This window comes from Elaeis guineensis, chromosome 4 (genome assembly GCF_000442705.2).
Source record: "Elaeis guineensis isolate ETL-2024a chromosome 4, EG11, whole genome shotgun sequence".
In the NCBI taxonomy this organism is placed as follows: domain Eukaryota; kingdom Viridiplantae; phylum Streptophyta; class Magnoliopsida; order Arecales; family Arecaceae; genus Elaeis; species Elaeis guineensis.
This window is the reverse complement of record NC_025996.2, coordinates 14,886,636-14,958,188: the sequence shown is the minus strand read 5'-3', so window position 1 is coordinate 14,958,188 and position 71,553 is coordinate 14,886,636. Positions and strand designations below refer to the sequence as shown.

The following is a 71,553-nucleotide window of genomic DNA, read 5'->3' as shown; positions in this document are numbered from 1 at the left end:
GCTGGAGAGATCGGGACTGGTGGAGCATGGACTTGGAGGCGGGACTGGGACGTCGGAGGCGGAGACATGGAGGCGGAGGTGGGATCGGGATGCTGGGATGCGCCAATGCGGTCACTGATGAAGTGTGGAGGCGGGACCGAGATGTCGGACGGCCGGAGGCGGGATCGGGACGTCGGAATGCGGTCACTGATGCCTGATGGAGCGTGGAGGCAGGATCGGGACGCCGGACGGCCGGAGGCGGAGGCTGGACCGCGATGCCGGGATGCGAGCGAGCGGGGGGCCTCCTGGGGGCGGGGGCCTAAGGCAAGAGCTTCGGTGGCCTTGCCCTTCAGCCGCCCCTGTCTTGTGGTTGAAACTACAATCAAGTTTGACCACAATTCTAAGTACAAAAATTGTTGTAATTGGAAGCTACCTTCAAAGAAGTTCCTTCTCTATTCTCCAACCATTAAACTTTAATCCAATAAAATTTTAGCATATTAAACATATATGAAATATTTAATAAATAAATTAAATTTATTATTAAAATAGTATATAATCATTATAACATCAAAAAAAATTTACTATATTAAATTTTTATAAAAATTATTGTCATAATATATGATAAGTATTTAATAATAGAACTATCCTTTTGAGTTGAGATTTCTCGATCCTAACATGATCCAAAGTGTATGGTTGAAATTGGATTTGATACTAATTGTTGTGGGGGTTTTAATCGCATATCGGTTGTAAGTCAGGAATACTTTATCTTATATGAGATAGAAGACACTCTCTTCCTCAAGAGACGTCTTTTCAGCCAAAATACAGGGGATAAAGCCATAAGGCTCGGCAGCCGCAAGTGTATCAATTACGGTCTAAGGACCGCAAGCATATAAGCTACGACAACTGCAAGCATACCAGTTACAATCCAGGGGCAATATCTTTTGTTGGGATGAGCCCTCTATTCGTATGAATCTCGGAATCCTTTGACTATAACAAATGGCGCTAGAAGGAGGGACCTCCAATAAGACAGAGTCTCTCTGACTAAGAGGCTATGTTGTGGAGGGTTTATCCCACATCGGTTCTGAATCAGAAGTACTGTCTTATATGAGATATGAGACACTCTCTTCCTTGAGAGATATCTTTGGGATCAAAGTCCAGAAGACAAAGCCAAGAGGTTCGGCAGCCACAAACATACCAGTTACGGCAAGCATACCAGCTACGGCGTAAGGACCGTAAGCATATAAACTACGGCAATCACAAGCGTACCAACTACGACCCAAGAGTCGCAAGTATATGAGCTACGGTATACATACGGCCAAAACGAACAGTACTCTTGTTGGGATGAGTCCTCCATCCATATGAGCCTCGGAGTTCCTTGACCACAATGCTAATATATTCATATCTATATTCGTTTTATTTGACGAGTACATATACATATACAGATGGTAATCGGATGCAAAAATTTATATCCATATTCATTTCAAATAGATATAGATATAAATTGGACATCAAGTACCGATATGAATATGGATATAAATTAGATAATTGAACTTTACTACTATATAATAAAAATATTACCAATTAAATGGATGATAAATTGAGTTAATAAGTTGTTAATATTATCATTTATTTCTCTTAAAAAATCATGAATGTTATATAAAATTAAATAGAATTATAAACAGAATCAAATATTTAGATATAGATTAAGTAATTATCTATCGATATTTATGTCTATTTTTCTTATGAATATGGATATAAATATTAGTCTAATATTTCAATTTCTAATCATATCCCGGTAGATTTGAATATGAAAACTAATATGGATGGATATTATCTGGTCTACTTTTATCACTATCGCAGTATATATCATCTGAGAAAGTAAAAAAAAAACTTTGGATATGGTTCGTTTTGATTACAAGTTTGTGCTTGGTAGATGGGAGCAAAATGGGCTACTCACTTGGATGCCATCCGCAGCTAAGCTGGTAAGGCTTCTTATCTGTATAAGTTTCCTCTAAAGGCCTGTAAGCTAAGCAGAGGATTGAGTTTACCATATCGACTTCTACGTGATGGTGAAGGCCCAAAATTTATTTTCGAGCCTCATGGATGATCTCAGAATCACAGCCTTGCTATGGGCCTCTCAAGCACCGCCCACCTAATGCGAACGTCCGCATATATAATTCCACCCAGATTAACTTCAACACCATTCTTTTTTATGCACCGCTCTGTACGTAGGGTGCTTCTAATACGGTCGTCCTACTTTCCTATCCGAGCGCCGACATCGGTGCACCTGTCCGCGTAATAAATAAAATAGTTTTGGCTTCTAATCTTTCTTTCTTTGTTTTTTTTTGGTAAAGCTTCTAGTCTTTCTTCTTGCCAGGTAGTCTGTCCCTAGTCCGTTATAATGGGAATACGTGATTCGCTTCAATATCCTCCAAAATTCAAATTTACAGTCATTCGGTGGTCAAAACAAAATTTAACTTAATCTAGATGAAAAATAAACTGTACCAAATAATTCTTAAATAATTTCATGAGAGGCATATTAGCAGCTAATCATGCTCAAACTTATTTAGCTAATGGAAGAAAGCTAGGTTCCATTAGTTTGTGTATGGTGTCTGCTAAAACTTAGAAGAGGATGTTCATGCAATTGCTAGAAGTAACTTAGCTGAATTCTACAAGGATTTGAACTTGGTGGGGAAGAGGATATTAGAAGTTCGAGCTCTCTAGTCGCGGCTATAATAATGAGTCTACAAAATTTCAGAAGTATTTAATATGGTCATTAAGATACAGATATGCAGTAGATGTACAAGTAGTGGTCCATTTTACTCTTCTTTCCATTGAATCTTGCGGTGAGTTGCACAACAAATGATCCTGGAAATTGACCAGAGGGGCAGACATATCCTTGTTGCATGATTCACATGGATGGTGATTTTGTGTTTTCGAGAGCATCATATATCTAATATAAAAGTTGTCATGATAGGGTGCTGATGTTGCACAAAAGGCATTAGTCTCATTCCCTTGGGGTTGGCATCTTATATCTTCTCAGCTATTAAGTAGTCATTTGAATTTTGAAGTGCTAATCTATGATGCTCATTATATTATATATGCTGAACGAGGCAACTTGCCCTAAGCATTTACGTTCCAATAATTCAGGAAACTTGAACAAGATTCTATGGACGAATTTTTTTTTTAGTCATTAATACTTGAACATGCAAATTCAAGCTGTTGGGTATAAAATACCCACAGCCGAAGTCCTTAGCAGAATCTGCTCCAGGAGGTCCGCCCGGACTCCTACAGGAGCTGGGCTCCGTCCTCAACATCAGCTGCCGGTAAGCCTTGTCCGGACTCCTACGGGAGCCGGACTTCGCCTTTAACTTTAATTGCAGGAAGACTCTGCCCGGACTCCTACGGGAGCCAGGCTTCGTCCTCGACTCCAACGGCTGCAGACAGACTTCGTCCGGACTCCTACGGGAGTCGGACTCTGCTAACAACCTCAACCGCAAGTAGACTCCACCCGGACTCCTACAGGAGCCGAGCTCCGTCCTCAACATCAGCTGCCGGTAAGCCTTGTCCAGACTCCTACGGGAGCCGGACTTCGCCTTTAACTTTAATTGCAAGAAGACTCCGCCCGGACTCCTACGGGAGCCGGGCTTCGTCCTCGACTCCAACGGCTGCAGACAGACTTCGTCCGGACTCCTACGGGAGTCGGACTCCGCCAACAACCTCAACCGCAAGTAGACTCCGCCCGGACTCCTACAGGAGCCGGGCTCCATCCTCAACATCAGCTGCCGGTAAGCCTTGTCCGGACTCCTACGGGAGCCGGACTTCGCCTTTAACTTTAATTGCAGGAAGACTCCGCCCGGACTCCTACGGGAGCCGGGCTTCATCCTCGACTCCAACGGCTGCAGACAGACTTCGTCCGGACTCCTACGGGAGCCGGACTCTGCCAACAACCTCAACCGCAAGTAGACTCCGCCCGGACTCCTCAGGAGCCGGGCTCCGTCCTCAACATCAGCTGCCGGTAAGCCTTATCCGGACTCCTACGGGAGTCGGACTTCGCCTTTAACTTTAATTGCAAGAAGACTCCGCCCGGACTCCTATGGGAGTCGGGCTTCGTCCTCAACTCCAACGGCTACAGACAGACTTCGTCTGGACTCCTACGGGAGTCGGACTCCGCCAACAACCTCAACCGCAAATAGACTCCGCCCGGACTCCTACAGGTGCCGGGCTCCATCCTCAACATCAGCTGCCGGTAAGCCTTCTCCGGACTCCTACGGGAGCCGGACTTCGCCTTTAACTTTAATTGCAGGAAGACTCCGCCCGGACTCCTACGGGAGCCGGGCTTCGTCCTCGACTCCAACGGCTGCAGACAGACTTCGTCTGGACTCCTACGGGAGCCGGACTCCTACGGGAGCCGGACTCCACCCACGACCCCAACCGCAAGGAGGACTCCGCCTGGACCCCTACGGGAGCCGGACTCCGACCGCTGTCGAACTTCAACCGACGGATCTGCACTCCCTGGCAGGCCACCATAACGGCCACGATCCTGCTCCACTTCCTGCGGCGGATTCCACGCAGCTCCATCACTCCCCGACAGGCCGCAGTAACGGTCGCAGCTCTGCTCCACTTCCTACGATGGATTCCGCGCAGCTCTACTACTCCCTGGCAGGCCACAATAACGGCCACGATCCTGCTCCACTTCCTGCGACGGATACCGCGCGATTCTCCCATCTGCTGGTAAGTCGTGACAACAGACGCCGCTCCACTCCCCGCGACAGACTCCACGTAGCACACCCCGGTGATAGCCACGGATCCCCTCCACTACTCTTCGCAGCAAACTCCGCCTGACCCTGGGCAGCCCACTGCCAAACGGTTACAGATGTCGCTGTCAGGCTACTGCCCCCTCCGCCTATAAAAGGGGACTCCAAATACGTTATTCTATAAGCTTTCATCTTTCATCTAAAAACTCTGCTAAATTCTCCGTTCGAGCACTCCATTCTTGTTGAGGCAGGAAACTGACTTGAGCGTCGGAGGGACTTGCCGGAGCAACCCCACCTCCAGTTTAGACTTCCTTTGCAGGTCCCGACGGCGACCGCGACTTCCCCGACTCCAGCTTCTCCGGTGCAAGCAGATTTTTGCACCAACAGGATTGGCGCTAGAGGAAGGGACCTGTGTCTTTGCAGTACCCTTGTTCTTGAAGGAGCATTCAACGGAGCCGCCCCCGATCATCTCCTCCGACACCCACTCCTTGTTTCCCCCACGGGATCCATACTTGATGCCTCCTCGCAAGGCGTCCACGCGACGGTCCACGGCCTCCGCGGCCAGATCCCAGGCTTCGGCCTCCCCTCCTGTTTCTCAACCCCCTCCTCCTCCTCCGGCGGCGACGGTCGGCGTGGAGCAGTTTGACCTGCTGGCGCAGCAGGTCAGAGGCCTCACCGAGGCTGTGCCAGCTATGCAGCAGCAGCAGCCGCAGGCATCGGTACGCCCGGAAAGGGCGTCCCCGGAACACCAGAATCCGACGGCGGGGCGGGCCACCTGGGCCAGCCGCCCCGTCCTTCCTGGGAAAACGAACCCGAGGGTAGAGAGCCCTCAATCGGACCACGACTCCACCCCTGAAAGATCCCTGCCCCCGTTCTGCCAGAGGACCCTCGAGACTCGAAGTCGAGAGAATTTTCTGGACCGGAGGCTCCAGGAGATGAACCGGCGGATCGAAGAACTCCGCCATGCGCCTCCCGCTTATGGTAAGGATATTTGTACTGACCCTCCCTTCTCCCAAATGATCACGCAGGAACCAATCCCGCCAAACTTCAAGCTTCCCCAGTTCGAAAGCTACGACGGGACTTCGGACACGGTTGATCATCTGGAGGCCTTCCGGGCGATGATGCTGCTTCACGATGCTCCTGATGCCATCTTATGCCGGGCCTTCCCGTCCACCTTGAAGGGAGCGACGAGGAACTGGTACTCGACTTTGAAATCGGGTACCATCTTTTCCTTCGATCAAATGAGCCACCAATTTGTGGCCCATTTTGTCAGCAGCCGGCGCCCCCGGAAGGGTTCGGAATCCCTCATCAACATCAAGCAAAGGGAAGGGGAGTCCATTCGGGCTTACATCAACCGCTTCAACATCGCGGCGCTGGAGGTCCGGAACTTGGACCAATCAGTCACAATGGCCGCCCTGAAGGGTGGCCTTCAGAAGAATGATCTTTTGTTCTCCCTGGAGAAGAAGTATCCCAGAGATTTTGCTGATTTGCTGGCCCGAGCCGAAGGGTACGCCCGAGCGGAAGAAGCCTTCAAAATGAAGGATAAAGAGACGGCGAAGGAGCGGCAAGCGGGAGACTCGAGTAAGCCCGCAATTGAAAAAAGGCCAAAGGAAGCCCGACTGCGTTCTCGATCCCCTCCTGGCCATAAGCGCGTCCATACTCCATCCCGGGCGCGCAGGCAGAGAAGCCCGGATCGTGGGGTTCGGCGGAGTTTCCCACTAAGAAGATTCCGCAACTACGCCCCCCTCAACGCCTCGAAGGCCCAGGTATTGATGGAGGTCAGGGAGCAGCTCCCTAGGCCGGAGAGGATGCGCACACACCCCGAGAAGCGCAACCCCAACAAGTTCTGCCTCTACCACCGCGACCACGGCCACGACATCGAGGAATGCATCCAGCTCCGAGACGAGATCGAGGAGCTCATTCGGCGAGGTCGACTCGACAGGTTCATCCGACGCAGGCCTGAGGGTAGAGGAGATCGGCCAAGGGCCCTTCCGCAGCCTGAACCGCCAAGAAGGGAGGAGCAACTCGAGGATCGGCCTCCCATCGGGACCATCGACTCCATCACCGGAGGGCCTCAAGGAGGAGCGGACCACCCGCGACCGTGGAACTCGAAAAATCTGTAAATGTATCACTTACAATTTCATCTTGAATCTAAATTTCTTTCTACTTGACGTACTCTTCCCATCTGGCGTGAATTTATTACGACTGGATATGACCTCTCCAAACGCTTGAAGCAAAGTTATGTTAGGAACGGGGGAGAACCCCGTCCTAACATACCTAAAATGAAAGTCCGACTATCTCAAAATCGGATTGGGGGAGAGGCCTTACAGCGCCCTAATGTGCCCCCACAGCCATGTCAGGAACAGGAGGAGAACCTCATCCTGACATGAGCAAAGTCGAAGGCCCGGTTCTTTTAGATCGGATGGGGGGAGAGGCCTTACAGTGCCCTAATGTGCCCCCACAGCCATGTCAGGAACAGGAGGAGAACCTCGTCCTGACATGAGCAAAGTCAAAGGCCCGGTTCTTTTAGACCGGATGGGGGGAGAGGCCTTACAGCGCCCTAATGTGCCCCCACAGCCATGTCTGGAACAGGAGGAGAACCTCGTCCTGACATGAGCAAAGTCAAAGGCCCGGTTCTTTTAGACCGGATGGGGGGAGAGGCCTTACAGTGCCCTAATGTGCCCCCACAGCCATGTCAGGAACAGGAGGAGAACCTCGTCCTGACATGAGCAAAGTCAAAGGCCCGATTCTTTTAGACCGGATGGGGGGAGAGGCCTTACAGTGCCCTAATGTGCCCCCACAGCCATATCAGGAACAGGAGGAGAACCTCGTCCTGACATGAGCAAAGTCAAAGGCCCGGTTCTTTTAGATCGGATGGGGGGAGAGGCCTTACAGCGCCCTAATGTGCCCCCACAGCCATGCCGGGAATGGAAGGAGAACCTCGCCCTGGCTCGAGCAAAGTGAAAGGCCCGGACTCCTACGGGAGCCGGGCTCCATCCACGACATCAAGAAAGACTCCACCCGGACTCCAGACTCCACTCGGACTCCTACGGGAGCCGGGCTCCGTCCACGACGCCAAGGAAGACCCCACCTGGACTCCTACGGGAGTCGGGCTCCACCCGCGACTTCTGCAACAAGGGCTGATGGTGGCGAAACCCGACCGCCCAACAAGATCGGATGAAAGGAAAAAGCCCCTCAGCGGCACCTCCTCGCTTCTACGCAACCCCACGAAAAGCGGGGGGAGGGCCCTCACTCTGAGAAGGGGAGAAAAATTAAAAAGGAAGAATGACGAACTACGACGGGAACAGATGAAGGATGAACCGCACCAAAAAAAAAAGGACTTCGTCTCAACTGAAACGGGGGGTTCCTACCGAACACCCCCGGCCTCTGAAAAGACTTTCGACATCGCTTAGGAAGACAACGACATCCCCGAAGTAATGCGGAGCCCAAACGGTCAAGCTCGGGCTTGCGGCCATGTACGACGAGAAAGGCGAGTTAACGCATCGATGACCGGGCGCCCCCCAACGACGTCTACACCAGACAGATCAAACGACAAGAGAAGTTTGGCGAACGGCAATTTAGCGCAACGCGCGGACGAGGTAACACAAAACACCCTTTTCATTCCATTTCCGATATACACGCTACAAAGCCCGGAAGGCCAAGGAAAGAAAGGCAAAACGACAAAAAGGAAAGTAAATACATGGAAAGACAGAAAGACGAAAAGAGCTCTAAGAAGGCCCGACTCCCTCCGACCTAGAATTATCTACTCCATCCCTTAACCAGGACTGCCTTAGATTCTCAATTTCTTCTTCTAGCTCTCCCCTTTTCTGCAGCGCATCCTGGAGTGCCCGACGAAGTTGCTGGCTCTCGGCCTCCGCCTCTCGACGCCTCTTCCTCAAGACCTCGGATTCCGCCTCCACGTCCGCGACGGCCCGCTGCTCGTACGCCAGTTGGATCTTCAGTTGTTGCAGCTCAGCTGTCTTTTCCCTGAGGGAGACAGAAATCCCCTCAACGGTGCCTCTTAGGGCTTGGAGCTCATCAGAATCTCGGGCGGAAGTAAGCTGTGCCCTGCTAGCCAGCTGCCTCTGGAGACGGACGATTTCATCGGCCACCGCCCTGAATCTCCCTTTATATTCTTCCACCTGCCTACGCCAGCTAGCCCGATGCACGTCGTGGCTCACCTCGGCATCCTGAAGCTGCTGCTGAAGGTCGGAGACCTTCTTCAACCACTTCTGGTCACCGTCGACCTGGGCCAAGAGTCGGGATGAATTTCCTTCCAGCTGGCCGATCTTCCCCTTCGCAGCTGACAGTTCCACCTTGAGGGCGCTGATCCTGACGGCCTGGGCCCAAATTCGATCGCTGGCGCTCTTCTTGCATTCCTCGAGTTCCTTCACGAAGTCCGCCTTCCTACGGCTATACTCCATGATCCCCTTCACGTGGAGATTCTGAAAGTGGGTGGCCTCAGCGGTGGCTTCAGAATGACCTTCTCTCAATCGGCGGAGCTCGCCTTCCATCTTCTTTAACTTCTTTGTCAGGTGAAGGACTTCCTTCTTCAGCCGCTGGATCGTCGATTTCAACGGGACCCCCAGGGGCAGGGGGAGTGCTTCTGCAGGACACTGCCATCGGAAAGCAAAAGCGTCAAAGCACGACTTATTGCAGGAAGGAGAACAGAGAGAAGGAGGAGGGGAGGAGAAGCAGTCCGCAACAAGAAATTCAACTTTATTGATTGGATGATTTTTGAAGACAAACAGAAAAGAAAAATTGCGATGAAATAAAGGTACAAGATCGGAGGTCTCAGACCTCGGGGGCGGGGGTTGGAGAACTCGGCGTTCCCGGCAAGGGGGCTGCGACGGCAGTGGCGGCTGGCGAGGGACCGGTCTCGTCTTCGGACTCCTCGCCTAGGAAGCTGAGGTCGAGCTCTGGAAATTTTCTGGCCACCTTCTCTCGGCAGAGCTCGAACCCCTTTATGAACGCTTCCTGACCGAATTGGACCTTCAGATCCCTCATCTCCGCGGAGGCCTTGAATTCCTCTATCGCAAGGGCTCTGACCTCCGAGACCAGGGCCGAAGTTTGCTCGACCAAGTTGGCGACCTCGGCCTCCGCCTTCCTCGCCGATTCCTCCAAGATCTGCCTCTCCTCCTCCCGGGCTCGCTTCTCTCTTTCCAGGGCCTCCTGGAGGGCGGCTACTTCGGCCGTCTTTGCTTGGAGGCGAGCAACCTCGGCCTGACAGCGTTCCTCCACCTGGAGGATGTCCCTCCTCGTGCAGCTCACCGCCTCGATATAGGCGAGGAGCTGGTGCCCAATCTGCAAGAGCGGCTAGGGAATTAGAACAAAGACCGAATAGCCGTGTAAATGAAGATCCGCTTACCTCAAGGAAGGACCCCAAAGAGTCCCAGGCCCGCTGCTCAGGATCGGCACGGTCGATCCTCTCAACGACGTCAGGCAGAATGCAGCCGTCGATCAGCCGCCTGATCAAGTCCCTATCGTTGAAGGGATTCTCCGACCCCTCTTCGGAGCAGAGGGACTCGTCTGCAGCAGTTCGACGGCTACTCGCCCTGCGGGCCACCGATTTCCTTCTTTTCCCCACGGTGGGCGCCTCCGTGGAGCGGACCCCCGAAATGGGGCCCCCAGTCGGCGGACTCCTCGAGGAGGCCCGGGGAGCCGTTGGCTCGGCATCCGAGGGAATGTCGATGGCCGGGGCCACCTGGACGGGTGCAGCTAAGCTCGACTCCTCCGCCCTGGCCCTCTTCGCCGATCCGGAGGTCGCAGCGCCCTTTCTCTTGTGGGCCCTAAGGCCCCTGGCTAGCATCCGCGCTGCTTCGACGTCCATTCCTAAAAAAAAAAAAAGAAGAAAAAGAGAAAAAGAGAGAGAAAAAGGAAAGAAAAAAAAGAAGTAAACCAATCAGTCAAAGAGCCAAAAAAAAAAAAAAAGAAGAGAAGGGAAGAAAGAGAGAAAGAAACAGAGGGGAAAGAGAGAGAGAAGGAGGAAGAAAGAGAAAGGAGAAAGGCGTGAAAAGAGAAGATAAGGTAAAAGATGAATACTCGCTGGATCCTGGGGACTCAGGCCGATGTTGAAAAGAAATTGCTCCCTCAGAAGATTGGGAAGGGAAGGAGCGGAGTAAGCTAGAAGCTTCCGGGCAGCCTGGAGGTCATCCTCCCCCAGGCTGGGGCCCCGGCGGACAGAATCCCTCAGAGAGCCCCAAGGGAGCAGGCCCAGTCTCAAGGTCGGATAGTGAACGAAGAGATATTTCCCCTTCCAATTGTGGATTGAAGAAGGGGCGCCTTTCAGCAACCCCTTCTTACCGAACTGGAGGGAGAAGTACCACCAGTCCTTCACCGAAGGATGGCGCTTGAAGGTATAGAAGTGCCTAAACAGGGAGAGGGACGGTTGGACCTCGACTACGTGACAAAGAGAGAGAAATCCTATCAAAAACCTAAAAGAATTCGGGGCCACGGAAGCCAAGGAGATGTCTAAGAAGCGGAAGAGGGCAACAACAAAGGAATGAAGCGGAAGCCGGAGTCCGGCACGGAATGCTTCCTGGTACAGACAAAAATGACCAGATGGGGGGGTGCTGGCCTGGTCAGAAGGGCCAGGCAGCTCCAGGTCGTACTCCGGAGGAACTCCATACTGAACCCTTATCAGAAGGAGTTCCTCCGAGGTCAGGGAACATGGAATGGCTCCCGGTGCAAAAATCGGGCGGAGCCCAGCCCCAGACGCGGGTTCATCTACAGAGCAGGGGACCTGGGGGTTTGAGGCGGAAGAGCTCCCAGAACTGCAGGGAGCGGAAGAGCCGGACGACATTTCGAGTAGTTTCGAAGGAGGGCTCTAAAGGTCCCTAAGAAGACGGACAGAATGGGGGATGAGAGGCCACAGGAAGCTAACTCGGAGGGATGCAAAAAAATAACTATAGAGAAGAAGTCCCTAGGCGGTGGAAAGAAGGTTGAAGGTGCTGGAACTAACCTATATCGCTCTGAGGAATCCGAGGGACGAAGACAAAGACGATTTGGAAGACACCTACGGCTCGAGAAGATGCCCACTGAAACAGGGCTCTCGAAGAGAAGGCAGACACTGATAGAAACTTTGGGATGGAATAGGGCACCTAAAGATGGGAGGACGGGTTTAAATAGACCCTGGGATCCGGCGCCATAATGATCACGAATCCCCCCAAGCCAATCCACACCCGGCACGTGTCCCACTCCCCTCGGCAGGCGGCTAAAAGCGGCTGATGAATCAGCAGGGCCATTATGGCGCCGTACCTGGGCCGGTGTACCGGCGAGAATTTCGAAGGGTCGCTTCGTATCGCCCCGATCCGAAAAGACTCCAGCACACGCACATTTAATGCCAAAATATCTGGGGGCGGCAGTGCGCAGGATTCGAAGGGACGGTTTCGGCTGTGCCCATCTCTCTCTGTACTTCCTTCGTTCGAAATTCAAACTCGAAAGTAGGGGGACTGGTGTTGGGTATAAAATACCCACAGCCGAAGTCCTCAGCAGAACCTGCTCCAGGAGGTCTGCACGGGCTCCTACAGGAGCCGGGCTCCGTCCTCAACATCAGCTGTCGGTATGCCTTGTCCCGACTTCTACGGGAGCCGGACTTCGCCTTTAACTTTAATTGCAGGAAGACTCCGCCCGGACTCCTACGGGAGCCGGGCTTCGTCCTCGACTCCAACGGCTGCAGACAGACTTCGTCCGGACTCCTACGGAAGCCGGACTCCGCCAACAACCTCAACCGCAAGTAGACTCCGCCCGGACTCCTACAGGAGCCGGGCTCCGTCCTCAACATCAGCTGCCGGTAAGCCTTGTCCGGACTCCAACGGGAGCCAGACTTCGCCTTTAACTTTAATTGCAAGAAGACTCTGCCCGGACTCCTACGGGAGCCGGACTTCGTCGTCGACTCCAACGGCTGCAGACAGACTTCGTCCGGACTCCTACGGGAGCCGGACTCTGCCAACAACCTCAACCGCAAGTAGACTCCATCCGGACTCCTACAGGAGCCGGGCTCCGTCCTCAACATCAGCTGCCGGTAAGCCTTGTCCGGACTCCTACGGGAGTCGGACTTCGCCTTTAACTTTAATTGCAGGAAGACTCCGCCCGGACTCCTACGGGAGCCGGGCTTCGTCCTCGACTCCAACGGCTGCAGACAGACTTCGTCCGGACTCTTACGGGAGCGAACTCCGCCAACAACCTCAACCGCAAGTAGACTCCGCCCGGACTCCTACAAAAGCCGGGCTCCGTCCTCAACATCAGCTGCCGGTAAGCCTTGTCCGGACTCCTACGGGAGCCGGACTTCGCCTTTAACTTTAATTGCAGGAAGACTCCGCCCGGACTCCTACGGGAGTTGGGCTTCGTCCTCGACTCCAACGACTGCAGACAGACTTCGTCCGGACTCCTACGGGAGTCGGACTCCGCCAACAACCTCAACCGCAAGTAGACTCCGCCCGGACTCCTACAGGAGCCGGGCTCCGTCCTCAACATCAGCTGCCGGTAAGCCTTGTCCGGACTCCTACGGGAGCCGGACTTCACCTTTAACTTTAATTGCAGGAAGACTCCGCCCGGACTCCTGCGGGAGCCGGGCTTCGTCCTCGACTCCAACGGCTGCAGACAGACTTCGTCCGGACTCCTACGGGAGTCGGACTCCGCCAACAACCTCAACCGCAAGTAGACTCCGCCCGGACTCCTACAGGAGCCGGGCTCCGTCCTCAACATCAGCTGCCGGTAAGCCTTGTCCGGACTCCTACGGGAGCCGGACTTCGCCTTTAACTTTAATTGCAGGAAGACTCCGTCCGGACTCCTACGGGAGCCGGGCTTCATCCTCGACTCCAACGGCTGCAGACAGACTTCGTCCGGACTCCTACGGGAGCCAGACTCCGCCAACAACCTCAACCGCAAGTAGACTCCGCCCGGACTCCTACAGGAGCCGGACTCGTCCTCAACATCAGCTGCCGGTAAGCCTTGTCCAGACTCCTACGGGAGCCGGACTTCGCCTTTAACTTTAATTGCAGGAAGACTCCGTCCGGACTCCTATGGGAGCCGGGCTTCGTCCTCGACTCCAACGGCTGCAGACAGACTTCGTCCGGACTCCTACGGGAGCCGGACTCCGCCAACAACCTCAACCGCAAGTAGACTCCGTCCGGACTCCTACAGGAGCCGGGCTCCGTCCTCAACATCAGCTGCCGGTAAGCCTTGTCCGGACTCCTACGGGAGCCGGACTTCGCCTTTAACTTTAATTGCAGGAAGACTCCGCCCGGACTCCTACGGGAGCCGGGCTTCGTCCTCGACTCCAACGGCTGCAGACAGACTTCATCCGGACTCCTACGGGAGTCGGACTCCGCCAACAACCTCAACCGCAAGTAGACTCCGCCCGGACTCCTACAGGAGCTGGGCTCCATCCTCAACATCAGCTGCCGGTAAGCCTTGTCCGGACTCCTACGGGAGCCGGACTTCGCCTTTAACTTTAATTGCAGGAAGACTCCACCCGGACTCCTACGGGAGCCGGGCTTCGTCCTCAACTCCAACGGCTGCAGACAGACTTCGTCCGGACTCCTACGGGAGCCGGGCTCCACCCACGACCCCAACCGCAAGGAGGACTCCGCCCGGACCCCTACGGGAGCCGGACTCCGACCGCTGCCGAACTTCAGCCGACGGATCTGCACTCCCTGGCAGGCCACCATAACGGCCACGATCCTGCTCCACTTTCTGCGGCGGATTCCGCGCAGCTCCATCACTCCCCGACAGGCCGCAGTAACGGTCGCAGCTCTGTTCCACTTCCTACGACGGATTCCGCGCAGCTCCACTACTCCCTGGCAGGCCACAATAACGGCCACGATCCTGCTCCACTTCCTGCGACGGATACCGCGCGATTCTCCCATCCGCTGGCAAGTCGTGACAACAAACGCCGCTCCACTCTCCGCGACAGACTCCACGTGGCACACCCCGGTGATAGCCACGGGTCCCCTCCACTACTCTTCGCAGCAAACTCCGCCTGACCCTGGGCAGCCCACTGCCAAACGGTTACAGATGTCGCTGTCAGGCTTCTGCCCCCTCCGCCTATAAAAGGGGACTCCAGATACGTTATTCTATAAGCTTTCATCTTTCATCTAAAAACTCTGCTAAATTCTCCGTTCGAGCACTCCATTCTTGTTGAGGCAGAGAACTGACTTGAGCGTCGGAGGGTCTTGCCGGAGCAACCCCACCTCCGGTTTAGACTTCCTTTGCAGGTCCCGGCGGCGACTGTGACTTCTCCGACTCCAGCTTCTCCGGCGCAAGCGGATTTTTGTACCAACACAAGCCAAAGAAATATTAAATGACAATGATTATAATATCCATCCATCCATCCATATATGAAAATCTTATAATTGAGAAAAGTGTGAAATGCATATATCATTTCTACATATAATAATTCATGAATAGAGGTTTTGATAATAACTTATAAAATCCAGCCAAACATGGCTTGTTGGATTCTAAAACTATTCCATTATATAATAGCATAATAGATTTCTTTTCACACAATTGAGGGCTTACAGGTAAAGAACATCCCGTAAAGACAGATTCTGATTGGTGCGTTTTGGTTGCTTAGGATATAAAGAAACCAACACACTGTGCCTTCCGTGCCGGTGAGGAAAATTTGTTTCATTGATAATGACACCAACATGATTTGGGTGATTCAATTTCTTTGGATTATCATAAACGTTCGATCATCCTACACTAGAAGACAAGCCAAGGCAATGCCTTCTGTCACACTCCTTTCAACCCTTAAGCAAGTTATGAATCCACATTAAGGAACCTCAAACCAATTCTTGGACCAAGCATCGTGATGAAATATATATAATATTCTTGGTCCTTTTTCCCCCTAATGATACTCTTAGACATCTATCCCTAAGAAGCAAAGTCCACCAGAAATGGAGAGACCGGTAGTTTAGACCAAACTACCAAGCCTAAGAGATACTAATTTATTTAACATTGCAACCGGTGCCACACGCTGGGCTTAAAAAAGCGAGCACGAAAGATGACCAAACGATATGGGGCCTCCTGTCACCATCCTACGGAATTATTGTCGAGATGCACGATAGAGCTTTGAGTTATTTTCTCTTTAGGTCCGTTTGGTTGGGTACGTTAAATTATCTTGTAAGCTGATAATTTTAAAAATTATTTATTTAAAAAATAATTATAAAAAAATAATTTTTATTATACTTGATTGATAAAAAAGTTATTTTAAAAAATAATATTAAAAAAAATTATTATGTTTGATTGGAGATAAATTTATAAAGAAATAGGATCAAATTGACAAATATATCATTGAATATAAAATAATTTTTTTAATACTAAAATATTATTATCATTTCTAATTAATTTTTATATAATGACTATAATCACACTTTTATATAATATAATCTTCGTCTTAATTTTTTTATAAAAAATTTTTATTAAATAAATTTGAAAAGATATCGGAACAAATTTAATAATTACATATGCAACTTTATTGAGATATTTTTATCATGGATCACCGTCATTCAAAAATTTATTAAATATCAATCTCTCATAGTATTTATTTTATCTTTTTTTTCTGAAAAATAAGTATAGACTGATCAATTTTTTTTATTATATATTTTTTTCATACCAAATATAATAATCTGATGTGAAAATAATTTTTTCATATCAGATTATTCCTAACCAAACAACTTTTTTATGGATATCTCCAGCGATTCTTAGAAGGTGATGATAAAATCGGATCGGATGATATGGTCCAGTGATTTAATTCCAGTTATCGTGTATACCAAAGAGAACTCCTGTGCTATGCTAACACAGGAATCTCTGGACAGTGGGAACTCCCGCATCTTCTTCTCTTTCATGTACATTTGGGTGTTGATTTAGAACCTAATAACTTGAGATTGAGTTCATGCCTCTCGATGACAGAATCTTTCAATGTCTTTTCTTTTTAATCGAAAAAGTAGTGATTCACTGCCACTAACTCCCATATCTTCTTCTCTTTTGTGTAACATTTGAGTCTAAATTTAGTACCTTCAATACTGTGGGGTTTTCTACCAAAAAAAAAAGAAAATAATGTGGGGTTGAGTTCATATCCTCTGGATAACAGAATCTTTCATTCTTTTCTTTTTAATTCAGAAAGCAGCTACTCACTACCACTCATATTTAAATCTAATATCTTTTGTTTAGCAGAGCTTATAGCCGTTGCTCTAAGTTTCCAAAGTCTTAGTTTGTCGAAATATCGATTGATGAAATACAAACATATTGCTCATTCCTTCAAAATCATATTTCATCTGCCAAAAAAATGTTTAAATATTTTATTTTATTTTATTTTTTCCAGTTTTTCAGACATTCGCACCGTCTAATCGCTTCCGTCGTTATGCTCACTCGCGTGTGAACATAGCGACGTCCGTCGCACTCGTCAGCCGTGTAAGTTGCGCGACCTTTACATTACATCGTTCCCCGTTCTAGTTCGTTTCTGGGCCCCCACACCCCACAAAACCCGTCCAAAAATCTCCAGATCCTTTCCTGCACTTCTTGTTCGCTCCCCTCCCCTCCCCCGATTCCCAGACGCTCGAACTACCATTATTATTTAAAGGAAACGTTCCACCCACCGGGCTCGGATTCCCCTTAATCCCCGCCACCTACCCTTCCATCCTTCTCGTTTGCCCTCCGCGTTCTTGGAACCCTAGCGGGCCCGATTACCATCCATGGAGTTCGCCTCGCCGAGCAGGGAGAAGATGGAGCACCTGGGAACCATGGAGCGATCCTGCCGGTCCTCGCCTTCCAGGGCGGCGAGGCAGGACGTGGACGCCGCCTCGGAGACATCCTCCGTGCACTCCGGCGATCCATCCGACCGAAGGGATGTCGACAGCTTGGTACTCCTTTTGTTCTTGCCTTTTTCTGATGTTTTCTTGCTTGGATTTGATTTTGCGTGATTGTTTGTCGATTGTTCTCGGCTTCAGACTCAAGTACTCTCGACGAGAAGCGAAGAGTATCGGCTGCTGTTCCGGCTTCCCACCGATGAGGTGAGTGGACTTCTTGGATTTTCTTTAGATGTATTGGAGGTGGCTGGTATGCTTCTCTACCGTGATCTTTGCGATACGGAGTTTGATTGGCTATTCCTATAGTTTGTAATTTTTAACCTAAGCATTAGTATTCCAGCACTTGGTTTTAGGTTTAAAGATCAAGTCCATACGGAAATCAAGGGCTAATCTGTCAATTTTGGATGATATTTGTTCCTTGTCAAGTTGGTAGTGCTGAATTATTTCAATGTATTATGTTGGTTACTCCCAGAAAATGTCAATGTATTGCGCGGAGTCAAAATAGTGGCCAAGTAATTTAGTTTATCATCTCTAAAATATTTAGCTCGTGGAGATTGGCTTGCAACACGTGTAGGGGTTACTGGTGAATTTGTGATTTCCTTACCTGGGTTAGCCTCCTTGCATTAGACTACCTGCATTGAACAGGAATATTGCTACAACAAATTTGCGGCTCGCTGGAACTTGCAATTGAGTTTGACTTGTTAGTTAGGATTAGGGAAAGACACAAACTGGGGGGTCGTTGCTTGCCTGTTTGAAGATTAAAATCCTTGTTCCATTAGCAGTGCATCCTGTCTTTTCGTTATAAATAAGCATATCAACTTTTGAACCTCACCTTTATTAACTTTTTGTCTTTTTAATTTATTGCTCTGCAAGTTAATGATAAAATGAGTCTTGATGCAGGACTCTTGACCATTGTTCTCATTTTGTGTTATTAACATGCACAGGCTTGCCAAATTGTTAACATGTCATTAAGTGGTTAGGTATGATTATTCAATTGTCAAATCTTGAATAGTATGCCATTTGATCTGTGGGCTGCAAATCAGAAGATTTAGGTTAGATTTTTTTTTTCCTGGAATGATAATGAAAAGAGATATAGAGGAAAGAAATAAAAGACGAGCCTTTCTAACTTATAGATGGTAGAGGTATATTGCACTCGAGACTAAAATAACATATAAGGGAAGGCCATAATGATTGGGAATCATTTGGAAATGGTAAGGCATAATTAATGTGTAACATCAGGATAGCAATAAGGTAAAGAGGTCTAAGAAAAGAATACAAAGTCATGGAATAACAATAAGCGAATGCTGGAAAGCACATCTGTAACTCCTAGGAAAAAATTATTAGTGTATTTGGGACTGGAAGACATATAGTTCATGCTATTTACATAGTTTTGCCTTTTGAGGTAGCGATCCTTGCCTATATCAACAAATTTGAACACTGTTATTATTAGCTGTGCCATACTAATGGATTTTGACACTTAATACTAAAAGCCTAGGGAGAATGCCAAATAGACTCGAGCATTTCTTAAGCCAGGTTGGGTTTAGGCTGGGTCAACATCCACTACTAAGAGAGAGAGCCCGTTCTAGTGTAGCTTAGCCTGACCTTGGCTTGAAAAGTGCAACCAAAGCATGTCTCTATGTAAAAAGGGATGGCTTGGATCTAATCTGACTGGAGGGAGGGAAATACTGAAAATGTAGCCTGTAAAGTATGAACAATGTTAACTAGCTTCCTACGAGATTCAGATATTTTAAATAACAAATAGATTATCGAGAAAGAGGAGATTTTGCTATGCATTCTTAGAAATGCTAAATTTTGTGATTCTGTTATTGGTTAAAGCAGGTGTGTTCTCTCGCCCTGCACCACCTCCCCCGGCCCCCACAAACACCCATACTCCTTTGTCTTGTATAACTTTGTCATGATTTTTTAAGCTTGATGCTACTTTTACTTTTATAGATAAGTCAAATGTTGAAATCCTAATTATTAATAATTCCTATAGGTGCTTGTTCAGGATTTTAACTGCGCTCTCCAAGAAAATTTTCTTCTTCAGGTACTTATTTTTCTTGATAATCTATATATGCATAGTCCTGGATTTTTTTTTTTTTTTTGATTTGGTCGATGGCATGTCCTATGTTGTTTGTCATATTTAGCTTCTCGATGCAAAGCATGTGATAAGGCTTGCGACTATCCCAGAGCATACTGCACATGGTCAATATTCCTTTCATGCCATCCTTGCTGGCTAGGTTATTTTAAATTTTTATGAATTTTGTTTCATTTTGGCTTTTTTTGGCAGGGACATATGTATTTGTTCATTCATCATATCTGCTTCTATTCCAACATTTTTGGATTTGAGACGAAGGTACTCACTGATTTTTTAAGCTTGGAAAAGATAACTGTGTATTCCTATGGCTATGGCTACATGTCATATATATTTCATATCTGCTAGTTACTGGATTGTTTTATTACTAATGCTAATGGATTGTCTTATGTTGAATTTCGTTCTAAATATGCATGATAAAGCTTAAAGGTGTTTACCCATTTTACTTGCAACAAATTTGTCTTTAAGCTTCCTATTCGAACATTTTTGGATTTGAGATGAAGGTACTTACTGATTTTTTAAGCTTGGAAAAGATAACTGTGTATTCCTATGGCTATGGCTATATGTCATAGATATTTCATATCTGCCAGTTGCTTGATTGTTTTATTACTATGCTAATGGATTGTCTCATGTTGAATTTCATTCAAAATATGCATGATAAAGCTTAAAGGTGTTTACCCATTTTTATTGCAGCAAATTTGTCTTTAAGCTTCCTTTTTTCCTTGAGAGTGAAACAAAAACTTTGTATATTTTTTGTTGTATTCATTAGATTGAAATTGTTAGAGAACTTTAATGCAATTATAAGTTGGTGCTATGTGATAAATGAGCAGCCATCCATATTTCCAGTAATTCTATAATTCATGAGAGGACCAAGCAAATAGAGGTTGATCTACACTTTGTTCAAGAAAAAGTGGTCACCAAGGAACTTTGTACACCCTATGTCAGATAAGGTTCTCAATTTGGCTGATGTTTTAACTTTTAACCAAAGCTATCAGATGAGATCAGTCAAAGAATATAAATGACGGGCTTGGCATGACTGACATTCAAGCTCCAGCTTGAGCGGGGTGTGTTGATGAATATTGTTGAAATCAGGGATAATACAGTTCAGGTCAGTGGTGATATGGTTCAGCATGGTTTTCTATCTAATGGTCATTAGTTAAGCCCGAATCGAGCCCAGGTTGACCTGGTAGGGTTTCTATGTAAACCAACCACTAACTGGGGCTATTTTGGTTCACCCTTGCTAATTAAGTGGCTTGTCCCCTTTTTTGAATAAGTAGTGTTGCACGGATCTCTGTTTAATGCTGTGCGACCCATCCTTCTCTCTGTCCCACCTCTTTTGGTTCTGCCTCTTCTTTTCCTTTTTCTGTTCTTTATCTTTTTCATATTAATCTGCTGCTGCTCCTTTCTCTCTTGCATATATTTTCTGTTATGACCGACAGCTGATCCTGTCATACTAACATCACCATTTTGTAGGTTCATTTTGTAATTTGCTTTGTCTGAAGCTTCTTTCAGAGGCTAGATGACTCGTAGCTTCTATTTCTGCTGCTTTTCATTTCTCTCGCTGCTTTTCTAAATACTGATGCTAGTCACCCTGTTTGTCTTGGGAACATCTCATTTCATCGGAAAACTAGCCTGTCGCCGAGCTTGCAGTTATGCAGCTCGTGCTTGTAAGTTGTTTTAGTGCTTTTTTTGTGCTTGTGGCCTCTTGATGGGTCATTCCAGTTTTCATACCATTGCTGCTATATTACCTCTGTTTTGCCATAGTTCATCTCAAGTTTGGCAAACCTTGCTTTAGATCCACTTGTCCATCTCTAATTCAGTGCAAATTCACTTCTTCATCTCTAATTTAATTCAGATCCAATTTATCTATTCACTCCACTTGTTCTCAAGTTTCCATAGTAAAGTTTCTATCATTACAATTTTAAAATGGTTTTTATATAGGTAATTGTTTATGACTTTTTATTTTGTAATACAGGATTCTAACACTATTTCCACCAACTTGGCGTTGCATCTACAAGGCAATTGGATGTATTATTATGGTGCCTATTTATTTACAAGGCAATTTGTATTGACTAGAGGACGCAGGGAACCCTGCACTCATTGCTTCCTAAAATCATGAAATGCCTATGATCTTCATGCCTCTGGTTGCATGCACCTAAGAAGTTAGCATAGATATTTTCTTTCTTGATCATTGAATGACATTTGTTCTCTGCCTTTACTCTTTAGCAAGGATTCAGATCCCAGCAAGATGTTTCGTGGGACATCGGGGTATCATCCTATATATTGGGACAGGATTGTCCCGCTAGCATCCCGATCAGGACGTTTGGGATATCCTCTATCCCAGGTGTTGGGATAAGACAGGACAGCAGCATGTTCCGTTCCATGGGAAAATCGGGACAACTCTGTCCCACAGGATTTAGAACCTTACTCTTTAGTATCTTTGCACCTGGAACCAAGAGAAGATTTTCTCTGAGCATTAGGGTTATAATAAAAGATCAAGGAAATATGACAGGTCTTGAGGACTTTGGACAAAGATCGACCTAAGTTAATTATTTTCATTTCTGGAACGTTTATCGGGACTGAAATTGAACTCCACAAAAGGCTGAAAATTCACTATTAAGTTATTGGTTATTACTGCCCACCTGCCTTCGTTAATTTAATGTTGCTTCTTTGTTCCAAACCATCTGTCTGCACATCTATGCTAAGAAATGTGCAAAGTTTAACTTAAAATCGTATTTTGGTTTTTGATGGTTATGGTATTTGGAGTACTTATCCTGCATCAGTGATCATTGCTGACACATGCTGAGGTTTCCAAAGCTGCTTTAGTAATTGTAGATTAATGTGGTTTTTGAGTCTTCCCCCTCCTTTTCAATTGGTTCTTTTGGAATGATGGAGAAAGATGGATCATATCTGGATATAGAGCACTGGCAAACTCATCTAATGATATGAATGCATTATATCCCTCCATCACCCTTAATTTCCAGCCCACTTTCTATTTCAGCAGGTTTTTAGTGTTTGTTTTTCTAACTGTTGTTGGTTGATCTTCTGTGTCTTTTATTTTATATGCTTTATGTCCTGTAAAACTTGTTGCAATTTCGGGAAAACAATGTGGTTCCATGAGTTGTTGTAATAAATAATTTTGGCTTCTAATTTTTCTTCTTGCTAGGGAGTCTGTACTTAGTCTGTTATAATGGGTTGAACTGAATGCAATTTGATTATGCAGAAAACAATTTCTTTTAATGAAGTCACATGTGTCCGTAAAGCAAAGACCGCTGCAATCTTTCCGAATGCTATAGAAATTGTTGCAGGAGCGAAAAAGGTAAGAAGAATTGGGCTGTACTAGCTGATGCATGACGGATTTATTTATTTGAAACTATTGCAATATGCCATAGCCTGAATTTTTTTTTTCAAGGTTAATAACAATTCACTACCTATAAAATCTGTTGGTTTTTTGGAGCTGCTTACTTTGTTTTTAATTTGTGTAAGTATTCTTTGGTTTGACTTACAGATTTGCTTCCAGAACTTTTTTTTTTTAATTAATTTTTGAACTGGCAGCACTTCTTTGCATCTTTTCTGTCACGCGATGAAGCTTATCGGCTTATTGTCGATGGTTGGGCACAGCATAGCAGTGATGCCAATGCCTCTCAAGATTGTCAGGTCAGCAGTTTCTTCATGTTAATCTGTGACCAATTTGTGTTTATTGAGCAGAATTTCTGGCCTCGAAGCAAGAATTTTGAAGCTTGTAAAATTTATACATTTTAAGTTTTTAAGTTGTGGTATTTTATTCTTATTTTCACCTTTTTTTCCCCAGTATTACATACTGCCTTCATTACTGTTGAAGGCATGTGATTATTGTGAAGTGCATATTGTGTGTTCAAATTTGTATACATATATGACATTATATGTTTGCATCTTTTACATACATTCCTATCCTCCTTCAAATCATTTAAAGTGTGCATATGTGAAGTTGTTGCTTATTGTACATCACTTCTTGTTGGACCTTATTGAATGACTTGTGTAGATGTATGAATCAAGGGAAGCACTCTTTATTTAATCTAGTGGGAACATGCAATGCATGCCAGATGATCATGGGTAGCGGTGGAAGAAAACAAAGACACTACTCCCTGTTGCTGCTTTGATTTCTGTTTTACGATCTAATTACTGGGACTTGAAAAACTGTGGAAAAGGCTTCAGAATCTAGCAAACATGCTGCAGATGAAACCTTTTGTGTTACATATAAAGGGAGAAGTCTAAAACTATTGGACACATTCTTAGGACATGTTCTAGAGGCATTGCCTGCATGTTATTGCTGGGTTGGTTATAAATATGTACTTGTGTGCAGCTTTAATATCATTTACCTGTGGTTGGTTGAAGCCTTTTTTAGCTGCCATTAGACAGTTGAATGGCATATGCAGATGTGTGCTTCTAATGGATATTCTTTCTCTTCTTCGTTGTCTTCTTCTTCCTCTTCTTGTATTTTTGATCTACAATATAAATTCTTAGGGCTCGTTTAGCCTGACATCATGGTCCAATCATTTCACTCATCTTCATCATCTGAGATTATGATGCCCGGCTAAACTGGCCTTTTTAAGTAAAGCCATCTGGTGATATGCTGCTTTTCTTGATCATGGATGCCCACTAATCCTTTCATAGGCATAATATTCAGGGACATAACTCTTTGTAAAATCGTTAGAATGAACTGATTGAGGTTGACCTAAATCTGATTCAAGAAACAATGCTCTTCCATGGTAACTATACCTCAAATTATTTCCGTTCTGCAATAGATCGTTCTGTAGTCTTGCAGTGCAAGTTTTGTTTTTTCTTTCCCTTCTTTTTTTTTTTTAAAAAAAAAAAGCATTTTTGATGTGTCTTTTGTTCTTCTCTTAGAACTATGGATATTGTTTTCATGATCTATGTGTATATGCTTTTGAATGTGCATATTATTATTATTATTTTAACAAGCACTATAACTATTGACAACAAGAATCTTGTGTCCATCATATACTTTGTATATTTAAATCATATAATATGATGTGAAGTATGCTTGTCAAATTTGATCACTCTTTAATGCAAACTGCTGCTTAATCACTTACTTTTCCGAGGCCCATTACTATTCAGTTGATATCTTCTGCTTCAGATAAGCAGCTTGATTCTTAGCTAAACTGAGAGCAGGTCTAGGAGTGGGGAAGTGGAGTTCTAGAAAAATTTTGATTATACAATCTAAGAAGTGCCTTCACATAAATAATTTAGATATTGTAAAAATAAATGGTGACCTTTCTACTTGAGCTTTACATTTCGAGAAAACATATGATATAGGGTTTCAAATAATGATTGAACGACAGATAGCATTTTTGAAAAGCCAAAGTTGACTTAGGTATGTTTGTTGTTGTGTTGAATTTTTATTTTAGGACGGTGGATGTATTATGAAGTGGGTACAAAACTGTAGTTTTACACTATTTGTGTGCAATTGATTATGCTCTGATGCTTCTTGTAGATAATATTATCCTAGTCATGCTGAGGGTGTCTTTTCTTTAGGTATTGTGCTTCTTTAACATTATCAAATAGTCAGTCCTTTTAGGCTTTTATGCTATATGCAAGGATTAATTTGTATTCTCCCATTCTGGAAATCTTTTCAATCAGTTGTTTACTTTCTACAATTGATTATTAATGATTGGCAATCTCTTTTGTACTTCAGGACACAAAGTCTGATTCCAGCAGCCAAGACAGTGGCATTGTTAAGTTGGAAGAACTAAGAGGATCTAAACAATTGGCTGATGCTTCATTATCCTCAGACGAGTTATTCACGTTAAACATAACTGACAGCAATTATAATATCTCACTATTGATCTAATTCATGTCTTTGAATCAGGAACAAGGATGCTGATATATCAGAAGAACATAAACCTTTGCCTAATGGTAAAAATGACATCAGCATGTCCATAAAGCTCTTAGAAGTTCAGGAGAGTATAGGTGAAGAAAATGCTGGTCATTCATCTCCACGAAATCCTATAACTTGGAAGCTTGAGGATGTTGATGCTCCTAAGAGTAAGTACTGTTTTTTGTCTTATGTCACATGGAATCAGCATATGTTGTTAGTAGTTTTATTATTTAACAACTGCGCTTACTGTGTTTAAATGATTTATTGTTACTTGTGTATATCTGGTAAGTTGCTATATGTAATTCATCCTTCTTATCTTGCTTTTGACTCTAATATCTTTTACTATGCAGTACCTGAATACTTTACGATGGTTGCAGAAGCAAAATTTCTGGTAATGCAAAATTCATTTTTATTAGTTCACTTAGCTACATCAGGCCTCATGATTTTTTTTTTTTTAACAAATGCTAATTTTATGGTTCATAGGTCTGTGTAGAGGATTTCTTCAGTCTATTTATCTCTGATTCTGCTGCTGACTTTCTAGAAAGCTTCCATAAAAGATGTGGTGACAAGGGTAAGTTGCATAGCTAATTAGCAGGTTTCTCTTGCTAATACTTCTGTTTTGTTGGTGACTATTGTTTGATCTTTGAATTATTGTAGTGTTGAATTATTTCTCATGCATTTTCAGATTTTAAGTGCACTCCATGGTGTCAGCACAAACAATTTGGACATGTACGTGATATCTCGTTTCTGCATCCAGTCAAGATATATCTTGGTATGTCGAAGTTCCCCTGATTTCCCATCGCATATGTACCAAACTGTTTTATGCATCTTGAGTAGATCTTTATTCATGTAACATCTTTATTGATTTCTCTTGGTGTTGTATTTAAGGTGCAAAATTTGGTAACTGCCGGGAGGTCCAGAAATTTTGTGTGTATAGAAACAGGTAGATCATATTCTTTTTCCCTTGTCATTCATTTTCTTGATTAAAATATTACAATGCACTGGCATGTAAGAGAAATTGTCTTTGTACATTTATCATATGACTAGGTAGTTATGATATTGACCATTGCAAATTACATGCACGCAATGTTTCTTCACAGTTTTACCATTTGTGGTGCCTGAGTTGTCTAAAACTATTTATAACACCAAGGCATGAGTTTCATGATGGGGTGACTGATGTTGTCCCGTTGTCCCTATCTTTAATTTAATGGGACAATATGCAGTTGAGGACATATTCTATAGGAAAGTAATCCACCAGAAAGGAATCATGTGGAAGCCAGTTGTGTCGACTACGTACCTTCTATAGCTACTCATATTTTAATATATACAACTTCAGTAGTCCAGTTCTTACACTAAGAAACAAAAACAAGGGCATCTCATAAAGTAGGAGTATATCTATCAAATTATATAAACAACAGTTAAAAATCTTAAATCATATATAGATGTGAACTACATATTCTGGTGCATCGCACAGACCAGTGCTAGTTGTGCCCATAGTTCTGATTTTGCTATAGCTTTAGGTCCACAGGAAGTTTGGGACACAGAACCAGTCATCATTGCTTAGTGTTCAACAATCAACATTGTCCTGCCAGTTTAATGTTAATTACATGAATGCTGCTATGCCTTTCATTTCTGTGCTACACTAATTTGTCTGAGATAGGGCATCTTAGAATTGCTGCTAATACCTCCATCCAATTCTTAGTTCCTCTTTTGTGACCCTTCAACCTATACTAGATTCTCCCTCCTCAATAAGACCACCTTTGCTACACATTAAAACCATCTGTTCAATTAATAATCCACAGTCTAGGTTCTGTAGTAGTTTAATGCAAGTAACTTTAAGATGTTAAAGAAATATTTAAATGGCCCTCTGTGTCTTGAAATTTCATTTCTGGGGCATCATCTACTTGCTGTCAAAACTCAAGTTTTTAAATGAAGATGGAAAACCTTATCAAAGATTGGTCTTTTGTTTTGTGTGGAAGATTTTGGGTAATTTTAGCCTATTAATGTTTCTTCTAGTTCTAGGAACCTAAGGTGGTCTACCAACATTACACTTGCTACAGGAATATCGTTATCAGCATATTCGAGTATATGTAGTATCCACAGACACAGATGCTGCTTTTATTGCTATTATTTTTATTGCAAATAGTGTTTGGCAAGGATTTAAGTCCCAGTGGGATGGCAGGACATCCTACTATCCCATTTGTCAGGGTGGGACGTGGACCAGGAGGGGACGGGACATGCACCAATCCAAGTGTCTGGATGCAGTACATCCTGTTCTATGGAAAAACTGTGATGGCCCTGTCCCATGGGATTTGAATCATTGGTGCTTAGAAAATTCCTTTCATATGATGTTTTCAACTTATGCTATGTGGGTATTGTTTTTGCACACACATGTTCCTTCTGTTGATATTATTAGGAACTCAAGATCTGCTTGTGCATCCAAAGTTCCAAACCACTGGTTTTGTTTTTCTTTTCCCCTTTAATAAATGAAAAGTATAGGGCACTTTACTTGATAGCTGGAAAAAAGACATGGCAACAACAGTGAGTTGTTGGGAAGTTAAAAGTAATACTTAGTTGCTAGATCCTTCTTCTGGCATATCTGCTAATTTGGTTTCACTTGAAGCAAAAGGACATCTGCAATTCTCAAGTGCGCCAATTATTCACCTGTTCTGATTAAACCATATTGAATGAAGAAGCAACAGATAAAACTGACATGTTTTGCCAGCTTATTTTCTCTATATCTGACTAAAGGTTACTACCTAACGTATTCGTTCAAGCAGTAGAATTGGTTGTCTTTTCCTTCTCGTTATAAGTTTATCCAATTCACTTTACAAATGATCATGGTTCTCTGCTATTTTGGTGAATTTTGCATTCTTGCAATTTCATGGTTTCTTACTAAGAATATGAATATGCCATTGGCCATTCCTGTGCATGTTATGAGTGTGTTAAATGCCTTTCTGCCCATTGTGTTCTTCAAGTAACTCTTGCTTGACAAGCTAGTATTGTTAATCTCATGGCTTTTCATTCTTTCATGATGCACCAGCCGTTTAATGATTGAGGCATCACAACAAGTTAGTGACGTGCCTTATGGGGATTACTTTCAAGTCAAGGTGTGTTGCTCAATCTCAATGATCGATGAAGTTTGATATTTGTGATTCTTCAATATCATTGTCTGATGCTATTATCACTTAGATATTATCAAAATTGTGTACTTCTCCCCCTAGCTTTTTGGAATGAAATAATTCTAATGATTATCTATTTTTAAGTGGTTATTTTCCATTAATAGAGTACACCAAGTTCCTTTTCTAAATTGATGCCTTAGAAGAACCAAAAGTTGATGCCTTTTTATGTGTTTTGTGTTCTTAGACTAACTAAAATGGATATGCGTTCTTAGATTGACTAAAATGGATATGCCACTTGGAATGCACTATGCTAAGTTGTTCCTTAACTTGTAGATGTGTAAAACCAGATTGGCAACTTACAGTCAACTGAGAAAATAAGTTTTCAACAAAGATCATTTAAATACACTTTTAAGTTGTGCGTTTGTATTTCCTATGATAAAACTACTAGGAGTTTACAAGTCAAAATGAATTGAGCTGCTGGTTTTTGTTTTATTGGTTGTTGTCTGCTTTAATGTAGTTTAGGAAGATTTGATGCTTGTCATACCTGGAATCTAAAACATCATCAACTATGATATGAATTCTGGAACTTATTTTTGTTTTAGTGGTCTTAATGAAAATAATGTCTGAGAAAACTTCTTAGCTTAGGTGCAGAAATGATTCAGAGAGATGAAGCATTAATGAGACATGATTCATCGGCACTGTACCTGGAACGTTGAATAATGAAGCATTTAAGTTGAATTTAAAAAATAAGGCTGGTGACTGAAAAAACCCTTTCACATCATCTCTTCCAATTAACAATTTGATTACTTCTACCTTGAGAATTAAGCATAATGAGATGAGTATCTTCATTGCTGATCTAACAACTGATTTATGGAACCAGTTGTTAGACAAGCCATTTCCAATGTATCCATTTATTAGTTCTTTGTATGACTTGTTTATATACTAACAGTTCTGTGCTAAACCATTAGGCTACATATTAATAGCCATAATGACAACCATCAAGCCTTGTCACAATCATGTGAGCTTGTTGGCTTTAGGAAGTTATGAACAATGATAAGAGATATCCCAAATGATTTGTGATAGTTTTTAGTTGATCTCTCTTCATATTCTGCCAACTCAGTGTAAACTTTGCAGAATTACATTTACCAAGTATCACAGAAATAGATGTGACAATCTTTTGTGTTGCAAATTTTTGGGAGGACTACTTGACTAGTGGTGATGACATCCTATCTGCACCTCTTTCTTTCTCAGTTCTTTTTAAGGAGTGAAACCTGTAGCAACTTAATAGGGAGAGATAAGCCATCCCAACCCTAAGCCCTTACTCGATGAATTTGAAACATTATAATAATGTTCTGTTTTAATGCCTGATTCTGTCTTAGTGATCAACATTTTGGTTCCATTTTTGAGTTACATTGTGATGGAAGTTAATCTTATAGTTAATATATTTTCAGTGTTTGCTTTTTATTAAGGTCTGCAAGATTCTATCCTCTTGTAATGATGCCTTCAATGTCAGCATTTTAACATTATTGCTGGTGTATATTTGATGCTACATGTATAGGGTATATGGGATGTGGAACAAAGCAATAATGAAGAAAATAGTTGCACTCTGCGAGTGTATTCAAATGTGTCATTTTCAAAGAAGACTATTTTTAAAGGTATGGATTTACACCCCCCCCCCCCCACCAACCCCCACCCCGCGGCACGCGCGCGCACACACACACACAAAAAAAAAAGGGGGTTAAAGGAGTCGTGTGGTCCATTTCTCCATCTTCCTGAATTCTATACATCAGCTGTCATTTTATTTCTACTCCTTCGTTTCGTCATGACCGGTTTTAGTTTCTTGGTGTTTATTTACTGCAAACATGAATCAGATGATGGTTCATTGCATATGCAGCCATTTCTATTATTGTTGCAACAGAGGCACTTGCTTATTAGTATTACTAGGGAGCCTGTCTATCTTGCCATTGATTCTCATTTTGGATGCAATCTGGCTGTGAGATATCAGTATATTGTCGATTAAAAACTCATAGTGTGGTTCATGATTATCAATTTAGGATGGCGTGGTAGAGGGAAGCTGGAGATAGGTGTCCAATTATATTTTGGTATTCTTTTATTACTCAAACAAAGCCTCCATGGGGTCATTATGTTTTAATTCAAAAGGCAAATTTTCAATCAAACTGCTTGTTGAAAACTTGATTGGTAGAATATTATTTTAGATGTTAATTCAAATTTTATGTAACGTGTCATCAACCATAATCGAGGTCTTATTGTTTCCACTTTCCAAGCTTTAAAGTTCATTGGTTCATTGTGGCATCGTGGGCATAATGAGGTAGATGTTATAAAACAAGAGTTGTGACAGAGAAGTTTTCTTCTACTTAAACTTTGTAGTGCAATTAGTTTTTTGTATTTAGGTTAAACCATATTCCTTGTCAATGTTGTCTTGCATAGTTTAGATGCTCCTTTTAGTCCTTCATCTTGAATGTTTTAATGACATGCTCGAGCATACTTGTAGCAGAGAAGTGTTTGGGAGGCTTGAGAATTTGTGGTTGGTGGGAAGTGATTTGCACACTTCCCATCAGTTTGTTTATAGTCGCATGCTTAGGGGCGATATGGGAAGAATATTACAATTTTATAGTAACGATACTACATAGGTTATTCGTTTATTGGCCAAGACCAAGCCTCACCTTGGATATAGGCAATACCTGATTAGATCTAGGATGAAAATGGACTGACTAATATCTGTCTGAATCTGTTTCCAAGTCCAAATCTATCCAGCCGCGAATGCAAATTTTAGTGCAGCTCATCACCTACTTTTTTGCCCTTTCTCCCCTGCTTTGATATTCTCTTTTTGGCATTAGTGCATACATATCCCTACTTCAATGGATAGTCCACCAGTAGAACAAACCTCTCTGGCTTTTTTCTTGCACATTGTTTGTTGTTGAGAAAGTAAAGATCTCAGCTTGTACACTAGAAACTGATTTCTAATATCTGTATTGATCCATATACATTGAAGAAAAATGAATATGAATGAGGATGGTATACTTATTCCTGGGAAGAGGTTGGGTCGGGCTTTGCCTGAAGGTCTACACAATTCTCTTAAGCCCAAGCCTGGCCTAGCCGGACTTTCAAGCCCACCTTATAGGCCTGAGCCTGTTTCTTATAGGGACTTCAGCCTTCGGGCTGGGTTTCTTGCTTCATGACTGTTTTCAATTTTTTTTTAGAAAATAAAAATATTTTATTTTTTTGAAAATATTAAAAATGCTAAATATGCATAATTAAATATCGCCAACCATCCATAGTATGTCTATTATCTCATTAAGTTTACATATCAACAACAAATGTCAATTAAGCCTACAAACATATCAAACATAAAGAACTAGCATAAGAAAAATATGAAATTGAGCAGTCAGCCTCAAGCCTCGCTTCAATCTCCAGGCCCAAGCCTGGCTCATTTATTAAATGGGACTATTTTCCATGCCTGTCTCAGCCCGACTGTCCTAAACCTTTGGCCAGAGCCTGCCCAAAAGTCTCCAGGCTTGAGTGGGCCAAACGGACCATTTGACTTGTGAATAGCTATCTGATCCATATTTGGTTTTGTTTGCATTCCTACTTCGTATTGAATAACTTTCATGAACTTCGAAGGAAAATAGCTGTAACTCAATTTATCTTTGAGACAGTGATATCTTTGATTTGGTGGTTCATAAAATTTAACCATCCGATTTATATAGATACTGTCAATATCTGATCTGTATTCATGTCCTTTTTAAAACAAATATGAAATATGGGCATGATTTCAGCATCAGCTTAATATCCTTATTGATATCTATGTTCATCATCTGAAAAAGGATAGGGATATGGATATATTGATATCTGATTCATGTTTGATCTTTTTGGGAAACTTGTTGGATCCTGCCGTATTTCTGTTAGTGAGTTCACACCTTATTCTTATGTTGATAATGGTGACCATTGCATCTCTTGCACCCTTAACCTTGCTTACAAGGCATGCATAATCTACTCATTGTTCATTTATAACAACAATTCAGATATTTTGCTACTTGTCATTATTAATTATTGTTATCCAATTTTTCTATAGTTTATAAGTTGAAATAATTATACAAAAAGTAAAAAGTAACTCTAGATTTTTTTTTCTTTTTCTTTTCTTTTTAAAATGAATAAGCATTGAAGTTGTGATTAGACTGCATTTTATTTAGCCTTTTGCTTTTTTGTGCCTCAGAGATGACAATAGCTCCCTACATCAGAGGTAATTATCTATCCCAGTTTCTGGCCTCTCACCAAGTCTGGTGGAATTTGGTTATGTTGCTCCTTGGTCTAATGAGCTTAGAAAGTGACTAATAAGGTTGATTGCCCTACCTGTCAATTAGAGGATCTGTGGCAGGCTTGTTTCTTGACTAAGTTTACCTTATACATGATTTCAACACAAATTTCTAGAGGTTTGTTATTGATTTCCTATTGTAGGAGGTTATGGAAAAAATGCTTTCATGGAGCCTTCTCAACTTAAGAGTTTTGCTCTGTAGTTTACCTGACTATATAAGTGATTAGGAAAAGCTTTGTGATGATGATGAACATTGGGGTCATAAATCTAGTGAATTAAATGTATGCTTTCAAGTATGTGTCTACTTTTTTGCTTTTTTGTTGTTTGAAATGTTAAAATTGCTTGGGAATTCACATGTGACATTATTGCTTAGAATTGTTCAGTTAAATCCATATTTTGAAACTTAATTTTGTACTGATGCCTAGCGGACATACATTTACAGGGAAAATAGAGCAATCAACAAGAGAGGAATGCCGAGAAGTTTACGGGATGTGGATCAACATGGTATGTTTTTTTTTTTTGGGCATTTGCATTTTTTGTATTTTTTGTTCATATGCCAAGGGTAAAAGCTAACATTGCTAATCCAGAACGTCATGTGTTCTAGGCTCAGGAATTGTTGAGTCAGAAAAATGTCGGCAAATTAAAAGGTTTGTCAATTAAAAGTCCACCTATGTGGCTAGAACAATGATATGCATCTTTTCAGTACTGGGCTAAGTCTTCACGACAACAGATTCATGTTTGTTTGTAATATGACAACTCCTTGCTTACTGCAGGAATTGATGATAAGAATACAGGCATAATTCAAGATCATGAAGCTGGATTAAAAAATTTTTCAGAAGTTGAAGGATATTCAGAAAAGTCACATCCAACAATACATCCAATAAAGCTCCCACAGAACATGCCTGATACTAGGAGTTTCTGTACAAAGATTGACAATGTTATGCAAGAAAATCTTGGATATGTTTCATCCATGGCATCCAGTTTTGGAGAATCATGGGCTTCCATTGTTTCATATCTGAAGACTCAAAGCCATTTTCCTCTGATTTTAGTTCTGGCGGTTGTTTCAATTCTCATCCTAATGCAGGTAAGTTTTCTTTCTGGCCTTGTATACTTCACACATAGGTTAGTATGACTATGTTGGTCACTATCCTGAGGTCTATGAAATGATAACTGAGTGAAACATTTCTGTTAGAATGAAGTGGTTTTCCTTTTTTTTTTATTCCTTTTTTTGGGTTGCGGGGGGTGGGGGGAGCGTTTAAATGCTTTCCATGTGGTTAAAGAATAACAGGGACAACCTTAACACTCTGAAATGCTTCAGGTCTTGTAAATATCACTTCATTTTCTACTTTGAAATTCCTTATGGAGTTGTAAGTTATGCTTGATTTTCGATGCAATATTTATTCTAATGAAATGTAATGTAGATTTACTAGAACCATGTGCAAGCTACAGTGTTAGGCAGTCATTTGGGCGATCTTTGGGGATTAATTTATTTCACGTAACCTCTATCTGCATCTTGTTTGTCTCCATCTATTATTTGTTATTCCATGGACTGGAGAATGTATATGTGGATAAGGAGACAATGATAACCTGATTTTTCAGTTTAATATTAATATCCCAACAGTAAGACTTACTAGGAAGGGGGTGCACTCCATGTATCATACTTGATCTTTATTTTTCCGTTAAGATTCATCTAGCATATCAGTAAGGATTTATAGAACAGTAAACTAGATAACCAGCTAATGTGTAATAAATACCAAAAAGTAGAACATGAAAAAGTAGATGCTTACTGTAACTTCAGCACACAGTTATGTTTGGCTTGTATACAATAGTAATGTTGTGATCTTGATCTCTAATTATGAAAAATATTTGGTCTGAAGAATCATGTTTTTGATTCTTTGACATCTTTGTATCTAATATGTTTGGAATTTGGGGGACTGATACTGCTTTTCATTGTTATCTCATAACTGAACTTCTAGAATTACCATTGAATACCTCACGAAGCAATCAACTTTTTTAGCTGATTTTTTGGATATCTTCAGCAAATATATTTAGCTGACAAATTTGGCTTTTTCTCCTTGCTTGCAGATAAGCATCATTGTACTATTAAATAGAGTCCCTGAAGTCCATGTAGTCACTCAGGGGAACTACATAAATAATCTTGGTAGCTACAGTTCAGAGAACATAGAGTGGTTGGAGAAGCGATTTAACTACCTTAAGGAAGAAATGATGATGGTAGAAACTCGGATGGAGAGGATGCGGTATGAATATTCATTATTGAAGGTGCAGCTTCAAAGCCTCGAGCAGCTCAAGGCCAAGTCATGACTATGGATCAAAGATCATAATTTGGTTGAGATATGCTTTGGCTACCTGAAGTAAGAAATGCCAAGGGTAAAGTGATATTGAAGATGCCGTCATGAATAGGTGATACTGAAGGCCAATCTGTACAGGTTTGAGTGGCTAAAAACCAAGTTATAGCCAGCATTTAGCTGTTCATAGTTTGCATGCATGTTGTCAAGGTAAACCCCCCCCCTTTTTCATCCTTACCACAAAGAACTAGCGTATATAAATCCTACTGAAAGTGTAGTATTTGTTAGTTTACATGAAAATGATGTTCTTTTTCAGTTCTGTTTAAATATCTAGAATATTTTGAACTTTTAAGCAAGTTGGAGCTGGGAAATGTGTGTAGTATCGTTGGATTTGACTAATCTCGGAAATAATGTTTGAACATTCCACTATTAGACATGTATGTGCTTGAACAGAAAAAGAATACTGTATGAAAAGGATTATATGTTTACCTGTCAAAAAAAAAAGAAGAAATATATATATATATATTTTTTATGTCGTTGATTTTTCTCATTTGGGCAATTGTTTATCAATAAAGCTCACAGAACATAAAAGACAAGAACACGAAAGATTTTTGGCTTTGCAGGAGTCTTGAGAAAAAGAGAAAAACTCAGCAATATGGATTTATGTACACCCAGGAATTTGTTGGTTGCGATTTTATGCCATACGTGGAGAAGAATCCAGCATCAGTTGCTTATCCATTTTACAATCAAATTCTTCGGGAGAAGGATCACAAAGTGGTTCACGTGAATTAATCTGCCCTTAAATCTATGTTCTGTCCATCTTCTTAGCAGTTTGTTCCACAACCTTGTTTCTCAGTATTGTACTTCTAGCAAAGTGTCTGCATGACAAGTCACCTTATTTTCTTTTTAATTTGCAAAGTTCTGTTGTCTTCTGATGTTCTTACTCATGTAACCTTGTTGTCATACCAAAGGTGGGAGTCGGGTCAAAATTGTTGGTATCTGCAGAATTATTTCATTACTGCCACTGTACATATCTCCGTGGTTTCATTGTTCTTACATATTTCAAAATGTTTGGAGGCATGAGGATGCATCAGTTCTTACATGTTGCTGCAACTGTTAGTACTATCAGGAATCCAGGGTCAGTTACCTGTATTCTTGTTTTTTATGTTGACAAGTAGAAATTGAGCTCACCACTAAGCAACTATGGTCGTTTACCTTTATATTTTCAATTAATATTACAGCTGCACCATGGTAAAGCTTTAGCATAACCCATATGAAAGTGCTCTGGTTCTTCACCTATGTTACTCTATTATTTCTGTACTATTATTGCTGACAAAGGTAAACGTGAATGCCATGTTTTTAAGCTGCATCTATCTTGTGGCCATCGATGAAGATTCTCCCATTGGTGAAGTCAGTGGTGGAGATACAATTGAGAAAGTCTGTAAAGCTGCCGTCTCTGTGTCTTTTGGGATGTTGCCCATCCACTGGCTCAGAGACCGTGGATGCTGGCTATGGAAATCCTCCTTTGAGAATTGAGTACTCTCAGATGCACTTGTATTGGCCATTGCTCGATCCCTCTAGGTGGCCTCCTATGTGCGCATGCAGGGTCTCTGGAACCCCCAGACTGCTCTCAAGGATTTGCGAGGCCCTTGCAGCTCTCGAGGGCAATGGTCACGCATCCGAAAGCAGAATGAGGAGCAAGTCCTAGTGTTAAATCTGACTGTGAGCGCCAGGTTGACGGTTTACTGCTGCAACTTGCATTCCCTCATCAAGTGTCTCTCAGGTAAGCCCGACCTAATATCCCAGGGTCTCCAGTATGGCATCCATCAATTGCAAAGCTACGCTTCTGACTTCAACCGTGAACTTTCCCATTCTTTCCCTGTTTAAAGAAACAAACGCTATATTAGGTCGTGTGAAAAAGATGCCTGTAGGTGTCTAAACTGCAGTGTGTGGAAGATGGCAATTAGTTGAAGAACCCGGAGATGATTCTTGTACCTGTAGTCTTGTGGGTTAGCCGGTTTGTGGCCAGAATTGGATCTAATCTCTGAACGGATGAGCGAAATGTTTCGGAAGAACTATTCATATCGTTTTATAGGGGATTTTTGGCGAGTGTTCCTAGTTTCCCCCATCTAGTGAACCTGCCGCCGGTCGGTGGGTTTTAGGCTCGAGAGGGGCGGGACGGTGGGTGGTAGGTGGGGCTTTTGAAACAGCTCTGACGGCCGTATGCAGGATTTAAATCTTTTGGCAGGCCGCCCCCTGGCTTCTCAAAAATCGCCAGCGTCCCGCTTTCGTATGCACAATCCCGCCTACTTAAAAAACTCGGCTCAGAAGCCCGTTTACTTTTGGATGGAAGAAGGTTTTCTTCTTCAATCTTTTATGGTTTGCCTGCGGTACAGCTAGACTTTCTGATAGGACTTCAGATATGCGGCGCCAACGTAGTTTAGGCGGAATGTAGTGGAGCATCAAATTCATTTGGTGTCCACCTTTTCTGTGGTTTAGATTAGTTGTGGGCAGGTTTAAAGTGCACGCAGGCGCTTTCAATGTGCATCCGTTCGTATGTAGAACACCATTCCATCTACCGGGGGTGACCCGCATATACCACCACACAAGACCAAATTTATAGAAAGAAACCAAATCCTCCATCTCATTTTCTCAAGTCTACAATGCTGCGGGCATACCGTCTTGCACACAAATAATGTAATTCTACTTTTACTAGGTCACATAGGTATTTGATCCACCGATTACAATTTTATAACAATAATAAGAAGACAACTAGATTTTAGAATAGCCAAGGGACTAATTTGCTCCCAAAACAAAATAGGGATATCAGCTAGATTGCATAAGAAAGTATCAAGCAGAGATATGCATGCCAATCAACATGGCACCATCATAATAATTGGCACAAAACTGAAATAGCAATTCTTATTACCATTGTTTTAAATTTATCAACTTAAACAAAGCTCTCTGATACATCTGCTAGTAAACAACATTTGCCTCCAAATTCCTTTGCAGGTACAATCTTGGTCCAATTGAGGAAGCCAATGAATAATTTTCTGTAAAAGTTTCAACAACAGAAGGCTTCATTATTGTGCAATTGCCTTTGCAGGTTATTGCAGGTCTATTTGCCCGCATATCTTGGCTTTCGCTTTTCTGCAAAGGCAGCTAACCCTTCAAGACGGTCCTCTGTATCCAGGAGTTGCCCATAACATCTCTCTTCTACATCCAATGCTGACGGCATGCCAACTTCCATTCCTTGGTTAATAGCTTGTTTAGCCATCCTTAGAGCCAAGGGACCCTGAGGACATAAACGAAAACCATAACCAGAAATAGAGCATCAAATACATGCAATCCATCAGTATTCAACTAAGACCTTGAACGCAAGAAAAGTACACCTCCTTTTCTCAACTATTTGTCATGGCAAATGCAAATTACTTTGGCAGAGTTCCATAATGATTATCATGAGAATCTTTTCCATGAACACTCGTCTTAGCAAATTCCTGAAAGTGGAAAAAAGCAAGCATATCCCCTACCTTTTGATTTATATCTCTCGCAACTTGAAGGGCTTTTATGTATGCCTTTCCAGCAGGAACACAGTAATTGACAAGTCCTGCCATGAAATACACTATAGGTTGGTGAACCTCAAGTAACACACACGGGTGCAAGCTATTTTAGTATTATAGAAGAAGAAATAATAAGTTACCCAAAGAGAAAGCTTCTTTTCCATCAATCTTCCGACCAGTGAATATGAGCTCCTTTGCCACAGATCTTCCAACTACTCGAGGAAGACGTTGGGTCCCTCCAGCTCTGTAAATAATGACATTTCTGGGAAGTGAGATTGCTCTACATGGGGATGGCATGTAATATGATATGCCGCTAGACCTACGTTTTAAGGCTTCTACAATCAGGTGTAGAGAGGCAAGAACCAAAATAAGCAAAACTTGTTCAATTGCATTAGCAAAACTCGTCCAGTTTCATTTTCTCCAACAACATCCATTAATCAAGATGTTACCTATAATAGTTCCTCCAGAAACTTAAACATTCCTCGAAAAGATGTTACCTAAAATATTCAATCTCTTTCCTCCAAGATAAAAGTCAGGTGCAGCATATACAAAAAGAATAGAAAGAATAGAGTCTGTACAATCTTCATCCCCTCTATGACATCAGCAAAACCTCATTATCCAACTATGCCAGCTCAAATAGTATTTTCAGCTAAAACCACTTTATGTATATTATTCAGTAATGCTGGATGTTAACAAGGGAATCAAGATAAGCCTCCAAAAAGTTTTGTTTAAAGGAAGTAAATGATGCATCTAATAATTTATTAAAAGAAGAACTTAGCAATCAGTATAGTCATCATTATCTAATAAGATTTCTTATTGCATATGCTAATAATCAACTTAAAAAATAACGGTATTGTATTATCTCAGGACTCAGATGTATCTATTATATATCAATATCTTGCCAGAAATGCATGGTAAAATATGAATCGAATAAGAATTTCTTCTCAGTAGGAACCAAATTCACAGTTCTAGCTTTCTCGATCAATTATCTAGCATTCATCCTGGACTTAAGTTGATGATTTTTTTTTGGGGTTGAAAAATGGAAATGTCGCCAGTGCTGTAGCTCTATTACCTTTGTTGCTTGGAATTGTAATCTGAAAAATATCACTCTCACCTACAAGACATATCGACAGTTGTAGGACAAATGTTTGACATGCTAACATAAGATCTGGCATAAGCACATACCCAGGAATTATTGCAAGTCCAGTCTCCGGCATGCCAAACATTGCATCCTCACCTACATGTCATAGGTCGGGACAACTTCCAAAGTCAGTAACCATCCCTACATTACTTAATATATATAACATCTGAGAAATGTATGACAGTTTAATTGGATTTGTTTTCCTAAAGCAATACCGCATATGCGAAGATCACATGAAAGAACCAATTCTAGCCCACCACCCAATGCTGCTCCTTCAATAACAGCAATTGCAGGAATAGAGAGTGCCTACTTAAAAAAATCAAATACAGTTCATCAGATGTCAAGTTGGGCCTATGAAACACACAGAAGATAGTGGATGGAGCAAAAAGATCATCAGTTTCACATAAAAAATAAAGAAAAGCAACAGAGAGGTAATAATCAATGTGCATATAGTAGTTCATGTTCTGTAAGACAGAAGTTGATCTTCCAAAAAAAAGGAAAAGAAGATAAAAAGTTATAAATAGTACATAAAACATTAGATAACGAATGGCTGAAATCATCTAGTTAAAGAAAATTATATGCAACTAATTTTGTGTTTTATGAGAAAATCTCATCATTCTCATTCTGGTCTGGATTACATCCTCATCAACGTCTGTATTGCAATAAAAAGGATGAAATTTTGGGGGCACAGATTTTGATGGAGAACCCAAGTCTGGTTTATTTGCGCACCACTTTCAATAGCCAACCAAGAACTGTGGAACGATTACTAGTTTTATGATAGCTCTACCATTAGGAGTCTATCATTTTTAAAAGAATATGTTAGATCATTAACAGTATAACTTATTAACAGTTATATACCATCTTAAACCAATTGAAAAGTTAAAAATTAACTAGCATAAATCGTCAGCAGTCAGATTCTCTAAAGAAAGATTGCAAGAGGTTTAAAGATGCATATAAAGTACGTGCATAGGCACAAACCTCCAAGTATGAGAATGTTGTCCGTAAAGAGTTCACAAATAACTGGACTTCAGAAGAACTCATCTTCTTTCGTTCCTGCCAGAGGAGCATTATCATGATTGAATTAAGCAGATTGTAATAGCACATTCATATATGACATTTGCAAATGAGAACAAAATGGCATGAAGCAAGGCAACAAGAGAAAAGGAAACACAAAAAAGAAGTGTATCTCGAACTTGAAAAATAATAAGCTTGCTCTCTGCAGAAAAGTTTGAAATGTTAAGAGAATACAAATTCAACCGAAGTAGTGAACAATTTGTCTTGGTCAGAAAAAATGGCTCTAAACCAATGCATAAGAATCAGTAGAATGGAGCATGCATACAAAATGGATTCAAGGGTACTTATAAATAACACGACATATGAAAGCTTCTCTATCCACGGAAAGGGGGAAGTACAATAAATTTTTATAAAGGCAGAGGCATTATAACATAATTATGACAAGCTCTTAATGTAACCATAGAGAACATGCATAATTTCAACCATCTGGGGTTCCCTTGCTTTCAACTCTTACAATAATTATAATATACTACGCACTTACACCAATGGATGCAATTGAGTTACCTAAAATAGTAAAAAAAAAGAAAGAATATAAAACTTACACTCTAGAATATCACTAGCAAGAATTTTTTCTAGCATGTTACAAAGACCAATCATCATTAGATTGATTCAAGTTAAATCATTCTGTCCGAGTACAACAAGCACTTCCCTCATTCAAGCTCATTGCTAGTTATCTCTCAGTACTTCACTTGACCTCCATCTAGGCCATGAAAATGCAAAGACGCCTCAGAAGACAGTAGCAATTAGTAAACACTTGACACACACTTGAAAGTTTCAAACTACAAGCTTTACATGATGCGAACTTTGTCAATGGAGCTTGGATATGGAAACAGTTTTCAATGCCTAATATCTGCAATTAACAAGACCCACCAAGGCAGAAGAAATAAGCCACAAAACAAAGAGACTTCGCAAATTATTTAGATACCATTACTTTAGAAGGAAAAATTAATGCATAGAAAAATCAATTGCTGGGTTTTTCTCCTTGTTTGAAAATGATAGGAGTTGTTGATGGCAAACAAAGCTTGTAGATTGTACCCAGGCTTGTAGAGAAAAAGTGGGGATATGACAAACTTACATCCAATTCCTTAATAACAAGAAAAAAGTCTACTGTCTAAAAAATAACATATAAGCATGAATAAAAGAATAGGCTAGAAAACACAAGGCATATATGATAATTTTTGGAGAAAGAGATAAATGTCTAAAGCCAAAACAATATGGAGCCATGACAACATAGGGTAGAAAGCCAAGACAGATAGAAAACCAATCCCACTAAATTGTTCATCCAAATGTTGATGCAAGGACCGCTGAACCGGAACCAGTGGCCGTGCTGGCCGGCCGGCAGTATGGTTAGGTACGATTTCATACCATTTCGTGCCAGACCGAACCAACAAGGCAGAGAAGGGGAGAGGGAGAAGAAAGAGAGGAAGAGAGAGAGGGGAGAGGGGGAGAAGAGGAGAGGGCCTCCGGCGACCATCCAAGGCTACACTAAGGGGCTTGAGGACGGTCGAGGCTAGAGGAGAGCCTCCACCCTCGTCCCGTGCGAAACAAGGGTTCGCCCCTATTTTGGCTTTTTTTTTTGGTTTCATCACACGAAGTCCGCAAACCCATTGCCGACTTCGCCTATTATATTTTTTTTAAATAATTTCGATTGGCGATCGAGGCCGGAGAGGGCCTTCGCCCTCATCTCGTGGGAAACATGGGTTCGCCCCTGTTTCGGCTTTTTTCTTTGGGTTTCATCGCACGAAGCTTGCAAATCCATTGCTGACTTCGCCTATTTTATTTTAAATAATTTCGATTGAAGTCGGCAACTTCAACTTGCCAACTTCAACCAAAATTATTTTAAAAAAATAAAATAGATGAAATCAGCAATGGGTTTGTCGACTTTGCGCAATGAAACCCAAAGAAAAAAGCTGAAACAAGGACGAACCCGTATTTCGCACGAGACGAGGGTGGAGGCCCTCCTCCAACCTCAACCGCCCTCAGGCCCCTCTGTGCGGCCTCCGGTGACCCTCTTCTCACTCTTCTCCTCTCCCCCATCCACTATCTCTCTCTTCCTCTCTTTCTTCTTCCTCTTTCCAAAACGGCCGCTGTGCTATTTTTCATGCCGGAACCGAACCAATTTTCTATCGGTACGATTCAGCACAGCCTGAACTGTCCAATTCGAGACGGTTCAAAAAATACTGTGTTGATGTCTCAACACCTTTTCTGCTTTATCATAATTCATAAGCCAACTCTTTACAAATGTTTCCAATTTCTTGCACACCTATAGCTTACCATATACCTAAAATAGGGATTGTACATTATTGCCCTGCTATAGAGTTCTCTCCAAACCCTTGACCCAATAACTCAAGAAGCCTCTTTGGACAATCCAATTAGTTCCTAAAGATCCATATTTATCAGAATCCAGGAACCCTTATCCTATGTTTGATTGGGGTCATAAGAGGATGGATGGATGAGGTTAGAAAGATGGATGACCTCCATCCATCATCGGATCGAAAATTGCAGGATGGATAAAAAAGAAGAGATTATCCATTCACCCTGACCCATCAATTTACATCCTCCCAATCTCTGGAGGATGCAAGAAAAGATGGATGGACCATTAATGGATGAATTTTTGCATTGACAAAATTACCCTCATTATTTTTTTTGACAAAACTATAATGTTTCTTCACTTTTTCATTCATATTATTTATATATACTATTAATCATATACTATTAAATTATTTTAATTTTAATACATAATTGCAATAATTATAATTAAATAATTAGAATTATCTTCTATTTCTCTATTTTTATTCACTATTTTTAATTAACTATTTGTATAATATTAATTAACTATTTAAATTAAATTATAAATTAATTAATTAATTATATAATTAATATATAATTTATTCATTAATAATTAATTTATAAAATCATATATTACGTTAAATTTAAATTAAAATTGAATATTTATATAATTATATATTATACAAATTATAAATTTATATATTATTTCTTTAGTATAAATAAGTATTAAAAATTGATAATAGTAATATTTTATCAAAGAATAGTCTAGTAAAAATGTTATACAAATATCATACATCCTCCCGTTCATTCCTTCTATATCAAACAGAGAAGAGAATCATTTCTATTCATCATTCCATAGTTTCATATTTCACCAAACATATGAAAGAATGGATGAAAGATCCATCCATCTTTTTTTTTATCCATCCTCCTCTACCCATCCTTCCTTTAATCAATCTTTTGTACCAAATAGAGAGTTCGAGCTATGTTGTTATTACCCCAACCCAATCGTCCAATGCCACTCTTCAACATTACCAAGCACCATTGAAGCTGCCAAAGTTTTTCAGAGAGTAAAATTCTCTACTTTCTACAATATCTCCCGTTAGAATCATGTAAACAGCTAAGGATGGCAATTTTAGCCGAACCATCAAGTATCTGACTCGATTAGAATCTGGGGTGGATATGGATTCTAGAAAAGATATCCAAAGCGGATTTGGATCGGATATGGATAATGGTATGCCCCACTCCAAATCCGATCCAATAATCTTAATCTAAATCCTCCTTTAAAAATTATAATTATTTTATAATATTTACATAATGAGTTCTTTATCCAATTCGATCCGACCTAATCCAACCCCTCTTATCTATCCAACTTGATTTGAAGCGGATACGAGACGTATATGGATATGAAATTTTTAATTGCTGGACGGGTATGAGTATTAGCCCATCCGACCCATACCTGATCTATTGCCGTCTCTATATACGCCATCCAACATAGCAAACTGCTAACACTAGATCTTGGATATGGAGAGAATATAAAATTTATGCATAGTTATCTTGGATTGACTAGAAATTTTAACCCTCCGTGTGGTATGAAGGATAGATCGAAGAAAGGATGGATGGAGAAAGGATGGAGAGAGAGCATGGATGATCTTCCATCCATCCTTTAATATGTTTGGTGGAACGTGGAAGAATAGATGAAATAAGTTTCTCCTTTATTTGGTATAGGAGGAATGAACGGAAAGATAGATGATATTTATATAATATTTTTATTACACTATCGTTTGATAAAAATATTACTATTATCAATGTATAACACTTATTTATACTTAAGAAGTAAACAATATATAAACTTATAATGATTATAATCTATAATTATATAAAAATTATAAAAATATTTGATTTTAATTTAACTTAATTTAATAAATGATTTTATAAATTAATTATACAAATAACTAAATAATTTATAATTTAATTTAAATAATTAGTTAATATTATACAAATAGTTAACTAAAAAAAGTAAATAAAAATAAAGAAATAGAAAATAATTCTAATTATTTAATTATAATTATCAAAATTATGTACTAAAATTAAAATAATTAGTAATAAAATTTAATAGTATATGATTAATAGAATATATAAAAACATATATAAATAATATGAATAAAAAAATAAAAAAATATTATAGTTTTATCAAAAAAATTAATGAGGGATAATTTTGTCACTGTAAAAATCTATTCATCAATGCTTCATCCATCTTTTCTTGCATCCTCCCAATTTGAGAGAATACAAATTGATGGATCAAGATGGATAGACGATCCCTCCTTTTTTATCCATCCTCGCAATTTTTTAAACCAAATGATGGATAGAGGCCATCCATTCTTCCAATCTCATCTATCCACCCTCTCATGACCCCAACCAAACATAAGATAACCAATAGGAATGTATTTTTTCTTTCATGGCAAACCTCCCCCTAATATTTCATCATTGAGTCTAAGGTTTTAAAAAGCAACTACAGTATGAAGACAGTTAGGAACTTGGTAAAAGGAATCACAATAATGGATACAAATAAGTGAAAAAATATAAATATATGACATTTGCTAAGCATGTATTTTCACATTTATTTTTAGTATAGCATGGCATGTTGACCTCATACGATAACAACACTTCCCTATGTACTAAGCTCAATTTCAAGTTTGCTAATGCAATGAACAAATCTACCAATTACCAAATTAAGACGAGAGAGAAGGGGAAGAATATGTGGTCACCAGAATGCTTAAAGTGCATATGTTGGCTGTGCATGTCAGCATTGGTGCCTAACAGCTTGCTCCGTGATCCAGCCACATACAAGAACCATACTGGCCCAATATGGTGCAGTTGTTAGACTGCATCAGCTTATGCAGGTGCATATGTGGCCATATGGACAGAATTTTAAATCAGTAATTAAGTCTCAAACATGATTCCTGCATCTAGTCTAGTCACATAAAAGAGCAACTTGACTTCTTCTCCAACTCAACATTTCAACCTGTGACATGCAATTTAGTCAATTATTTCCACTGTTCTTATACCCACTGAAGTCCTAGATACAAGCTTAACATAGAATACATCCTAAAGATTTTGTCTAGAAAGGGTTTCTTAACATTCTTGTAGCATAGTGAATGGTCAGATTTTAAGCTTAGACACTCAAATTCCCAATCGCATCTCATTGAATGAGATAGATAGAGAGAGAGAGAGAGAGAGAGAGGGGTCCTTTGAGAGTTTTCTTGTTTGCAGCACCTAAAAATACTGAAGAAACCGAAAACAAGCCCTTTGGAAGTGGTACTTGTCTATTCCTGCTTGACCACCAATTCTCCTCCACGGCCTACCAATTCTCCTCCATGGCCTACTTATCTAAATCAGAATACATGTTCATCTCAATTATAGTATATGCCGTCAAATTCCTTTCTTCATGACCGTGCATATTTTCAACATCTTAACCTGAACTAAGGGCACCAATGCATTGCGCCATTTCTGGCCTAGAGTAGCCAACACCCAAAAAACTCATACTATAGTTACTTTCCCCTTGTCTTCTATTAGTGCCCCTATAGAGATCATGCACATATAATTTTTCCTAGCTTTATTCTGCCTACACATATCATCCCAATTTATGCACATCTTGGGCCCATTTACACCATACCGTACCTAAGTTTTATCAAGAATGCAACCTAAGCTCCATAACTATCTCATAGATTTATCTTTGTTTTTGCCTAATAGCATTCCATGTCCCACAATGTTGCATAGCTTCAATCTTATGAGAGACATCCTCATCAGTCAAAATTTCATATGGTAGAAACATCAGCACTGAAACAAAATTTGTTTGAGTTTCTTGTGCATTGCAAAATCTAAACGCAAGCTTGACTCCAAGCATATTTCAAAACATAGTTGACACAATGTACCGTTAGCAAAGCAAGTACACATGTTTAAACCAACCTTTTCAACAGCCAATTTATTCAGACTCTCGCCACAATCCTTTTCAAGAATATTTCTTTCTTCATACAACTGAACCTAAATCTTCTAATAACCAATAGGTCATGAGTTTCAGCAACTGATTTAGGTTTAGCAATTCTTGCAGGCTCCAAATAACAAATTTCATAATGACTGCTTTCCTAAAAAAAGATTTCTCTAACTAACACCTTTCCCGTGACAATCAATCAAACTTGGATCTTTATCATCTGCCAAGCCAAAATGAACATCCAAACACGCCTGGTAGCTACCTTGAGATCGGCCCCAGCACAGAAAACCGTAGGAACCGAACTGCAGACCATGACCACATTTGCTGCTGCATCCTCCTTGATCACCTCGAGCGCGTTCTGCAATCCTTTCAGCATCTCCTTCCCTATCGCGTTTTTGGCCTCACCACGATCCAACCTTAGCTCAACAATCCCTGATCCATATTGCACCAAATCATGCTAAAATAGGCAACCTGGAGAAGAAACAAGAATCCAAGAACAAGCGATCTTCGAAGTGGGATTCTCATCAACAGGAGAAGGGTACCGGAATCGGAGTCGGAAAGCCTCTCCACCTTCACCGGCTCCGGGACGGTCTGGAGGATCAGGCTCCGTCTGAACAGCGTGCGATGGTAGTGCGGCAGCGCCGCCACCGCGGCGCCGGCAGCGGGACCCGCCTCACGGAGGGATCTTCTGGCGAGCGCGAGATGGAGAAAGCGAGGAGAAGAGGAGGTGGCGCTTCCGAGGGAGGGGCCGCGGAAGCGGTGCAAGATGAGGGTCCGGAAGTGATACATCGCCGCTCGCTCTCGCTGTAGGTTGCTGGAGACGCCAAAATCTTCTAATAGGAGTTCAGAGCCTCCTTCTGATCACAGTAAAAAAGAATGGGCATGAATTAAAAATTTTGTAGCCAAAGAAGAATCCTTTCGATGGAAAATCCCCAAACCCTACAAAATATCACGCTTCTATCAAGATCAAGCCCTCAAACCCTCAAGGGACCAACTCACACCGCCACAACTCGCGCAAAACCCACATGCCCGAGATAAAACCCCAACCGGAACCTAAAGAAACCCCTCCGATCTCTCTCAGGTGTCCTCCTTCCCACCGAACCCCGAAAAAGAAAATGTAATGAAATGAAAAGATATAAAGGAAAAGGAAAAAAAATATCAATCTATGTGGAGAAAGGTGTTACCTTTCGATTTTTTCCGTCTTTCCTTTTTTTAATCGTTGATTTTCCTCTGGCTTTTCCGTTCGAGTTTCAATCGAATCAGAAGCTGGGAGCGGTCGAGGATATTTACATACAGGAATCCAAACGGGATAAATATATTATTAATTTATTTAAAAATAGATATAATTTTATTGACTAAGTTATAAAATTTTGGAGCCCAAATCCTCTCATATACTCTCATATATAATCCGGGGGGACCTAAGTTCCAAATCCGGACAGATGTTAATTCTAAACTCTAAATCCATCTCCTACTGTATAATGTATTGGTTAACGGATTCTATTTGGATTGGGATGGATTGGATATTCAAAAAAATGATCCCATCACCGTGCTAAAATCTATTATAATATTAGATGTTGGATTGGCCAATCGTACTTTCAAACCCATATATTATATTTTTATATAATTTTTTAATTTTTTTAAAAAAATTATATATATATATATATATATATATAGCTTAAAAAAATAAAATCTAAAAAAATAAATTTAAAATTATGAGTTATATTTGTTGATTGACTTTAAGATTAAATATTTAATAATAAATAATATGTTTATGAGCTTGTGTTTGCTCAAGACATAATGGGCTATAATGGGCTGAATCAGTTTAATGTTATACTAGATGAGTTCAAAAAATTAGTGGCCAAGGTTGGATTAGAATATAGAATTTGTTTATTCTTTTGAATTAGATTTGGATATATTGTTGGTTCAACTAGGATTAATTTAGGATTGGGTTAGCAATATTTCAAATATAGGATGATATTTTATTATGTCCAATAAATCATATATACAAAAAATTTGAAATTATTTAATTATCTTTTGAAAGATAAAATTTATTTATAAAATAAATTTAAAATTAATTGATATTTTCTATAGTGGTGACATAAAATATGTTACAATTGTAAGACTATGAGAAAAATTTATGATGATACTTGTTGGTATAATCGATATGGTAAAAATAATCAGCCTCCCTTAACAATGGTACCATTGCAATATATTTTTTAATATTATATTTTATTTGCTAAAAATAAATATTATTTTTATTAATTTTTTTTAATAATCTATTATATCAAGATATAAATTAAATATTATTGTTGAAGATAAAATTGATATAAGAACCTTCATAATTTTTAGAAAATTAATTCAGTGGCTAATTGATGTCCCAATACTTAATTTTATAATGGACACAAAATATGACAGATGTAATCTACTAATTATTAGCGAAAATATCCTTAATGGTACTTATATATTTCGGATTCGTGAAAGTGGTCCAGATTTTAAGTTGAATGTAGTTAGGGTGGAAATTGTAGAAAAATGTAGTGGGCTTTCATTAGCAATTAAGGCTATTGGAGAGATAATGTTTTGTAAACCTACTACTCTATTGAATGGAGATGGATTATCAATAATTTTCATGATGAATTGGCCCAAAACAATAACTTTGATATGGCTTCATTACAATTCTGTTACCATGAAATTTCCTCTCGTCTGAAATTGTGTTTCCTCTGTTTCTCTATTTACCTTGAAGATTGTATCATTCTGAAGGATCAATTGATTCACTGATGGATTGCAGAAATATTTGTCACAGGCTCATGCAACATTAACCATGGAATTTCTGACTTGTTACTTCAGAATTGTTCTTTCCTTGTTGCTTCTAACCAATGCCAGCCAAGATAGGGGTTGAGAAGATGGAGGTGGCAGTGACAATGAGGGTTGTTGTATGGCCGTTTTGGAGAGGAAGATTGGGGGTAAGGGTTGGGAGAGATGGGGTTAGAGTTAGTATTTGAGGGTAAGTTTTCTTGATATGATGATGACAATAAATCCATATCACTATATTATCTTCACGTCAATTAACAAGTGAAATTGTTTTAGAAACCCTTATTTAAATATAACGAAAACTTTACACATACAATCTGACCAGCTTCTCAAAAATGTTGAGCCAACAATAAATTTATCTAGTGTGCAAAGATCACAAGATTCACAAACCAATTGGGTACTTACTTGGATTAAAATTAAAGGCTAGAATCACGTGATAACACAAATAAGACAATTCTTTTTTGGGACTCAAATGTGAGCTCTACAAACACTAGGCAAGAAGGGGACAATGGTTCTTGTGAGTGCCAGTGTGCCACCAAGCGTCATTGTCACGGTATTCTGCTGGGCTGATGCACAGCCCTGCAGAGGAGAAAAACACTGCTAGCCACGTAATAGAATTGTACTAAGTCGCTCGATGGACCCAACGTTCCAACCGTAGTTGCTTCAGCTGAGGCCCCATGTAGGGCTTGCTCCTGCGAGGACACCGCCATTTCCCAGGGAGCTCTGGTGCCATTGCTACAATTCCAGCTTGAAAATTAGTTTTATCTGCTAAAGGATTTCTTTTTCTGTCTTGAGCTTCTTTCCATCCCAAGTTCCCATTGTTCTCTAGAAATTTGCAGTCCCCTTCATCAGGTGTTCATTGGTTTCTCTCCTAATCATCCCATTGCTAAACGCAATGCCCCTGTATTTCATGGCTGAAATTGATTTTGGTGGCAAGTTGCAGCTAACATCAGGTGTAATTTCCTTGTTTTTTGTAGAAACAAAGCCGTTTGTGGGAGCATTTTCATTTAGCTCTTCTTTGGTACACCTCAAGAATGAACATTTCTCCTGAGAAATCTGGTCTTCCTTTATTTTACCAGCAGAGCTTGTGTTATCCTCTCTTCTCCAATCCTCCGCACCCAAATTTTCTTTGCACTTGCTCATTTCAGAAAGCACCTTCGGACTGCACTCCGGGTCTCCGACCGGGCTTTTAGACATTTTCGATGAGATAAGATCGTTGTTTTCTTCTTCAGAATATTTTGTGAGGAAACCAAATCCAAATAGCTGCTGTAAATTCTGTTTCCTCTTTAGTGGAAGGAAACCATTTTCTTGAAACAACTCATGGCATGGACTTAATTTGTGGTTTTCTCTATCTGAGCAGTACTTCTTTCCATGTGATGGCATTCCCCAAATTACCGTCTCCTCACCGGCAATCGGGTCTTCATACTTCACCCTAAAACTTAAGCTGCTTGGAAATGTTTCGCCGCTGCCGCTAGTGTTATCCTTGGTCTTGACAGAAATGAAACCTTCCTTCCCAACGTTACATCTTGGGAGCAACTCTTCTCCACAAGGAACTTCATATGCCACCTCCAAATCTGTGTCAATTTTTGGCGAAATAGGACCGATCTCTCTTGAATTTTGTTGATGTGAAACATGCTCTTCGCACTCGGTCTTTGCAGGTATCCACTTTGGAGATTGCTCAAGGCCTTCAACCAACTTCTCATCAACTCTCAAAAGGTTGAGATTGCTGTCAGCATTTTCAGTATCAGCATGTTTCCCAGAGGATTTTCTTAGAACTTCTGGCAATAGATTTGGGTTTTCTTTCGATGGAATGACTTCAGTTACAAGGATTAGAGGGGATTCAGCCAGATGTTTATCCTGGAATTCACAAAAAGGAATATCCACTGAACACGGGAACAAAATAAGACGCCAAAACAAGAGGGGAAAAAAGAGATGATGATAGCAAATTAATGCGTAAGAAAAGTAGATTTGGTGTTCTTCGAATTAAATTCTAAAAGATTAATCGAAATTTAATGTTTAAGAATAAAAGCAATCCTCATAAACATGAATTTATTATGTGAAAGAGTGAAAGAAGAGACGTTGCCTCAACTGTAGAGGGGACTTCCGCCTTCTTTCTAGAAGTTCCCAATGGACCCTGGATTTCTCCTCCTCCTGCAGGCAGTACGAAGCTATGAAGATCTTGGGCCGGGCCAGAACACTCTGGGGATTCATATTCGTAGCTGGAGAACCAGTTCCTGACATCAGGTGGCTCTGAGCAAAATAAACAATAGAAGGAAGTGAACCAGAAAAAGAAGGGAAAATAAAAAGGAAAAAAACTGAGGAAATCGGAAAATATTAATCCTCGAGTACTCACGAGAAGGGAAGGAGAGCGGATAAGAAGAACCTCCACAAACCTAGAAAGAGGGAAAGTATTAGTATTTGGGGGCATGAAAATTTGAGCTTCTCCCCCGTGTTACTATGAAACAGAGAAGGAGATGATTACTACCTCAGAATCGAGAGGGTTGAGTGGGGAGAGGCCGCGCTCTGCTGGATGTTCGGATGTTTCCGCCATGGCTGAGGAAATGCGACCTCGGGGGAAAATCCTTTCTATAAGATTGTTGGCGGGTTCCACTTTTCAAACTTTCCCGCCCGGCGTCTCGCGGGAGACTTCTCATTTTGGAGCCGTGCGCGGAAGATGGTTCTCAGAAGTCAGTAAGGCAGAAACCCCGGAAGGGATGAAGGCTGGTCATTTGGTTAAACCAGCTCGGGAATGGCTCCTCTCCTGTTAGGCTTGGTCAAACTTGAATTGATGCAGACGAGCCCGACTTGATCTTAAAAGCTGTCGTGGTGAGTTGTTTGAATACGGCTTTAAAGGCGTAAAAATCGATGACCAGGTTCTAATCGAGATATCAAGCTGTTCAAAATAGACTCGTGTTTGTTGCATTTTGAAATTGGACTTGACCGAGCTCGATTGTAATCTACGTTAAAACCACTTAGCATACACAAAATATGTTTTTTGCGGATGTTGAGTGGTTTATAACCAGTGGTCAAACCAGAGCCCTTGGCCCGGTGAGGCCATCTTGACATTGTATCGATAACCAGAAATGCTGGAAAGAGCTTGCCTTTCTTAAACTATTGGAGGATTCAAACTATTTGACTAGAGCTTCATTGACTAAAACAGAAAAGGGTTCACAATGTTGCTCTTTAGCCAAGAGATGAGTCTATCATGGAAGCTAAAATGTTAAGAAACATGTCTTGGTCTTGTTTGATGCAGCAGTACGCCCTTCATGTGTCCAATTTAATCACCATTACCAATAGTCTTTGTGAAGCTTTTTGTAAGGATACGTGATCTCTTGAGCAAGAAGTACGTTATCCAAACTACTTTGGTTGTCGACAAAAGGCTCCTTGCCCTTTGGCAACTTAAGAAGTACATGTTTCCACCCGTGCACCAGAACGACCATGGTTGTCTTGAAAGGCCTGCTGCAAAGGCTAAGAGACCCGCAATTCTTGACTCTATTGGAGTGAGTTTCCTATGAATAAGAGTGATCATCAAGGCCTTCCAACTATTGGGAATGACAGCCATAGCTAATGGGCCTTCCAACTATCGCCTCCTTTCCAAATATCAAAATGCTTTTAGAGGATGCGGCTAAAATCCTAAAAACCACGTTCCCTGAACCCTTAAATCCGAATTACCTACTTGTCATGTAATGATCTACACAGTAAATCCTATTCCCATCCTTTATGACTATACAATTAATGTCAGTGTTTATCACTAAATTTCACTAAAAATTCAGTTTACACTGTAGGATAGGAAAAATATGGATGTATAATATTCAACTTACATTTTTATTCATCCAAAATAAATATGGATATGCTTTACATCCAATTCATATCTGTATACTTTTAGGGCAAATATAAATACTAATTTCAGTATCCCTTAAATATTTATATTTGTATGTGTACCCATTAAGATACACATAAATAAATATGGGATATACCAGCATCTCATCCCTTTTCAACCGCACTTGCTAGACATTAACCGAGACCCAGACCAAAAGTTTCATGGGTCAAACTTACAACCCATACCCTAGTTGCCAAAAGTATTATTCGCACCCAAACACAATCGCTAAAATCTCTTCAAAGAATCCCATAGAATTGAAATGAAATAGAGTAAGAAATAATACGCACCACACAATGAAATTGTCCAATTATATATCTACCTAAAAGAACCCATAATTGCTAATACATGCAGGCAAAGATGCCTATTAAATTAAACGAAGGGTCCATCACGAAGAAATATGCTATCAACAAAGATGGTTCCAAATATATAGAATAGAAAAACCACAATTTGATGAACCTGGATAAGGATATATGGGAATGGCCCAGGAGCAAACCCATTAAACTGGAAAGCCTATTGTTGCCAATGCCAAATTCCACTCGAGACACCTCTGCCTTGTTCTTTGATAATAGTTTTTCACAAGATATGCCCTCATGGTTTGCTGAGGGTCTCTTGTTACCAAATGGTGCATCCTCCTCTGGAGCCACATCATTCTTTTGTACCTTCCACTGGAAGCACATTTGCCTGCCTTTACACTTGACTTCCTTCTTCAGCATGGTGCGGATTATGCTTTGATTTTAGTTGTTTACAAGATATACCCTTCTGGTTTTCTGAAAAGGGTCTCTTCTTACAAAATCCTGCACCCTCATCTGGAGTCATATCTTTCCTCCAACATTCTTGTGCATCTACCTCCACCGGAGGCGCATTTGCCTGCCCTTGCATTTGACTTTCTTCTTCAGCACCATGCTGTCTGTGCTTGGTAGATGTGTGACCATGCTCCATGGCTATGTCCTTGTAAATCTTTGTCCAGGTCGGGTGGCTCCACAGATACAGCACTGGTGGTTTGAGCTTTGACTGCTCCTCTCGATGGTCATTGACATCAACAGACCCAGACAAGGACTGGCAGACGGTAGCAAATTACTTATTAGCTGACTATGAAGGCCCTTCCAAGCAGCTTATCAAAATTGCAAGTAAACATTAAGATTTTACCTTCTCTGAGAGCATTTCACTGTCCTCTCAGAAATCATATGGTTCACTTTTTCTGTCAAGTCTGGTCACATAGGGAAAACACAGAAAAAGAAAAAACAGTCATGAAGTCATCTATCTTCCGTCTCTTGATGCCCCAGAGTAAACAGGGTGACATGAAGAAGCAAAAAGTCATACCTCGCGGCCTCTTCAGGAACAGTAAGAATGAGGAGCTTTGGCTTGAAAGTTAGAGCTTTGTCAATTAACTTGTTGGCAACATCTGCTTGAACCCAAAAGGAGGATTGAGAACCAGGATCTGTCACAGCAATTATTAGATTGGAAATTTTTTTTTTGGAAAAAAAAAAAAAACCTTCCAGCATGCATACATGTACATGGACCCAAAAAAAAAAAAAAAAAAGAAAGAAAGACAGAATAAAACAAAGAGAGATGCTTTTGAAATCATACCAATTTTGATCCTACAGACAATTCTCCTGGCTTTATTTGCAATCAGTCTCTCTTTTCAAAATTGAAAAAATTCTGTGTAAAACCAAATTTCAGATTCATGCCATAAAAAATTAAATTGGCATTAACATATAGCAAGTTCAAAATTTCGGAGGTTCTATACAGTTGAATCATAGAAATTTTATCATGTAGGAGTTCAAGATTCTAAGAACATAACACACAACCCTTAACTTATTGCATTCGACAAGCTCATTGTGCTATTGCATCAGTGCAATATTCAAGCAGATGATGTAAGCCAACACATTGTCAACTCACAGGCTTATATAGCAGCAAGTTGAAATTGGTTGTAACATATATAGAAACTGACCAGATTCAAGATCATTCATGGCCAACCAGAGCATGAGATGAAGTAGTTCACTATCTGGAATCAACCACATGGTATGCCTAACAAGTAATCCTAGAATTATCCAGTCCTATCCAAGTACCATGTGGAGGATGCATTGTCAGAATGTTACCATTGCAGGTATAAATCAAGCAAGAATTCTATTCCATTCTTTTGAAAAAGAGCAATACAGACACCACAAAAGATCACCATTAGAGAACCCCATTCACAAAGAATTTGGTAAATCCAGCCGATGGGAAACGTAATACGCACCAGCTATGGAAGACTCTCGCACTCAACTAGGAGTCTAATTCATCTCAATATAAGGATACAATTCTAAGAAGATCAAAGTATTACCATAGTAATTTCGCTATATTAACACAAATGATGATAATAAAAATGTTAACATATACGAAATCTTCAGAATACCAAACAACTTCACTTAGCATACACAAATTCAGTAGGGATTCTAATATATAAATTTGAATCAACAAGTTTCCAAATAAAAACAGAGAATTCAAAATATTTAAAACCACTTGGAGATCTTCATTTGAAACAGAAACCCAATCAACATTTTTTTCATTTCTCATTGCCATTAAAGCAATTCTGCATAATTTGTACTCTGGGTACCATTAAGGAACAAGTTTGGCACGTTGGACCGACTGACACATCAGATCTGGACGCTTGACACATTTTTCCTTTATGCTAAAATTTCAACCCAACATAAAACCAAATAATCGTTCCAAAGCTTTCCCTTCTCTTAGATCCTCATTTGAACAGAGCTATACTCGTAAACCTAACCTGACATCAGCCTGACCAAATCCAAACAGCTTGATATGGATTTGGGATGGATAAATCCCAAACCAATGCTAGATTGGGCTGGGTCACAACTGGGAGGTTTGGATTACAGTTAGTCATCAACCGACCCAATCCACCCGAGTTGCAGTCCTATCCATACCATCCAAAGCACAACAAAACTGATAACTTTGTCAGATAAAACTTCACATTGATCCCAAACAAAAAGAAACAACACTTTTTAACAACAAACAACTAATAAGAGCAATATAGAAGGAATATCCTTGGGTGTTGACTTGAAAGTGGTGAAGCAATAGATATTGAGGAATGGATATCCTAAAGCTGCAAGCTGTCTTTGATTGAAAATAAAAAAAAACAAGCCACCCTGGGCACAATCTGTTCATGAAACTATAACAGGAATACAGCTTATCCAACTCTGCAATTACCAATTTATCTTCTCCTAAAGATTTTAGGAGGAGAAATGTGAACAACGGTGGAAAATAATCTAATCCAAATTTAACTCACCCTAGGTAGCTTATCAAGCCATCCAGACTAAGTGCATGCAGCGAATTAATTGTTCCAAATTGCAAATTTAAAAAATAATAAGACTCCACAGCAATGTAGAATAAAACTGGTATTTGTAAGAAGCATCAATCCCATCTTGCACATCTTTTATCTGTACCTGTGCTGGTGCAATCCTCAGTAAGCAAGGACATCATAAGATATAATTAGACTCCAAAGAAGGAACTAAAGCTAGCCCGGCAACAGCCAATCCAAAGGCTATTGGATGATTGACTTCAAACAAAGACTCATTAGATGGCAAATAAATATTTCCAGCACCATGATAAATGGGAAGGATAGAAACAAAGTTCAAAGGATCTCTAATGGCTAAAAACCAGATCTTTTGCTTGATCTCTGAGGGCAAAATAGGCAACTTGCCACCACAAGACAACCCAACCTTGTGAAACAGACAAAAAACATGGACAGCACACTTCTTGGGTACACTTTGGGGCACATGTACCAGTGGTTTAAGAAACAAACCGAAAACATTCCAATTAATAAACAGAGTGCCCAACTAGCAAGGAAGTCTAGGACAGAAATTTCTAAACTGAACATGTTGGTTAACCAAGATGGTAGCAAGACAACTGGCAAGCTTAGGTACGCCTCTGAAGAACTTATCAATGAAATCTTGTCACTTACTTCATCATGAGGATCACAACTGCCCAAATTAGCCAGGGAAAAATTCAGTTAAATCAGCATACACACTCTAGTAGATATAAATAAAAAAATCAACCAAATTCTTGCAGTCCAGTGGATAACAGAAGCATTTGGACAATAGCATTAAGTGCACAATTAACCATAGTAGTTCGGGGAAAAAAATGAAAAAACGTGGACAAGACCCCTAAGATCTTACAAAAGCCATAAAAAGATCCTTAGGAGGGATTTCAAAAAAGAAAAGTAGATGAAAATTAGAGATGTAAAATATTGGAATTAGCTGAACTTAATCTAACCATAGAAACCACCACTACAGCAACATGCAAAGCATAGGTAGCATCCTTTTTTACAACTATAAAGATGCTAGTGATGACAACAAAGGCCTGCCAGATTTGCATTTCCAATTGGCATCAATATAAATCAAGGCCACAGCAACATATTGGTCATTAGCAATTTTTAATTGATTGAACAGCTAGTTTAACAAGGAATACTCAACTCAACTAAACCTTAAACCCAAACTAGTTGGGGTTGATTTTTCCTTTAATCCACTTTGTTTAGAACTACACATTCTGAAAATGTAGCCATATCAAATCCTTTCTTATTACTTCATCCTATATGACTTCCGGTCTGCCTCTACCCCTCATTTTTTCAACAAGTTTTAAATTACTCCTTCATACTAGTGCATCTCTCGGCCTATTTTGTAAATGTTGAAATTATCTAAGTTATCCTTCTCTCAATTTTTCCTCAATTGGTGCCACCTCTAGGTCATCTACCTTTCTATGAATAACATTATTTCTTATTCTTTCTTGGTATTACCACACCCGTCTCAATATTTTTATTTTGGTCATGCTCATCTTGTGCACATGTTCTTCTCTAACCACCCAATATTTGGTACCATAAAGCATGACTAGTTGTATGGCATCCTCAATTTTTACTTCAACTTGGTAGGAATCCTATGATCACATAATATCCCAATTGCATTTCTCCATTTTATCGAACCTGCCTTAATATATGGATAATATCAAGGTTCGCCATGTTAGTGCATACAATCCAATACTAAGCATATTGTATCAAACTAGTATCGAACTAAGACCCCATAAGGAGGCGTATCGAGTCCAGTACACCGAACCAATTTCCATAGCAGGCATATTGACACTGTACCTGCATAGTACTATGGGATTTGGTACTGAAACAGTAAAATTGGATAATATCATCTTCTCCCCTTCTTTATGAATAATTAAGCCTAAAACCAAAAATAATCACTCTTAGAAATTTCACAATCTGCAATTTTCACTCTGCCTTCATATTTATTTCTAAGTTTACTAAACTTGCATTCCATGTATTCTATCTTTGGTCCACCAAACCTAAAATCCTTAGATTCTAATGCATTCCTCCATAATATTCCAATTTATGATTAACTCTAACCAAGATTCGCAATCTTGCCACCGGATCCTATACAAGTACCATCTTGGTATGGTGTCAATATGCCTGATACGAGATTGATTTGGCATATCAATATTCAGTGTGCTCCCTGTATCGCACACTGGTTTGGTACCAATACAATAGGTGTGCTTGGTATGCATTGGTACAGACCTATAAGGAGTACCATGACTCCAATATTAATTCAGTTCACCATTAAGACTATTAACTGCAAATAGCATGCACCAAGGAATATCTTAGTGAATATGTCTCATAAGCTCATCTATGACTAGTGTAAAATGGTCAGAACTTAGAGCAGATCCTTAGTGTAAATCTAATATGTTGGAAACTTACTAGCATTATCATCAATAATTCTTAGACTAACAACTTGCTCCATTATACATAACCTTAATTATATTATAATATAGCTAATGGAAACTTCTTTTATTTCTAACACCTATCATAAGATTTCTATAAGACTATCATATGCTTTCTTTAAATCAACACACACACACACACACACACACACACGAAGATCTTGTATTTTCTTTATATTTCTCCATTAACCTCCAAAGGAAAAAAACTGCTTCTATAGTCGACCTTCCTGGCATAAAACTAAATTGGTTCATTAATATCTTTATGTCAAACCTTAATCTGTGCTCAATAGTATGGCTCATGATTTTGAGACTATGATGGAACAATTTTGAATCATCTTTATTCTTATAAATTGGTACTATAGTGTTCTTCTTCCATTCATTAGGCATCTTCTTGATCTTTAAAATCTTATTAAAAAAATAGTAGTTTGACAACGAAAAAAGACAATAGATTTTGAGTGCAAAATGGTTATTTGGTATCATAGGTTGCATAAACACTACCTACATTTATATCCGAAACCACACAGAACACAGTTGTTAAGATTTTATTACATAATGCATTGGAAATGGAGGGATCGGGTCATAAGGATGAGGTAATGTGTTATCTTTAATTATAAGAAGAAATCCCAAATAGATAGCATGAAATTAGCACCAGGGTTGAGAATTGAATATTGACAAGATATTATTGACATATGATGGAGTTACCTTTGGCTGAATAAAATCACAACTTTGAAAATTGCATACCTTCCCAGATACATCAAGTTTTTCTTTCATCAGTTGACTGAAAGCATTAGCATCACAGCAGGTCAACTACCTAAGAAAAGACAAAAAAACATTAGAATAAATTGATTGAAAACAGTAAGCAACAAATTTAATAATTTACTGTATCATCTGAGTGCTAACTGAAAACTAATTGAAACTTTTTCGATAAAACATTTCATCAATCAATCTATTGCAAATTCAATGCAAAGAATAGTAGGCCCACCCCGAACTTGCAACTACTGTGGGGCTAAACACGAGCGTACTGGTCTTGAGATTAACATTTGTTAAAGGGTAAAAGTTGATAAATAATTTAGCATGCAAGTTCTGAATCCTTTGACAGATTGTGTATCTTTTTATGCTGATGAATGACAACTTTCAGCATATCATGTAGTCAAACTTAAGCCGCTACAATAAAGGATATCAATGATTAGACTATCCTATACATAAAAACTATTAAATGTAATAAAGAAGAAAGCAACTTGGAAAAGATGAGCACCCAAGCAAGATCTTTTTCATATGTAGCAGGAAATTAATGAATACGATCAAGAAGGAAAAAATTACCATGTCACCATCTTGCACATACCACTGAAGCTTTTTACAATCTACACAGTAAGAAAGATTATGTCAATGATAAATATTTGAGAAGAAATACATACAGACAGGCTCCTCCAAGTAATTAATATGTGATATGGTCTTAGAAAAAAAGTCCCACCAATTTGGTATATCTTTTTTCTAGTTTACTTCCTAAATTTAAAAAAAAGGTGTGATTTAAAAAAATAGCATGCCAAATTGGCAGAGTGTGAGAAACTGAGAATTTTTTCAAAGATAGGCTTCAAGCAGCCTATTGATGAGTTTTAATAACAAATGGAGAAGGCAAGCTATGCCAGGAAAGATTTATAGAGATGACGTAAAATCCAAAATAGAAATAGCTCTGTTTTTTTTTTTTTCCCCTTATGATGGACAATCACTTAAAGGGGCAAAACATTGAGCAAGGGTTTATACCAACCGCAAAAAGCTCATTTTAATTAAATATGTAAAATCATTAATATCAATATCAACAAGGTCTTAGTAAAATCTACAACATCAACCAAATTCAGAAGACATTATTCAACCATTTCTTTTAATCAAACAATTTATATTGACCCAAGTAATCACTTTTTTGCATCAAAAAGTCTTCACCTTTTCTGCATTTACAGAAGTCTGGTCTCTAGACAAATCATCAGAAACCTCGCTGGTCTTCTTCACCAAAGTATCTAGTTCCTTTTCCTGCATGGCCATGATCTTTTTGTTTCCAGCAGCATCAGGAAATATAACATGGTCTCTCACCAGAGTTGTTAACTCTTCCATAACTGTATGGTTCCTGCCCAAAAATTAAAAAACAAAGTGAATGCTATTGCAAGTAAATCAGATATGTAGTATCACATGTAATAAAAATGAAGCTAACAGCAAAAAAAGATAGAAGATAAAACATACAGGCAGTACATCAAGGTGCAGTTAGGGAGAAGACCATCCCAAGCCCTTTGTACAATACCTTCTCTTGTATCTTCAAAGGCAATCTCTCTGATTTATTTAGTAAAGAGGTCAGAAGGAAATACATCAAGGTGAGATTTATTTGCCTAAATCATTACATATAAAAGTGAACTTGTAAAAAATGAAAAAGTACCGTGGCAAGCACTTTCTGTGGTATGACTTTGGGCACCGTCTGCATATTGCAAACTGCAGCTCTCTAACCTCTTTGTTTTCTCTGTCTACAAACAATACATTTATGAACAGGACAGTAAATGATTTCCCAGCTTTGATCCTTTTTTGATACTTGGACGCTTTAGATTTATTATCTGGGCATAATAATTCTGCAGCACACTTTGGATGGTAGAAACGACCACAGTTGCTGAAACACAACAAAACCCTAAAACACAGGACAAGTGGGAAAAAAAGAAGCATTTTCATTGTCAAAAGTAGAATTTTAAACCACAAACTCAGCACATCTTCAAACTAAATTAGCAAAACCAGTGGCAGAAAAGAACAGTGGAATAAGGTGGACGATAAATGAACACTCAAGATTGTTATCTTTTGATTAATTATTACACTAGAAGGTTGCCATGGGAACCAGGGGATCCCTAAATGGTGGAAAGCCCAGAGGAAGGAAGCCAATAGCATAACACCATTTTTCAAAAAATTCCATACAGTTGAAAAGACAGGCATACGTAAAACAGGATGAGAAATTTGCCAAATTCAGTATTGTTAATAATTTGACTCCACTTGGACCATCTCAACTCAATGAGATTTCAGAACGGAGAAATTGGACCTTATTAAATATGATTCGTTCTATGATGAACTTCACAGACCTTATTTTTCTTTGGATGGACAATGTCTTTTGACTGCCATATACGTATTGAATTGAGTTCCATCTAAAACCATTCGTACTACACCATATGAGATATGGCATGGTAAGAAACCAAGTTTGAGTCATCTCAAGATTTGGGATTGTCCGGCCCATATCAAACAACAACAAGCGGACAAGTTAGAAACCAGACCCTTTAGAGCTCATTTTATTGGATATCCTAAGGAGTTATTAGGATATTATTTCTATCTTCCAGAAGATCACAATGTGATCGTGAGTCGACATACAGTCTTTCTTGAAAATAGTTTATTCAAGATGGAGGCATGAAAAGACAGATTCGGCTCGAAAAGAAAGTCTCTGAAGAGCAACGAGCTTTGGAATCTAATGAACCAATTCAGTCTGCGCCGATCCATATACTTCCTCCACCTCGTAAGTCTAGTAAGATTTTTCGTCCTCCTGAAAGGTACTTAGGTATTATCCAAGAGAATGTAGAGGAAACGTTCCTCATAAAAAATAGGTACATGGAGATGACTCCAAAATCGATAACGAGGCGATATCAGATATCGACTTCGAAAAATGGTTAGAGGCAATGAAGTCAGAAATTGACTCGATGCACTCAAACCAAGTCTGGACCTTAGTGGATCTATCTAAAGGTATTGTACCTATTAAGTGTAAATGGATCTTTAAAAGAAAGATAGGTGCAAATGGAAAGATGGAGACCTTTAAAGCTAAGCTTATGGCGAAAGAGCATAGTCAGTGCGAAGGCATTGACTATCAGAATACCTTCTCGTCTGTGGCCATGCTTAAGTCCATCAGCACACTGCTTGCCATTGCAACGTATTTCGATTATGAAATATGGCAGATTGATGTGAAAACGGCGTTCTTGAATGAATATCTTGAAAAAGATATCTATATGAAACAGCCACTTGATTTCATTTTCAGTGATAATGATCACAGAGTTTGCAAACTGCATAAATCCATTTATGGACTCAAGCAAGCATCTCGGAGTTAAAATGCTCATTTCAACGATGTAATCAAATCGTTTGATTTCATCAACAACGAGGAACCATCTGTCTTCAAAAAGGTCAGTGGGAGCGCTGTCACATTTTTCGTATTATATATAGATGACATCCTCCTGATTGAGAATGATATTCCCATGTTAACTACGGTCAAAGTTTGGTTATCTAAGAAATTTTCCATAAAATACCTAGGAGAGGCATTCTTTATTTTGGGGATTAAGGTCTATAAAGATAGATCTAAAAAAATGCTAGGATTGTCACAGAAGATGTACATTAAGAAGGTGCTGAAAAAGTTCAGCATGAAGAACTCCAAGAGGGATTTAGTATCCTTCTGACATGGCATTCATCTTTCCAAAAAATGTGCCCCAATACATCAAAAGAGATTGAAGCATGAACAAGATCCCTTACGTTTTGACTATAGGAAGCCTCATGTATGCCATGCTTTATACGCGATCTGATATCGCCCATGCTGTGAGTGTCACAAGCAGATATCATTCGAATCCAGATGAAGAGCATTGGATTTCTGTGAAATGTATCCTTAAATACTTGAGAAGGACTCAAGATATGTTTCTAATCTTTAGAAATTGAGAGCTTAAAGTGCAGGGATATACTGATTCAGACTTCATGTCCGATACTAATGATTGAAAGTCGACATCAGGAAGCATTTTTCTCTGCAATGGTGATACTGTCAGCTGGAAGAGTTCCAAACAGACTGTGATTGCAGACTCCACTATGGAAACAGAATACATCGCCGTGTTGGAAGCTGCGAAGGAGGTGTTTTGATTCAAAAAATTTGTTACAGAGTTAGTGTGATGCCATCAGATGCCTTCCCACTCTATTGCGACAACAACGATACCATAGCCCTTGCTAAGGAGCCGAGGTCTCACTAAAAATTCAAACACATCGAGTGGCGGTTCCACCTTATCCGTGATTATCTCGAGAAAGGATACATCGAGGTGAAGAGAGTCGACATCGCAAATATGGCTGACCCACTGACGAAGCAATTGAGCCAGCAAAAGACTAAAACCCATCTTAAAAGATAGGACTTAGATTTGTAGCTAATTAGTTTTAGTGCAAGTGAGAGTTTATTGGATGTATACCCTAGAACCCAGATTGACCGACACTTGTAAAACATTCTTAGGACATAATTTGTAAAATTGACTTTGATATTAATAAAATTAGATTATTTTCATTTACATTATGTTTAATTGTGTCTGTGAATTGTCCATTGGGTTAATGGGTATGATAACATATATTCTCAAAAATCGAAAATTTGAGATATATATTATTATAGTTAACTCAAAAATTATTCTCGATCATAGGATCATCACGGAAATGATGATCGATCCGGAAGATTAATGTATGATCGCTTTCTTCGGATAGATGAGTCTTGAATATACAGTATGGAGACATCGGAGCGAAAGTACAGATGTTTGTTAAGAACAAAGATACTGAGCATGATCAATCACGAACAGTCACAAAGATATCTATCTTCTTGTCAGTGACATGTTCATAGCTGTGATTATATATTTAGTTTCTGACCTGAGGTACATCGATCATTCATCTTGAGGGTGCTGTAGTTTGACGACACCATAACTCGATCTCCTAACCATACAGAGTCTTGAGATGTATGTTGGCTGCAGTATGTTCATTGTAGAAATTGGATTACATCAAGATGTGATCTATCGACCTCGATAGAGGAGTAGACCTATATAGATCATGAGGCTGGTCCAAAAATTGATGGCCATGGCAATGTGAAAGATAGAAAGATATTTCTATTAAATTTCACATCAAATTCGAATCAATTGATTCTATTATATAACAGATATAAGGTTTGATGAGTTATCCTTAACCTCGATTCTGTCAGGACTCATGATAGAAAAATCGGATTACACGATAACTGCACCTAGAGGTTTATTCTTCAGTTCTGCTGGATTGTCACCACATACTGCTGATATCACTGATCGATTGTAAGACTAATTAAGAATCATTTTGATGATCAATGATTATTAATTGACTGAATTGGAAAGAGTTTCCATCCATCGAAAAAAATTTCAATGACATTACTTATAGAGATCACAACATATCTTACTACCAGACAGAATTTGACCAATGAGATCACACAAACAAGAGTATCGATCTAGGATTGCATAATTGGGCTAAGTATAGTCTAATTGGATTAGGATTAATTAAATCCCAGCTTTGGATTTAAGAGAGCCATGCTAGTATATAGTTGAACCCATTTTCTCCTATTTGATTTGGGTTTCCCATTTAATAAGATTTAACCAAATAATAGCAAGCTCAAATTGGGTTCCAAATGTTGGGGCACCCAGGTTCAGTGAACAACCTAATTTGATTGGGTTTGAGGGGCGCTAAATGTTGGTGCCACCCAATTGCATTCGACCATGAAGAGGGCTCATGCCCATATGGATTTGATCCATGCATGTCACTCAGATTCAGATAAGAGAAAGAGATTGGGATAAGCCTCATCCACTAGTAGATGAGGATAAGAGATTTAATCTCATTTGAATTCAAATATAGATTTGAATTCAATTTTGAATTTAAACCATTTGAATCCGAATCAGAGGTGGATTGGAATGGGACGACAACAACCTTATCATATCTCCATGCTAATCTGAGTTTCTCGTTGGTTTTTGTGCAACAAAACAAGGAAGAAATCAGAGTGAGGCGGACCAAGCAGAGTCCTTCTGCTTTAAGGCATCTGATCCGATCAGATGCCTATATAAAGGGTCCCTTTTAATCGACTGCAATAGATTACAGCAGATAGAAAATTTTTCATGTCTCCCCTCCTCCTTTCCATTCCTCCTCCCTCTTCTTTCACCATTTTCCATGTTCAAGAGTGTTGAGCATGCCATCTGGTGGGTTCGAAGCATCAAAAACCATCAGATCTATGCGAGAAGGCTGCGATCAAAGGTTGATAGAAGCTCTATCGGAGATCAGATCGAAGGCAGATAGAGGAGCTTGCTGATCTGTCTTGGAGTAGACGGATTGATCAAAGAGAAAGCATCTTAGACCCAGCCCAAGTAGATATCTGTAGAGATCGGGCACATACGCGGCTCAACAGCGAACCTCGAAAATTCACGAATCATCAGATTGCGGAGATCGTCTACCACGCAAGGTGATGTAATCACCCTTATTATTGTTTGCATGCTGATTTATTATGCTTAATATCTGATTTAGATCTATGTATGGCGTGTCGGTCAGAGCCAAAAAATTTTAAATCCAGTTGCTTCTGATCCAAACCGATCCGGTGCACAACCTGTTCCTTCATATGCAACATTGGATCATGCAATAGCCGCTACGAGATCTGTGGAGGCAGATGAGAGTGTTTGGAGTGCTTTGAGATCTGTGCAAGATATGATCCAATGGTTGATGTTGCGAAAAAAGATCAATCATTCTTTTGCATGAAAGATACAACCCGAACCCTTGACCAATCTAGGAGGTGGAATATGTTTTTAAGTTCGACTTTGGGATACTTGATGTTCTCTTCTTGCCTGCACAACAAATACCTTTTTCTTTGATTCTGTAATGGCTTCAATTATATTATCAGATGCTGTTCTAATATGAAATTTTGCTAAATGTAGATTTATCTAGCTAAGCCTGGATAGGGACAAAACCTGATTTTCATGGTTATGGTTGTATCATCAAAGCCTATCATAATCATTATGTTACTACAGCAAACTATTGGAGGGCATTATTGGAATGAAAAGTTATGAGATCAAGCATAAATCCTGCATCCTGAATTTGATTTGAAATACTGATTAATGGAGAATACGAAGTCTCTAACAACGGAAAGTTAAGCATTCTTCAAAAGTTTCCGAATATCAAAAACAAGAAACAAACAATCTAAGCAAATTAACCCCGCCCCCCACCAAAAAAAAAAACATTTTGCAAACTGATATAGAATGCATCTTGTTATACAGAAAACACTAGCATTCTTAAAAAAAAAAAAAAAAAGATGTAGTTTACCATCTTCCCCAATCCGTTATTTATCAAATTCAATGATTACTAAATTATAGCCAATATGTGGGCCAAGAATTCAGATCCATCAACGGCATGTTCTACGGAACATTAGAATGTGGTACCATCCCATATGTCGGGACAGATCATCCCACTAGCATCCCAGTATCCCAATCGGAACACCTTGGAACATTTTCTGTCCCAAGTATCAGGACAGGGGAGGATGGTGGTACGTCCCATTCCATGAGAAAACCGGAACAGTCCCATCTCATGGGCTTTAAAACCTACCTGAAATATTGTTTTAAATTAAAACTTTGATTCTTTTAGCTATCTTCTTAAAGCCTCTAGTCTCATGACCCCATGCTTATTTACTCAGCAATTATTAAAATAACAATACTTAAAGCTTCTTGCCATCAAGTCTCAGGTGGTGAGAATGCTTTCAGAAGTAAAACAAATACCCAAGATGATAACTTCTTTCGAGCAAATGGCTTTCAAGGATAACAATTGTTGTATTATATAGGAAGTTTTTCTTATTAATACTGAAGATCATTGAATTAGGCCTCTCTTCAAATACCAAAATTCGTAGATAAAGTCACAAGTTGGTCAGAAGTACAGTTCTAACCCATATCCAACCCTGTCAAGACCATTGCATACAAAAATTCAGATACAGGGGTCAGTTGGGATTTCAAACCAAGATTCAGACATTATTGAGTATCAATACAGTAGAAGTTGAAGCAGACTCAATAAAATCCAATTAGTGCTAATCCTTGGTATAGGCCTATTATGACTTGAGAACCGCTAGTTACACCACAGCAACTCCACCCCTGTTCCAATGCACGAACGAGAGAGGGCTTCAAAAGTTCTCTATCCATCTCCCTTAGCTTTATTCTTGCAGTTGCCGCTCACCAAACATTTCGGGATGGTTCCTCCTTCCTTGCTCGGCCCTAGATAAGTACCGAGAGTATCCACGATGTCCCTAACATACAACTGGTGTGAAACTAAACACACACCCACATAGGTCCTCACAAAGCATATTCTTTTTATCCCTATAAAAATTGAATTATCCAAGAAGTTTAACAATCCTCGCATTTTGAAAAATTCAAGTATTTGTGCAGAATTAGTAATTTTGCCATTTCTCTTTAATTAGAAACATGTTTGGAAGCCTCTTTTATTCTAAAGATTTTACTCCTTTCAAACAAAAAGAGATCCTTGTAGTTAATTACACCAAGATTGCACTTCCAACTACTTCCTATAAAAACCTTACCATAGAACCTTAATGCAAAGCTATTGTTCTCCAAGATTTCCACATCCAAGTGTTAAGCAAAGACATATCCATATTTCTCATAATATTATTCATATTTTCAAGCTTATTCATTTTTCAGCATTAGATTCTAATCCAACACAAGCATAACCCAAACATTTCCATCCCTGACTATATGCCAAATTGTTTGGTCTTCCGTTACTCTTCGAACACCCAATGCAAATTCTCTCTAACTCGCTACTTTCATTGCCAATTGTGCTTTCATCCATCAAGAATGATTTGAATGAGAGAGCAAAAGTTGAAACTGCCTCTGGCTATGCCATCTACAAGGCCTAGACTAATGTGTAGTCAAATTAACATTTCATTTCTGTTGGAGGTAGTCTTCATGCTAAGAGATTGCTATCATTTTGGCTCTCAATCTACTAGACCAACTTTTGATCCAAAGCCTCAACCCTAACCGGCAACATACATCAAAAGATGCTCCTTGTCCAATATTACATGGGTTAAACATACTTTTGTTTCTCCACATCTCTAGTTTTCTACATACGTCTCTTCTCTCCTAGGAGACAAATATAAAGGTTGATGGATAGTGATGACACATATAAGAAACAAAAATAAATAAATAGATAAATGAGTAAATGATTTTAATAATTTAAAAAATATTCTAAGACAAGAATGTTACAATATGCTCCAAGGTCTCCATAATCTGGATTATAGAAATTCGCTAAAATATGGGTGCATGGCAACTACTGATTGACAGTAATTCGACCTGTATTTGATAAACAGGACCACATAAATGAGGTGAGTCGAATGACTCGTACATCGTCTAACACCAACACCTCCAGCAGTTCACAACATCTAAATACTAATTCTAGTGTTTAAATAAGTTCTTTTTGATGCCTGGACGATTGTTTCCAATATAATGATTTTCATATTTTCCAAAAGACTTGCTATCAAATTTTAGTATCAGAATTCATTTTTCCTACAATTATGTTGAAAATAATCACTGTATAACCACGAAAAAAGGAGATGACTCCCAGCTATGAAACCAGTTCCGCACCAACCTAATTTCAGTTAAATGTGAAGCACCACCGTATAAACAAAAAGTTTAGTAGATGAGCATATCTTTTGACAAAGATAAAATTTGAGAGGGCGAGTATATTTCTTGACAAAGATACATTAGGTTTGTGGCGTTGCTCAAATTAAAATCTGTTCTTAGGCAAGATTCATAATATGACCTTCTATTGGAACATGGCATATAACCCACAGAGTATCTGATTCTCTATGGAAATTAAGGCATTGTGAATGTTCAAGATTCAATCAAAACGGGGAACAAAAGCGCCAATCAAGAACAACATAGTAGAGTGAATTTAAAAAAAAAAAATTCTCTGAGAGAAAAGGTCAAAGGGAAAATAAAAAAAGACGTCAAAAACGCAAGAATTTACCTTAGCCATAACCAGTCTTCGCCCTTGTTTTTTTTCTACTAATCAAAGGCGAAACCCTAGGTTTCGATCCAATGTTTTTCCGGGGATCCAATGAAACGAACATGATCGTAGGGAGGACCAAAAAACTCTTAGAATACATTTTAGTATCAAGAAAACCAGTTCTTGGGATCAAGAAATAGGAAGGAGAACGGTTGAGAGGAAAGAAACAGGAGAAGAGAGCGCAGGAGTATCCTGGAAGGGGAAGGAAGAAGAGAGGAAGAAACTTGGTCATCATGGAGCACACGATCTCAGACTATGGAAGCGTTAATAGTTTTTTTTCCTTCGGGGAGGGGAGGAGAGGCACGCTCGGTGGACAACTAGGTTGGGTGGATCCGTGCCTGATTATACCCGACCCAATTTAGACCCAGAAGGGAATTCTTCGAGGAGCGAATCGTTTTATAGCGAATTAAGAAGTCGGCGGACAGCTAGGTTAGGTGGATCCGTAGCCGCTCATTCACGACCCGATTGAGACCCAGCCAGCACCAGACCCGCCAGTTGGCTCCTCGGCCGGGCCTCGGGTCTATACCGCATTCATTTTTATCCAGATCTCGGGTCGGGTATATTTGTTCTGCCCCAGCCCAGCCCATGATCAGCTGCCGTATTGCGAGGCATGGATTTTTTTTTTTTTCATAAGAATATGGAATCAGTTGCGTTTCAAGACTGATTTTGAAGAGCTTGTAATCTATAAACAGGAGTTCAGCTCCTTTCGGCATGTGCCACATGGGGGTGGGCTCATGATCTCAAGATCCATGCTGGTTTTTTTTTTTTTTTTGATATGCGAGCGGTCACACAACTCTGATGTATACACAACTTATAAAGTCAGCATATAGAAGATCGTACAGGGCCAACGATCACAACTTAACCTATCTCTAGATCCAATCTCCAGAGTGCTCTATATAAACTGCAGTTCAGTCAGC

The 71,553-nt window shown here is 40.2% G+C and overlaps 3 protein-coding genes and 1 long non-coding RNA gene across 12 annotated transcripts; 1 reads left to right on the top strand and 3 right to left on the bottom strand.

The window, feature by feature from the left end:
- The first annotated feature begins 17,194 nt into the window (after nt 1-17,194).
- Nucleotides 17,195-36,337, top strand: LOC105043745 (protein VASCULAR ASSOCIATED DEATH 1, chloroplastic). Of its 5 annotated transcripts, none has more exons than XR_831746.4 (19): nt 17,197-17,599; nt 17,687-17,749; nt 19,542-19,592; nt 19,836-19,901; nt 22,864-22,959; nt 23,196-23,297; nt 25,336-25,436; nt 25,510-25,685; nt 25,869-25,909; nt 26,002-26,089; nt 26,204-26,290; nt 26,407-26,461; nt 28,562-28,628; nt 30,199-30,295; nt 33,416-33,477; nt 33,578-33,620; nt 33,747-34,057; nt 35,059-35,489; nt 35,955-36,337. XR_831746.4 is itself a non-coding variant. In XM_010921424.4 (18 exons), the coding sequence occupies exons 1-18, from the start codon at nt 17,432-17,434 to the stop codon at nt 35,293-35,295; spliced, it is 1,911 nt and encodes a 636-aa protein (XP_010919726.1). In that variant the 5' UTR covers nt 17,197-17,431; the 3' UTR covers nt 35,296-35,786. The 5 variants fall into 5 exon arrangements, 2 of the variants coding, with proteins under 2 accessions (XP_019705250.1, XP_010919726.1); XR_831745.4 differs by having other exon boundaries at nt 35,903-36,337; XR_012140656.1 differs by having other exon boundaries at nt 35,855-36,337.
- A 1,838-nt stretch (nt 36,338-38,175) lies between these two features.
- On the bottom strand, nt 38,176-48,667 carry LOC105043746 (probable enoyl-CoA hydratase 2, mitochondrial). Of its 3 annotated transcripts, XM_010921428.3 has the most exons (9): nt 48,516-48,667; nt 47,874-48,188; nt 47,594-47,763; nt 40,959-41,033; nt 40,196-40,286; nt 40,025-40,076; nt 38,980-39,083; nt 38,810-38,901; nt 38,176-38,574 (listed from the first exon to the last, which is right to left on the bottom strand). In XM_010921428.3, the coding sequence occupies exons 2-9, from the start codon at nt 48,118-48,120 to the stop codon at nt 38,398-38,400; spliced, it is 1,008 nt and encodes a 335-aa protein (XP_010919730.1). In that variant the 5' UTR covers nt 48,121-48,188; nt 48,516-48,667; the 3' UTR covers nt 38,176-38,397. The 3 variants fall into 3 exon arrangements, with proteins under 3 accessions (XP_010919730.1, XP_073111752.1, XP_010919731.1); XM_073255651.1 differs by lacking the exon at nt 48,516-48,667 and having other exon boundaries at nt 47,874-48,429; XM_010921429.4 differs by lacking the exon at nt 48,516-48,667 and having other exon boundaries at nt 38,810-38,886; nt 47,874-48,427.
- A 1,798-nt stretch (nt 48,668-50,465) lies between these two features.
- On the bottom strand, nt 50,466-60,604 carry LOC105043879 (uncharacterized). Of its 3 annotated transcripts, none has more exons than XM_073255648.1 (8): nt 60,533-60,604; nt 55,607-55,678; nt 55,340-55,457; nt 55,166-55,226; nt 52,625-55,075; nt 52,493-52,532; nt 52,223-52,389; nt 50,466-51,996 (listed from the first exon to the last, which is right to left on the bottom strand). In XM_073255648.1, exons 5-8 carry the CDS (start codon nt 52,688-52,690, stop codon nt 50,965-50,967), a joined length of 1,305 nt encoding a protein of 434 aa, XP_073111749.1. In that variant the 5' UTR covers nt 52,691-55,075; nt 55,166-55,226; nt 55,340-55,457; nt 55,607-55,678; nt 60,533-60,604; the 3' UTR covers nt 50,466-50,964. The 3 variants fall into 3 exon arrangements, with proteins under 3 accessions (XP_073111749.1, XP_073111751.1, XP_073111750.1); XM_073255650.1 differs by having other exon boundaries at nt 52,229-52,389; XM_073255649.1 differs by having other exon boundaries at nt 55,340-55,421.
- A 1,475-nt stretch (nt 60,605-62,079) lies between these two features.
- LOC140857154 (uncharacterized) lies at nt 62,080-71,174 on the bottom strand. The gene is made up of 3 exons (XR_012140654.1): nt 70,598-71,174; nt 62,214-62,298; nt 62,080-62,110 (listed from the first exon to the last, which is right to left on the bottom strand). It is a non-coding gene; the product is annotated as an uncharacterized lncRNA (long non-coding RNA).
- Between the last annotated feature and the right edge of the window lie 379 nt (nt 71,175-71,553).

What these genes read in the sequence shown, in the direction of transcription:
- LOC105043745 (XM_010921424.4), top strand. Translation starts at nt 17,432, where the DNA reads ATGGAGTTCGCCTCGCCGAGCAGGGAGAAGATGGAGCACCTGGGAACC. An exon ending in GAAGGGATGTCGACAGCTTG is followed by an intron (nt 17,600 to 17,686) that starts GTACTCCTTTTG and finishes TCTCGGCTTCAG; the next exon opens with ACTCAAGTACTCTCGACGAG. An exon ending in ACGGGATGTGGATCAACATG is followed by an intron (nt 33,478 to 33,577) that starts GTATGTTTTTTT and finishes CATGTGTTCTAG; the next exon opens with GCTCAGGAATTGTTGAGTCA.
- LOC105043746 (XM_010921428.3), bottom strand. Translation starts at nt 48,120, where the DNA reads ATGTATCACTTCCGGACCCTCATCTTGCACCGCTTCCGCGGCCCCTCC. An exon ending in GTGCTGGGGCCGATCTCAAG is followed by an intron (nt 41,034 to 47,593) that starts GTAGCTACCAGG and finishes CTCCTCTGGCAG; the next exon opens with GAACGAAAGAAGATGAGTTC. An exon ending in ATGTGATCTTCGCATATGCG is followed by an intron (nt 40,077 to 40,195) that starts GTATTGCTTTAG and finishes TATGACATGTAG; the next exon opens with GTGAGGATGCAATGTTTGGC.
- LOC105043879 (XM_073255648.1), bottom strand. Translation starts at nt 52,690, where the DNA reads ATGGCGGAAACATCCGAACATCCAGCAGAGCGCGGCCTCTCCCCACTC. An exon ending in TCAACCCTCTCGATTCTGAG is followed by an intron (nt 52,533 to 52,624) that starts GTAGTAATCATC and finishes CCCTCTTTCTAG; the next exon opens with GTTTGTGGAGGTTCTTCTTA. An exon ending in TCCGCTCTCCTTCCCTTCTC is followed by an intron (nt 52,390 to 52,492) that starts GTGAGTACTCGA and finishes TATTTTGCTCAG; the next exon opens with AGCCACCTGATGTCAGGAAC.